At 40.8% G+C, this 72,089-nt stretch overlaps 2 protein-coding genes across 4 annotated transcripts; both read right to left on the reverse strand.

The window, feature by feature from the left end:
- Positions 1 to 5,001: 5,001 nt before the first annotated feature.
- On the reverse strand, positions 5,002 to 52,859 carry kcnc2 (potassium voltage-gated channel, Shaw-related subfamily, member 2). Of its 3 annotated transcripts, XM_028954151.1 has the most exons (5): positions 51,973 to 52,859; positions 13,175 to 14,108; positions 11,139 to 11,309; positions 8,277 to 8,367; positions 5,002 to 7,420 (listed from the first exon to the last, which is right to left on the reverse strand). In XM_028954151.1, exons 1-4 carry the CDS (start codon positions 52,549 to 52,551, stop codon positions 8,309 to 8,311), a joined length of 1,743 nt encoding a protein of 580 aa, XP_028809984.1. In that variant the 5' UTR covers positions 52,552 to 52,859; the 3' UTR covers positions 5,002 to 7,420; positions 8,277 to 8,308. The 3 variants fall into 3 exon arrangements, with proteins under 3 accessions (XP_028809984.1, XP_028809985.1, XP_028809983.1); XM_028954152.1 differs by lacking the exon at positions 8,277 to 8,367; XM_028954150.1 differs by lacking the exons at positions 5,002 to 7,420; positions 8,277 to 8,367 and adding an exon at positions 8,423 to 9,069.
- Positions 52,860 to 56,335: 3,476 nt separating this feature from the next.
- On the reverse strand, positions 56,336 to 61,357 carry LOC114764476 (coiled-coil domain-containing protein 107). The gene is made up of 6 exons (XM_028954153.1): positions 61,088 to 61,357; positions 60,356 to 60,573; positions 59,990 to 60,062; positions 59,813 to 59,903; positions 58,028 to 58,137; positions 56,336 to 57,887 (listed from the first exon to the last, which is right to left on the reverse strand). Exons 1-6 carry the CDS (start codon positions 61,224 to 61,226, stop codon positions 57,577 to 57,579), a joined length of 942 nt encoding a protein of 313 aa, XP_028809986.1. The 5' UTR covers positions 61,227 to 61,357; the 3' UTR covers positions 56,336 to 57,576.
- Positions 61,358 to 72,089: the final 10,732 nt, after the last annotated feature.

Below are 72,089 nucleotides of genomic sequence, written 5' to 3' on the forward strand. Positions count from 1 at the left end.
CTAAAGGAACCATAAAGGCCTTTTACCCATCAAACAGAGTTTGGCAGTCTAGTGAATACAATGGCTTTTAAATAGCCAATCATAAATCAAATAACATTTCATGTTAAAGGAGAAGTGGAGGACTTACGACTATGGTCTGCTTCAATGGCTGCACCCAGTTTCATTTCACGTGCATTTCATCATGCATGTGCAGCGGTGGTAAATGTGGGTCTGGGTGCCATTGATGGCCACTCATCTAAGGGAGATTAGGGCACGGATGAGGATAAGGTTGCTTAAAAGAAAATTGCACTTTAAACACAATACAATGCCAAGAGGTTTCTTCACTTATTTAAATAGTGCCTAATGCATAAGTAAGAGGGTCTGTCACATGAAAATGTTGTATATTTATGTAATTTACGTTTTATACTTATTGTTGTTACATTGGATGCTGATATAGTACAATATCTGGCAGATCCGGTAAATTGGTTATTATTAGTGCTAGCTCACTGTAGAGTAGCTGCTGTGCCCTGCTTATGATCAGGTCTCAGCAGTGGCACAGACAAAACCATCAGTTCCTGTAACCTGCTGCAAGCCTGAATGTTTACCGGAACCCTGACCTTGGGACACACATGCATAACTCCCATCTATCGTAATTAATGCTTACTTTATCTAAGTAACGTGTCTCATAGCAACAGGTTGCAAGTGGGAGGAGACGAACCCTTTGCACCTGGACGGTCCCTAATTGGACGGCTGGGAAAAAAAGGTGACGCTGCTGAACAGCGCAGTTCCGTTCCTCATTATGCAACAGGAATATGAGGAAAAAGAAGATTTTTTTGTTTCTCTTTTAGTGGGCAACATTCACCAAATGGTGACTGAATTATAAAAGGTATTGTAATTAGTTATAAACTTACATATTAAAACATTATTGCACAGTACAATTATCTGAAGGGTGTTCTCAGCCGATTATTACAGATGATATTTCCATCTGTAATTTTGCCTATATGAAGTCACAAACCTCAACATCAGGGGAAACAGTATAAAATTACTGCTTGGACCACAGTAAAGGTGAGGTGAGACCGACTTATCTGCTCATGTTTTTCTTACTAATTTCTGTTCACCTGAAAGCACAAATCCCCTTTTATACCCAGAGTCAAGTAGAGGCCATTTATATGACGATGGTGTACCAGTGATCTAATTGGCTTATTTCTTCTCACTGAAAAGCCATCCTGAAACTCACGTTTGGCAGAACACTGTGATGTGCAGGCATCTCGTTTTGCTTCTCTAAGGATGGAGTGTGGCGAATTAAATCTCCTGTTAACAGCACAAACACACACACACACACACACACACAGTGTCACACAAACTCACACTGGAGACATTTATAGTTTGCCGGCACTGGGGGAATTGTCAACTGCATCAGTCACACTCACCTCAAAGTCACAGCCGCTCTCGAGAGCGTTTCTATGGTGATGCCCCCATCCGGCAGGATATGGCAGATTTGGGGAAGTGTAATCTCACCTGCGCAGCTGTACCCTTACATCTAATGTTCTCACAGAGGGCTAATAATAATCTGTCTGGTGGGTGTGGCCTCTCATGTGGGCATAATGAAAGAATGATAAGGGTTGTTATTCCCTTTATTATTCAGTATCTACATTTCACTAATGCAACATGAATATGAAATAGAGTAGTGACATATTAAGTTCTAAAATTTGATCGATGAATAAAAATCAACCATGCAATTTTGATGGTGCAATTTGATCTAAAATGCTTTTTGAAAGTGTAATGTGTCATTCTAAAGCATTAATAAATATGTTATGTAATGTTTTATGAATATGCTGAAGTGTTAGCTTTGATTTCAGTAACTTAGCTCAGGCAATCAGAGGGAAAGCAGACAAACTGTTTACTGATTAAATTCATACTCATTGCTTCATTATCTGGTGTAATCATGCAACCAAGCAGGGAATAGAAACTGTTACATACATACCTGTTCATCCACTGAAAAGTTATCCACTGAGATTTACAGGATTCAGGACAAGGATCATTGCCGGGGAGACCGATTCTGATGCAATTTGAAACCCATTCCGATGGATGAGAACAGTTCTACCAGTCTGATATGAGTTTAATTACAGCTGCTGAGCCCCTGTGGATTTATACATATTGCCACAGATAGCCAATGGCATATTGTTTCTATTTATAGAAACCACTCCACATCTGCTAGTCTCAGACAGGTATATGTTTCTGTGGGTGAGTGTGAGAGTGTGTGTTAATTCCCATTGTTAGTTACTCTGCACACACAGTGGTGTGAGTCGGTTTGAAAGTAGCATCAGTCTGGCTCCTGCTGTTTGCCGGATAATTTATAGGTGCCAGACTCCTTGTCACTTTAAAACAAATGCTGCTGGAAACACCTCCGATGCTCGCTGCTTTTTGAGCCTGCTCCTCCATTAGTTTGTTACATGAGTGGTCAGGCACCATTAAAATCCAATTAACCCTGGAAGGGAGGTTGGTGCTGAGAATGAGCTGTGAACTATTTATTAAATCATTTCTGAGCAAAGGAGCTATATTTGGGAGTGGGGTGTAGCTATCATCACATGTGTGACCATTTTACTATAAAAGCATATATAGTGCATCCAGGAAGTATTTACAACGCAGAATTTTTTTACCACATTTTGCCATGCTCATATTCAAAATAACTCAAGGATGTAATTGCAGCCTTGAGTATTCATAGCAAAGGCTGTGAATACTTATGTACATGTGTTTGTTTTTAATACATTTTCATTTTGTCATTATGGGGTGTTGTGTGTAGAATTCTGAGAGAAAAAAGGAATTTAATAAATTTTGGAATAAGGCTGTAACATAACAAAATGTGAAAAAATTACATAAATTACAAAAATTACTCATTTCACTGATTTATCGGTGTCTGTCTACTTTGTTATATATCTTTGTAATTTTTTTTGTTTGCTTGTTATTCTTGCACTCGCAACGAAATTTATGACGAAATATCAACAAACCATTTTGACATGAGGAAGTCAAGACAAGACAAGACATAAATGCTGGCCATGTGACGATAACTATAACAAAACATATCATGTAATATTGTTGAATAAGTTGAGATGTTATTTTCTTACAATTAATCGCGTTATAATATCACAGTTTCTGTTTCCTTTATCTCCCTGATTCACTTTCATCGTTCAGTCGAACAGATGACGTCCCTTCCGCAGTACGCAAAGATGCTGAATCCATTCTTCTCAGAAAATGACGAAAATGATGAAAAGAAATCAGAACAAATTAGAGTGTCTTTTCTGGAATGGATGTAGTGTATTTTTGAGTATATGCGGTATTTTGACTGAAAGTGAATTTAAAAAGTCATCAGTTCTTATTTACTAAAACTAGACTAAAATGTCATCAGTTTTTGTTGACTACTAGATAAAAATAGATCAAAATATTCATGAATAAATCTGACTAAATTATGACTAAGTTGACTGAAACATGAACAGACGAAAATGAAGATGGATGTGACTGAGAATACCAAAGTGTCCCATGTTTGCACTCTATGTAGTCCAGTTTGTTCATGTCTGTGATGCCCAGTTTGCACTTGGCTTACCCACCTAGTCACTGGTTACCTGATTATTGGGTTCTGATCATTATCAGCTGCCACTCATTAGTCTTGAGAGAATCAGGCATCAGAAATGGCATTTTAGGGCACCCGACGCATAAAAAAAACAGCATTTGAGACATTCTCTGCGTCTCCGTGTGGATGTTATTTCAGAAAAGGCTAACTTGTGGATGCTGTTTTTTTTAAGTTTTTCATGTGGATGGGGTCTAAATGTGATATGTAGCATCTGGTTCCAGAAAGCCTGTATGTAGCTGAAATGACAATAAAGCTCACTTGAACTTGAGCAAACTTTGCACATCCTGTTGGTCATTTTGATTGTACTACCATGAAAACAACAGGTATGTCAGTAACCGATCTGTACCAGCTGGCCATTTTTTGTTTGAATCTTGGATCATTGCATCTTAATCCTGCCACTGTGATTTCCGATAGAGCGCAACCTGGTTCTCTGGTCCAGAGATTCCCAACTGCCACTGTCAACAACCAGGTACATGTCACTGCGAGCAACTGAGTGCCACTCTTGCATTGTTTCGAGTGGTGTGATTTTTAAACAATGCCAGCAAGCAAGTGGATCTTGTGTTGCAGAAGGTCTGTCCCATTAAGATTTTTTTTATTTATATTATCTGTATATTTATAGCCCGTGTGCTGATGCCTGTGCACTCATCAAAGTAAATGTTTTGTCATTAACTGCTGGATCTATGTGTTTGCCTAGACCTATGTATTCCTATTACCTCCCGTGCATGTTTTCACACTCACTTACCGGGCATTGAGAAGAAAATGTTAAATATGGCATTCAGTCCTTTCCCCGTGACCCTTAATGGGTCAAGCACTTAACCAGCGGTTAACCAGCAGCCCACGAATACTTATCTGTCATCTAATGACAGAACATTTGCTTTGATTACACAGGCATCAGCACACAGGCTGGCATGGTTTCAGCACACGGTTCTGTCAGTCGTTTGTTCAGTGTTTAGAGTATATGGATATTATAAATAGTCTTTTTTCTTTTCATATACCTTTTCTTATTAAGCTTGGTAAACAGAAAGAGGAGCCATTTGTCCATGTAACAGTCCCAGTATTGACACAAAATGCTAAAATTATCAGAGAAAAAGTTTTTTAACACTGTATTTTTGTTGTGTGTGTTATGCTGGAGCTTCTTCTCTATAAAACACATTGCCAGCTGTTTACATCTCCTTGGCACGTCCACTGTTTCCATGGTGAGAGGTATAAAGATAGTCGGAGCTGTCTCACTGAGACAACGAGAAACAAATGAATGTCAGTAAAATGATGGGGGAGAAGTGAAAAAATTATATTAATTATTCTGAATGGCTGTGACTGAATAGCAGGTTGTTCAATTCCTTACATGTTTGAAAAAAAAAAAAAAAACGTGTTTCTTTGAAAGAAAGAGAACCATCTTTTACCAAGATAAATATGTTTATGTGATATTTTTTCACATTGCATTTTAATCTATACATATTGTTTATCATGTGACTAATGTATTTCTTTTTACAGATTGACAATGGCTTTCTGCATGCACATTGGAATGCCAAGATATGGCACCACAATATAAACTAAAGATGTCACAATTAAACATACAAAAAAAAAGAAGAGAAGAAGACGAAAAGAAAGAAAAAAAAAGTGATTTTTGGATTGAAGCCTTCACGATTGTGGACACATTATGGAAAGCACAGCACTGGACTACCATGACTCTAATACATAACAATGTACTATACTGGAGACACAAAAATACATGAATCTTGGATCAAAAAATAAATTCATTTACATTTTTTTCTCATAAATACATTTCTGAAACTGTAATCTAGTATGGGTAAAAGCAGTCTAGGACATAATACAGAGAATATATACTCTCGTGGATCTATATGTGCAAAAAATAATAATAAAAACAGAGACACATAAACACACACACACACACACATAAGCACAATCACGCAATGAATGTCAAGCCACTCGTACGTGACGGTCCTAATCTCTCTGCGGCTGAGGCAGGAATTAACCAATGCAAAATAAAATAAATATCGATCATCTGAAGTGTCACGCCCGTGGCACCAGGAGAGTGCCGCAGCCTCGTGCTCACGCACAGAGAATATGCCTGAAAACTAAAATCACAGTGCGAGTCGGTGCATCTTGATTTGGGATCATTATTGCAAATCGGACATGACAGTTTGGCTGTTTTCTAGGTGTCCCAGAAAAAAATGCAAATATTTTTTTATATATTGATTCTTTTAAGTTTTAGATATGCACAAAAGAGTACATACATGACAGAGCTCGCCAAAAACAACTTAAGGGAATAGAAGCATTGAATGACTATATGCAACATTTATTCAACTTAACACAGAAGTCTCTCTTTCTATTCTCCATATATGTATAATTCATGTACTAATAATATACTCATTTTCAACACTCTGAGGGTTATTCAAGAAGCTGTGCAGAAGCAGGCAGTCACCTTGAAAGTTCCAGAAGATGTCATTGGCTGAAGGACTTACTGTGATGCTATCATCCTAAAAAAGTTAAATCAGTTAATAGTCACGGCTTATAGATTTCGTCAATCTGTACAGTGGGTGAAAGGAATTTTACAGATATTACGGATTTCATTTAAACTCATATCTCTACATGAGTCTATTTACTCTAATACTCTAAACTCCAACAATCTTGAATGAATGTATATGTATAGAGAAAGTACTGAATAATGTGCTTATAGCTAACCAGGCTGATTGAAGATGAGATGGTTCAGTTTGGATTCAATTTGTTTTTAACCCCTCAGGTTACTCACAAAACACCAGTCATGTCCTTACATTTTTTTTTATAGTTCCTCAAATTTGCTTTCACTTTGAAAAAACTGCACATTGATTCAGTAGTTTATAACACTTTGATGGTAAACTGCACATTAAGTAACTATCCATGATGATTAGATAATTCCTACACTGCATTTTGAAAACAGATTGACAACCTATTTGGTTTTGGGGAGCAAAAGACAAAATAAAATTCACAATAGATTGGCACAATAAATTGTACACGTTGACAATAAATGAAACTACATTGTGCCCTAAACCACAGGAGATCATTTTTGTCATTTAAGTACCACCATAATGATATGCAAATAAGGTGGGAATAGAGAGTGGAGAGGACAGCAAATTCCACAAAAACACGGAGATGATTAAAAACCACTCGGTGAACCTAATTTATGACTTGTGAGACGCCCTGCTACACAAACATCGGCCCGGTATAGAAATACTGCCGTGACTTTCTTGAATGACCCCCCTAACATGACCCAGAGTCAGCACAGCTCAGTACACTTATTGCAAAGAAAGAAACCATGGCGCGCAGGGCAGTGAAAGTGTGGGTCACCGCACAGGTTAGCCGATCCTTTACCAGCACACACCATTGCAAAGAACGGGGTTCTGCGGCCCTGTGCTCTTCTGTGGTTGATTTGTATATACAGGTTCTGCATTTTCATCGGTGGCTGGTCTATGAAGGCCCATCTCTTTCTCTCTGTTTCTCTCTCTCTATAACTATTCCATTGCTTTTTCCGTCATTCTGTGTCCTCTTTCTCAGTCTCTGTGTTTTTAACCAATATTGCACTGACAGGAATCAACGACTGTCCACGATTTCCATGCCCGATATCAGTCCCTAGTTCCAAAAAAAAAGAAAAGAAAGACAACGACAGCAAAAAAAATAGACAACGACAGCAAAGATAGAAATCCAGTCCTCTGTTGGCTTCCATCTCCAAGACATCATTCGGGCAATGATTGGAGGTCTATTGTCCCATCTCGAGCACCATGACTTTGGGTCCAAATCCATGGGTTTCCTAAGCATCTACAGGATCCATAAACAAGCAGTCATGTAAATCCAATTCATTGAAAAATGTATAAATTATATATTTATGTTTTGGTGTGTTTCAGACCCACATAATTTGAAAAGAAAACGTACATGGCAACATGTGAAGTGTGCACACCTCTGACATCTGAAATGTGTTCAAGTGACATGTGCTCAGTTTAAACCCAGTGATTTCCATCCAGACATACAGAAAAAATGACTAAACATACATTGAACGACACATTTTTGTGGTTGGACACATTCGAAGCTCAGATATGCAGAGAATGAGTCTGTAATGCCACTAATGCAGGTTAACCAGACTTCTATTTCTTCCTAATTTGGAAACACATACCAGGTTGGAAAGCATGTGTAGCATCTGACTATGCCAGTTGCTTAGCAACCTCACTGGTCTGAGTGGAGATGCTCAATTGAGGCAAGGAACATTCCTGAATGGTGGCGGTTTAAGACACACCTATATTTATACATATATAAAAACATTCAAAATGTTTTTTTTTTAAACAGGGGCAACATTGCACATTTGATAACATTCGATAATGTTGCTAAATTGTCTACTGTCTACTGACTCACAGTAACCCCTGTTAAACACTCCCTCTAAGGAACACATGATGTCATACAGCACAAATTCAAAAACACATATAAAATGAAGATGGTTTTATATTCACACATTTCCAAAAAGAAAAGGTGAAAAATCCCTTTAATTATAGGAATACAGTGAATACAGTGTTATGTTCGATGCTCTGTGATCATGTTCCTCTGATGGACTTGACAGTGAAAACCATGTGCTTTTTTCAGTACACACCAGTGCCACATTCATATAAGGATCTGCACATGTTACCTTGGTGCCAGGAATCGGCTTCCCTCCTGCCATTAAGACAGAATGGCCGTCTCTTGCGTAAACCCAGTAAAGACAACCTCTTTGCAGTTATCTGTGTGCAAACAACCGAAGACACTTCAGCAAACTGGCCACAGTCCATCAAAGATTGTGGGGAAAAATAAAAAAAAAACAATACAGAAAATGGGAGGGGTGAGCAATGCACATTTACAGTTTTGTCCCTGGATGTCAGCAGCCAACGACATACACACAAACACACACAAGTCCTGTTCACACTCTGCCGATGTCAGGCGTGTTTTCTGTCATTCGGTTTAATAGCATCCATTATTTCCTCGCCATGTTTGTCTCTCTCTTGCATGTCCCTTTAAGACGATTGGAACAAGATGTTCCACGCATGTATGACCAGGCCCAGTGGTTGGTGAGAGCAAGCGGTCATGACAGTCAAGACAGAAGTCCGAGACAAACATGACAGCATCTTGAGTGCCAAAACAACCAGACGCATAGACAGACGTGTGAGGCTCTACTTTTGGAAGCACATATTTCTGAACGTTTTCCAAAATCGATAATATCTTTATACTAATAACAGATTTATCTGCAGAACTGAGACTTCCACTTAGAGGGTTTGGTGCTTTTTATACAGACAAGCAAGTGGATAACCATCATAGAATAGATGGGATGGGGGATCGCGAGCGCCTCAGAGGGCAGGGCGAGCTGTAGGGCGAAGTCACCGGTGACAGCCGCAACGTATTACCAGCCAAGCCTGCAATGTTGTTTAAGCTCCGGGACTTCTCATAGCCTTCAAATATGAGAGAATACACATTAAACACGCAAGCACAATGCAAAACTGCACATACACACTCATACACACCCAAAACAAAGATGGACAAAACCATGTTCAGTCATAGTGGGCCAAAACATGAAGCAGGGGTGAGGTGAGCCCATTTCATGCACACATGACATAAGGCAAGTATTTCAAAATGCATAACACTCTGCCAGGGAATGAATTATTTCATGTTAAAACATTGGAATAGTTCAACTATATTCAATGACAAAAAAATATTACCATGCATGCACAACATGAATAGGACAAATCTATTAATAAACAGTCTTCAAAATGGTTGGTATTCTTGGATGATACCACTTCATGCACCATTTATAAAGAAAGATTCACTGTTCACTGTATGGTCTCGCTAAAATGATATAATAATGATTTCAAGTAATTTAATGATAACCTGCAAGGGATGTTTTAAAGAAGAAAAGGAACCAAATGTCCCCAGGCTCTTTGACTTTGCAAACTCAAGGAAGGAGCCTTAACATGTGAGAATTTTTCAAGGATGTGTAACTTCAGCAATGTTAAAGAACCCACAATCCTATATGGCTGTTAAGTTGTGACATCATGGCTGGCGAATCTACAGCACAAGTTTAGTAGCACTGGCTTCCTGGTTGCCCTGATTGTGTTCGCCTGTTCCCGTCGGTTTACAATGCTCCCTGTTGTATCACGCACTGTCATTGCTGGCTTTTGGTCTTCACTATAGTCCTGTTTGTCATAAAAACATTTCCGGTGCTAGGCGCATGGAATATGGTTTGCTCATTTTGTCTGTAGTCACAAGATACTGGTGTGTCCTTTACATGTTCCCGCCTTAGATGACAGAGCTGTTCCTTTTTTGCCATCATGCTTGTGTTTTTTTTTCTTGGACTTTTTTTTAGTCAGGCAAACTTTGGAGATTGACTCATGACACTTGGTGCCACATTAGAATTGGTGTTGGATCTAGGTGCCAAACTGATCTTTATCAGGACAGGTGCTTTGTTACACACATGCACCCCACGAAGTAAAAACTGGAGCGTAACAAATCTTAATTCAGATGCCACTTCAGTGTGCTTCATGTTGCACGGGCTCATTGAAAAACACATCCTTTGAACTGACAGATGCCAGGTGGATGATTTCCATTTTAAATAAGCCTCCACTCACCAAGGCAGGATGTAAATAGGGACAGCCAGTTTTATAACAGAGAAAATAGGAAGGGGGGTCACTGGGGCTGGGCCACCTGGCCAAGCGGTTATGCAGTGCATTTATATGTCCAGAGGTCGATCTGTTGATTAAGGATCTGCTGGAGCCAAGGCTGAACATGCAGCCCGGGGGCAAGGAAATAGACCCTGTATTGCAAACTTCATGCAGACAGGGCCAGAAAAGTGGTCCAAGGAAGGGTTAGCACTGTCCAGCACTGAAGAACGATCACAATATTATCACCTTCAAGAACTGTTCTTTACCAACATTGTATGTTGCGAATTGAGATATTATGAGAACTGAGATCTGCAATTTCTACTCTGTAGGGACACCGTTTGGAGTTGGTGTTGGTGAAATATCCTTCCGAAAACAAATGCAGTCCTAATGCTGTGTCATCTTCTTGGACTTCGGTTGCAGCAGATGCTAACCTTAACATGCCCTTTGGTGACCTTACTAGCAATGTCCCGCAGGAATAGTGAGGGCCCGTTTTCTTGCCCAGCCCCAGGCAGTGTTTCTTTCCCCTTCCCCTATCCCTCCCTGGAGAAAGAGCCTGTCCTCCTACACATGCAGCGCAGTTAATGGACCTGTCCTGCAGTGGTGTGTTTCTGTAAATTTGATCCATGCTCCCAAAGACAACAGACTCAACGTTCAAGCATCAAAAGTTAAATTCCAGGTCTCTGCAATAACATCATTCCTTCCAAAAAGCTTTCCAACCACTTAACCTGGGCATCAAATTACACATTAGATTGTCATGCTAGTGTGACATACTGGAGGAGAAGGAGTGATGGAGGAATTGATGACTGACGTTTGCAACTGATCCCTACAGGTGGTGGAAGGGTGGGTTTCACACTGCGCTCTACCTGTTTTGCGGATGCCCCCATCAGTTGTGCAGGTGTAGTCACTGGCAGCAAGCAAGAAGCAGGTTCCTCCGCCACGACGGTTCTGCTCGCGTGTGCTAGAGTGCCGCATGGGGATCCGTTCCTCTGGCGACATGTTGAGGTCACTTCCTCCACTGCAATCGGCTGACAGCACTGGGATGTGGCGGGATGTGGCGGGGTGGGGTGGGGGGTGGTGGGGGGTAGAAGAGGGGTGAGGTGGGATAGAAGTGAGTCATGAAAATCACATCAAACAGCATGTGGGCTGTGACACAGCAGGGGACATGGATGGAGGAGCCTCATCGGTGAAGAATGCTAATAGAAAGTCTCGGCACAGTGGTTTGACTCAGGCAGGCTTTGTGAATTATCAACTGCATGTATGCTTGATTATTTATGCCTATATGTTAATTGACATACACATTGTAAAAAATAACCTATGAGAAAATAATACCTAAATCAAACAGCTACGTTGCAATAAAAGATTTAGGCAAAATCTATACAGTACACAACTAATTGCTAATAAAGAGTAGCCTAAGGAATAGCAATTCCTAATGTACAAATAATGTCGACAAATAAACAAGTATGGGTAACCCCAGCACATAGCACAATGGCAGGCACATACACAACACTACACACATGATCAACTCCAACACCCAGACTTCATGACTGAAAAGTGCATAATGCCATCATAATGCACAGGGAATGCTGGCAATAAAGTGCACAACAGCAATTTTATTGTTAAAATCTACATGAGTGCAAGGATGTTTATTAATTTTGCACAATTACAAATATGCTGTCCTCACACATTTCTATGAAAAAACCTTAATAACAACTGTACTTTAAAGTGTATATTTCTGAAATGGCACTATTGATATGCCTTTAATCTGATCTTGACTCCAGTTAACGGGATGATAATTGCATTTCGTAATCCATACATTTGTTTGGCTTCTTTCGACCCCAGATATGCTGGTAGTCTGACCCAGAGTAAATGAGAGTCGTCAATCCTCATTTCACTCAGGTCTCGGTGAGCCTTTATGAAATGTAAATGTCACAAAGAAGAAACCAATAAACACATTTCTCATGCATGACATCCCATGACTACCTGACACTCCATCAATGAGACCCCTCACCAGACCCTGTCTTTACCAAACAGTGTCAGACTTAATAACAACAGTAACAAACAAAATCTTCAAATGCCAGCAGAAGTGAGACAACCATTGACATTTTTCTAAAATGTCTTCTTATCTGAGTGTCATAAAAGGATAAAGCATTTTCTTCACAATCATTCCCATCTCCAACTACCCTGGAAAGTGCTGTAATCTTATCTCCGTGGCAACAGGCAAGAGGCTGGAGGGAGAGAAGCTCAGTCGAACACAGGAAGCCTGAGGCTGGACGAGCAGTTCTCAAAGGAACCTTGCACATGGCAACCAAATTTACCCTGAAATGCCCACAGGATTTCCCCATTGAGGAACATTAGCCCTCAACTTATGTGCTCAGACTCGGTCCTGTACATCATGTACAAACATCATAACTGTTCCTCTATTCCACACTCAGCTCAATTCTGACAAAATCATTTTAACATCCAGCCATCAACTGAGCCCTAACCGACACAAATCAGCTGACCCGAATTCAGTTGAATACCATGAAAACAAATTCAACCTCCTAGACAACTCAATTTAACTCAGTTCTACCTCAACTGAGCTAAATTCCTGTCAGCACGCTCCAACTGAATTCAGCTCTTACCTACTGAACTGAACGCAACTGAGATGAACTCAGAACCCCATAAGTCCAAAACTTAAGCCGTACTAAAGCAACTGAGGTGAATTCTGCTCAACACCATGTAAACAAATTCAACACAGCCCTATATACCTTGACCCAACTCCAACTCAACGGAGCTGAATTTGTGTCAGCACCATACAACTGAAATCAACTCAGACCTACCAAACTAAACTCAGCTGAGATTAACTCAAATTCTTCCAACTGATGTCAACGCATGTCAGTCTGTTGAAGAAGCCCCTCACCTGATCGGTTGCGCTCCAGGATCCTGTTGCTCTTGGCCAGGCAGAGGTCCCCTTGAGTGCTGTTGCAGGTAGTGTTCAGCTCAGCCTTGCAGTAGGTTGGAGACCCTGCGTGGTTGGCCTGGGGAATGTGCTTCTTTCTCCGCTTGGGCAGTTTCTGCTTGGCCATGGCTAGAGAGTAGTACATCCCAAAGTTATTTACAATGACAGGCACTGGCATGGCAATGGTCAGCACTCCTGCCAGGGCACACAAGGCGCCCACCAGCATGCCTGACCACGTCTGTGGGTACATGTCACCATAGCCCAATGTAGTCATGGTAACCACAGCCCACCAGAAGCCTATGGGTATATTTTTGAACATGGTGTGGTCACTGGCTGTGGGGTCAGCAGGGCTGGCACCAAGGCGCTCTGCGTAGTAGATCATGGTAGCAAAGATGAGCACACCAAGTGCAAGAAAGATGATGAGAAGGAGGAACTCATTGGTGCTGGCACGCAATGTGTGGCCCAGTACTCGAAGTCCCACAAAATGCCTTGTGAGCTTGAAGATACGCAGGATCCGCACAAAACGCACAACCCGTAGGAAGCCCAATACGTCCTTGGCTGCCTTTGAGGACATGCCACTTAGACCCACCTCTAGGTAGAAAGGCAGGATGGCCACAAAGTCAATGATGTTCAGTACACTCTTGATGAATTCCCTCTTGTCTGGGCTGAAGATGACCCGTACAAGGAACTCGATGGTGAACCAGAAGACACAGACGCCCTCCACATAGGTCAGAGCTGGATCCGTCTCTATCTCATACTGAGGACCCAAGTCCATTAGGCTGTCATTCTGGACCATTTCAGTCTTGTTGATGATTGTGTTGAACGCCTCATGTGTTTCCAGGCAGAACGTGGTGATGGAGACCATGATGAAGAACAAGGAGGCAAAGGCCACAAACTGATAGACAAATAGTAAAAGACCAACAAGAAGGGAGGGGGACAAGAGACAGAGAGAGAAAGTCAATATTAAATAACACTGTGCTCCAAATCCCTTTTCCCAAATCCTCAGCTGAGTGTAATCCTGAATTTTTTTTTTTTGCATATGTGTGTGACTGCATCTGTGTGAGCTGGAAGGCAGTATCTCTAAAACAAAAAAAAAAAAGAAAGATGTGGTAACATTCCACTGCCTCCCTTAGAAGTTACACTGATCCATCTGCAACACTGGAAAAGGCCTGAAATGAGGTGCTGTCTACAGAAATTTAAGCAGACTCAGCCTTTCCTGGTGTAACTGCACTGAGTACTGACAACTAACAACAATTAAATCTGTGTTAAACATTTGCAATATCATTTAAATTATACCAATAATTGACTGCATATAGCTATATGGTAAGATGATATGAGCACGTTTTGCATTTATTATAACATTTTTGATAATAGCATCATAATGCAGTTTTTATTATTCAAAACGACTCATTTGACAAAATGAGTTCTGGCTAATTGCATTAACTGAGAAGTTAAAGAAGTCAGAGAGGGAGTATTGAATATTATAATGAACAAATTGTGCCTACAGGTATTGCTTTTTGTTTACGGTGCAAACATTCAGTTTGAATATGATTACAAAATCTGCACAAAAAAAAACATCTTATTTTTCTAACTATCTATATTAAGAAACAATCCAACGCAATCTAAATTCACTTTGTGAATTGCAGTTTTGCCTGATTGTTTCATTTCCAAATCCTCAAAAAACTGCAAGAATTCCACAAGCAGTTTCCCCTCAAATAGTCCCAAAATAATTCAAATGTGAACGATGTGGAAACGTTGAGTCTTGCATTTTGTGAATTTTGTTGTTATAACTGTTTCTTGCTGGGTATAAAACATTTCACTGCAGATAAACATTTAACATTTTCACATAAATACATTTATATAATTGTTTAATGATGGTGTCTAGCCATTAAATACAATAATAAATACCAATGTTTTAAGTATGCTAAATACAGACTTGCAAAAAACTTTGTCACATTTAAGTTTCATATTTAAACAGTAAAATCTCTGCATTGAATCCTGAATAACTACTGGCAACACAATTAGCCCCCTGCCCTCCCAAAATGTCATCCAAACAATAAATAATTCTATCTGTGACATAGCTTGATTAAAGTCTTTTATGTCATGCATAATAGCATTTGGAGGCCACACAAAGGCATTTTATATTACTAGTGCATCTCAAATCATTATAATATCGACATTTAAGTACATTCATTAATAAGAATACTTGTGTAATTATTTATCATTTATGAACCTACTTGAAATAAGCAGCATCTGAAGTGCTGACTGAAGAACTTTTCATTGTTAAAATCATATTTTTGCAGTACAGTATGCATTTGTACCAAATGTCAACCATGCATTTTGTATGTGCCAAGTAATCTAATACAAACTAATAAAGGGTAGGAAGGAAGACGTGTGCAGTGCTTTTATTCCATATTAGAGTGTGATTCAGCTGAGACATAGACTGGACACCGGAGGGACAGATTTGGGCCAGAGAACGCTCTCAAGAGAAATGCTTCTGTTCTTATGTTGTTCTATTCCAACATGACCTCCATGCTGATCCAGAGACATGCTGGTTTGAAGGTTATTGCCAATAAGTAGGTCTTTCATACTGCAAGCAACAAGAGGAAGCTGGAGTTTAGCAACCCAGACATTATCTGTGAAGTACATCCACACTGAGATTTTAAACAAAAGGTGTGAAGGTGCCCAGGTTGAAAAATCCTCACTCTTGCTTTAGTAAGAGAAGAGGGGGAGGAGAGAGAGGAGGTGAGAGATACAAGGAGAAAGACAGCGTGTGCACGTGTGAAATAAAAGGAGTCTGAAAAGAAGAAGAGGAATCGAAAAGGGAAAAAAAAGAGCTCCAGTCTATGGATGGCACCAGCTCTGCTACAGTGAGAGTCTGAGCCACTAATTAAAGCAGCTCCCAGAGCCTCATCTCCAGCTGCTGTGAAACGAGTGACTCACGCACTCTGTTACAGAAGCCATTACAAACACACACGTGCACGCGCGCGCACACACACACACACACACACACACACACACACACGCATATGCACAAGGGCCTGTACTGGAATAAAGGTCCAGTAGTCATACACTACTTCATACGTTATACGCATAATTAGCTTTTTTATGGTAAGAAGAAAGATGAACCCAATTGTAATATTAACTCAATTAGACAAACTCTAATGTTAATTCATTCATCTTACACCATGCTCCTCCATTCTACCACAATAAAAAATTAAAGTGGTTTACACATATACTATACATGATCAGAAAAGACTCATACTAATGATGAGATAGATAAAATATCTGAAAATGTCCATTTAGAGCATGCGTAGGGATTGCTTGCTAGTGTTCAGGTGTCGTCAGGGTGTCCATAAATAGATAAAACAAGAAAGACACACAATCTGTCATTCATCGGGCTTCTCCCATTATAAACAACATCCAGGCAGATCATGTTCTGGATTAGATAAATAAGAACACTCACAACAACACAATACAGATAACTGCCAAATGGTTCTTTCTTGCATGATTTACTGAAGGAAATCCTGAACGCCTGACCTTACAGTAGTGAACAAGCCCCAGACTTAACATCAGCTTTAAAATAATGCCCTTAATATCATACAATATCAGATGTTTTCTGCAGATTTGAATAATTTTCTTAATGTTTATGATGTCAGTTTAATTGTACAAACTTGGGACATCCAGAAAATCATGGTGTAGATGAAGGTCACCTCTAGATGGTTTACCAGGTTCTTGTGCTCAGCCCTCTGCATCCGCTGCATACGCATATGGCAGACAGATCACTAGGCAGCCGCACTCAGATACAGCAGGGACAGATGGGGGCTATTTGGACACCCAGTAGGCAGAGGTGGCCAAATTTAGCTGATTAGTCTCGGTGGAGCGTAGCCACCTCCATCCATCTCCACGCGGGCTGCCTCACCACCGCAAAGTTGGGTTAATCGTTCCCGGCTACACCAGCTCAGCTGCCCACCTGGGTGTCTCCCAGCCAATGTCCCATGCCATCTAGGGGGAAAAGACTATGGAGAACACCCCTCAGGGCGGAAAGAGGTGTAAGGAGGTAATATATGGATTTCACTGCAATGGTTCAATAGTCATCAGAGCCCAGAAATTCTGGGCTATATTCAGTGACCTCTACATTGGGTTTTTATTGGCCTTTACATCTCTGTTTTTACTATGCCTACACACACATATATGCGAAATAGTCTCACACAGCCTAAGACACAGCTTAATTTCAAGTCAAACAATCTTCAAGGTAATACAGACAGCCACTGTGTAATTGTTACCACTAGATGCCTATGAGCACAAAGCTATTTTTTCGGGGCCTATCATCTCATGTTTAAATGTCACAGGAACAAATGCAGACAGCGCGCTCAGAATAAACCCATTAATATGGGCAGTTATCTTTAACATCCCCCATGTTGTGAAAAATAAAATACCACAAAACATTTTTTATAGAAATAGAAACCCTGACATTTAATCTAAAGCTACATTTCTCACACTGGAGTCTGAACATTTTGCTTAGGATCTTATATTAGCCCTGGCTATTATTGTAGCATACTGCCTCGATTAGAAATAACCTCATGAGTTAGCAACAGAGAGCATGGTCACATACAGGTCAGCAACCTGTAAAAGGGGCCTCCATGCAAGAGAAACTCTTTCCCTTTTTAGCATTTTTAAATTAACCATAGGTGTGAGTGTGTGAGCCCTGTGGTGGTCCGCCAACCCGTCTTGTGTCCAGTGTACAGGGACAGTGTACAGTGTAACCTCTGAGAAGCTCCTGACTAACAGGAGTCGCCAAAGAATAGTGAGTGAGTGAGTTGCCATGTTGTATGTACACACATCAGTGCATACATTTTCCAGGGTGTTACTGTTTTAGGGTGTTGGTGTGATTTCGATAGGTTCTGGGATGACAGAATCCCCAATCCGAATTCTTTAATAATGTTTGGTTGCGTGACTGGTTTGGTCAGAGACATGATTTAAATGTGATTATGAGATGTTCTCTGTTTTATTAGGATGAGGGAAACTGGAAACAAGGTCTGTTTGGGCAGTGTTGTTGGGAAAAGGTATCAAGGAACCCACATCTCATTTAAGTAGGTTAATTCAGGTATCTGGAAAGCACAGAATGTGCTGCTTTGTGTATAGAAGGTAGCTTGTTTACATAGTCCAGACTGAGTAAGTAGGGTGCATCATGACAGCTGTCAGTCATTGTTATGGGCTCATCCCATTTCAAACTGTTTTTAAAATTATAGTTTGTGTTCTGGCTGACAGAACGTATTACACACCACCAGATAACTATTAAGCAATTATTTTGTTTATGTTAATTCTAAAGGTTCTTGTGCCCAGGCCAGTGGCACAATGGGACAACAACTGTCAATACAGAATCTATTATAATCTGTGTAAGTTTATTTTTTAATAATTAATTTCTCAGTAGGAACGTGGTTACGTGGTCAAGAGTGGTCAGTGTGGGGCAGTGGTGGCCTTCTGGGGCAGTGGTGGCCTTGTGGGGCAATGGTGGCCTTGTTGGGCAGTGGTGGCCTGTGGGGCAGTGATGGCCTTGTGGGGCAGTGGAAGCCTTGTAGGGTAGTGGTGGCCTTGTAGAGCAATGGTGGCCTAGCGGTTAAGGAAGGTATAAAGAAGGTTATTAAGAAGGTTATTAAGGTATTAAGAAGGTTGCCGGTTTGAATCCTGATCCACCAAGGAGTCACTGAGGTCCCACTGAGCTAAGCACCGTCCCCACATACTGCTCCCCGGGCGCTTGTCATGGCTGCTCACTTTGGGTGGTTGGTTAAACGCAGAGGACACATTTCGTTGCGTGCATCGTGTGCTGTTCTGTGTGTCCAGTGCATGGACACATATGCTCGGATAGTCTCATACTCACACAGCCTATTACAAAGCTTAATTTCCAGTCAAATTGTCTTCAAGGCAATACAGACAGCCTCTGTGTAATTGTTACCACTAGATGCCCATGAGCACAAAGCTATTCTGGGCCTATCATCTCATGTTTAAATGTTGGTTAAAAGCAGAGGACACATTTCGTTGTGTGCACCGTGTGCTGTGCTGTGTATTCCTTCACTTTCACTTTCAAATGTGACATGTATTCAGTGTGTAAACATCATAGCCTGTATCAGTGATCCTCTTTCCAAAAATAAAGCAGCTGCGAAGTGTTGAGTGGGCCTGTGGGCGGATCTGCATTTTTGTGAAAGCATCACAGTATGTGTGAGCATGTTAATGTATGCGCGTGTTTACGAGCATGTGCACGTGCCGCTGTCTAAAGGCCTCCATGACTTCATAATTTATTCGCTTCCTCTCCAGACCTCTAAGGAAGTTGTTTCACACTAGTGCTCTCCTGCTTTTGGTTGCATGACTCATACAGTTTCAGAATTCACTATGTAGGTCATTTTGGCAAGTCATAGAGTAACGGTGGTGCTGCTGACATACTTAGGTCTACTTCTAATTTGTCTTTAATTTAAGCTTTTTAGTATGCTTATGAGACATTATTTTAATTTGATAAGAATTGTGTTGTGTTTTGTGGATTTTGTTAATTGTAACAGTTTTGATGTCCAAGACCCATTATTGATGTGCAATATATAATGTGCAATTATATATTAACACATTTAATATTCTTGAACCTCATTTAAAGGTATAGCATTGTGACCCCTATACACCATCTTGATGACCATGTAGTCTTGATGACCAAGTATTGACTTGAAGTGATTGTCATTGTGAAACACTGCAGCACAGCACTTGGTGACACAATGAAATGTGTCCTCTGCTTTTAACCACCAGCCTTGGTGAGTAGTGGGCAGCCATGACAGTATGGAGCAGTGTGTGGGGACGGTGCTTTGCTTTATGGCACCTCAGTGGTACTTTGGCGGTTCGGGATTCAAACACACAACCTTGTGATTATCGGTCCATTTCTTTCAGAACAGGATTTCTATGGTCAACTAAAACAGTCAGGTCTGTACATTCCCAAATTGGTAATCAATAGTTAAATTTAAAATGTCACTGTAACATTAATCATTGAAGAAAAACTATACAGTTTATAGCTAGCTTTAGATTTTTGCATAGACGACATTATAATTTGAGAGTGCACCCATAACATAACATGTCACACCCATGTCCAAGATCTTGTCTCCATTCATTACCTGCTTGTGTCCATCTGTTTTGCCCTGTATATAAGTCTGCCTTGTGTGTCTTGTCTTTTTTTTGCCTTCATGTCCTGTCCCTGATAAGAACTGATATGACTAAGAGAGAATAAATGTTTCTGTATCCAAAGAATAACACACAATGTAAGTTTAAGAATGGTGAAATAGTCAAATGTAATTTTTCATGTGTGCTTTGTTTTCCATGACAGGATTTAAAATAGCCTAAAACAATCTACCATAAAACTGTAAGCTTTATGTATTAATATTTGTGAATGTTTAATGTTATAATCACATTTTATGTTTGACACTTGATTAGCAATTCAGAAATGTACAGAATTGACCAATTTTAGTTGGCCATACAAGGCCTATGCTAAAAAGATGGTCCATCACTTATTTTTGTGAATAGTAGAATATTATGTTCATCCTGTCATGAATCATAGCTCCATGTTCAAAAAAGCAGCAAACCTTGGCTTCTCTTCAACGAAAAATCCCCCCGTCCCAATTTGGTTGACAAGCCGACTTTTGCTTTCTGCAGGGGAAATTTTGCCAATCGCCATGCTTAGGCAGAACACCTCCTCTGGACTCCAACCATCTGTTTAGCAGCAGAGGCTCATGCACGCACCTCCTCCACAACCTCTCTTCATCTTAGTGCTATGGTTCAATACTGCAGCTTCCTGGCCCCGAGCCCTGACTGGCATCCAGCACTGGGATTTAAGCAGCGTTACTGACGTCAGCACACAGTGAGGGGACCCCGGAGGTTCCTGCACACATGCATCAACCAAAACCATATGCTTGCGTGCACCGCCTGTTGTTTACTGTTTACTCTACTAGACATATTGTCTACATTGGACTGGTTTGAGAGGAATGCACTTTGTAATGTTTACACAAAAATAACAATAAAAACACAAAATACCAAAACTGTATATTATTAAATACTTTTTTTGGTTCTGAAAAATAGAATTCTGAGATAGACTCCATCACCTGCCCTGTGACATTGACACTGGTTAAATAGGAATCAAAAATGGAAGAATGGCGAGTACAATGAACATTTGAGACAAAGTGACAGACATCAAGACGTTATGATCACAATTCATTTGTTTGAGCATGTTGAACATTTAGACATTTATTTCTGCTTTTGCATAACTGGCATATAATGAAAGTTAAATTAATTTGCTGAAATTCTCTTGAGATGTTTGAAATGAATAATGCATGCATGCATAGACCGATATATATAAAAACTAAAAAAACTAAAACATCTGCAGAATAGTAATATATTCCAATCATATTTCAGACAAAGACTGTGCTCTCAGGCAAAGCCGGCAGTTCTCCCTTTATCATGTGGTGCCATGGTAACGGTTAAATTTTTTATTTTTTTTGGACAGTTCGAGATGCACCAGACAAAGGCCAACAGAGAGAAGGGGAGGGGAGGATTGGAGGATGATCTAACGGGGCTGGAATGTGAAAAGGAAGGGATTTCCCTCATCCGAGCATAGGCTCTACCCATGGATTTCAAAGAGGATGTTCAGCACACACAAAACAAAAAAAATTTTGCTATGTTGGAGGATTCCTCATAACCAACATTAGCTTGCACACAATGTTAAGCAAACACAATTAAGATCAAAATACAGGCACGAAGATTAGCTGGTCTTCTCTGTCTTATGGGCTATTTTCGCTTCTATTTTCTCTCAGGGAATCTTTCTTTCTTTCTTTCTTTCTGTTCTTTCACACACCTCTTTTACTGTCTGATTCTGTCTTCCCAGCAATTGCTTTGATTCAGTCTCATTGGCAACCGTGCTCTGTTTCTCTCTGTGTGTCTCTCTCTCACTCCTCATTATGCCTTCTTTCCTGACAAGATAGCTGTCTCACTGGGGGAACCCTTTTAAACCCACAGCTTTGGCAACCCACCAGATGCGCAAAGTAAAAATATAAAAAATTTCCATGCCTTCTAATTTGAATAATTCATTGTTACTTTAAAGGCTCATAAAGGATGAGAAGGGCCAAGGGAGGGCATTTGAATCTTTGCCAGATACAACACAGACTATGCAGCCTACTTCCAGACACTGAGTCACTGTGAAGCCCGTGGTCTGTGCAGTAAATACTGAAGCTTACTCTGCATCCCCATGACCACAGACCTCTGAGCTCATGGGCAGGACATGGTCCAATTAGGACAGGAGGGAAGGGCTAGTACATCTGCCAAAACTAAACCCCTTCTCCATGTAATGGATGCTGTGGTGTTGACAACAAAAGCAACCAAGGCCTGAGATGTCATGGTCACAGAGCCCTACATACAATAAACTGATCAGAACTAGAAATTTCAACTAAAGCAAGAAAAAGGGCCAGCCTGCAGTCCCATGTGAATCAATGAGTCTTCTTAACCCATGACTCTATCACCAACATCTCATGAGCAAAGCACAGTCCCCACACACTGCTCCCCTGGTGCCTGTCATGGCTGCCCACTGATCACTCAGGGTGATGGGTTAAATGCAGAGGAGAAATTTCATTGTGTGCACCGTGTGCTGTGCTGCTGTGTATCACAAGTGACAATCACTTCACTTCACTTTACTTTACTTAAAATTAACAAATGGTTATGCAATGCAAACATCATGCCTGAAATTCCACCATCAAACATCATATGTTCTTTTGACCTCTTCCCACCCCATGCTGTTCATGCATAGAAAGCTGTTTAATATCCCTCAGCATCTTCAGTGAAGATGATTTTAGGATCCTTCTATGCATGCATTAACTTTCTTTTCTTTGTGTAATTTCTGTCTTTTGTGTGTGGCTTGCACTGCTTGCACAATTTTGCAATCAAATCAGTGAGCATCCACTGACATTCTTGGTATGGCTTCAAAAAAAACATGCAAAATTTTGGATGAAAAACATATGGACTTCATTTGCAAAGGCCTTAATAATCTTTATAGACAAATATATGGCAACTGGAGGCAAAAAGAGCATAACCATCAGCACATCAGGCGATCAATCCATGAGGCATTATCACAATTTAAGGCATAGAGTAAAATTAGCTTTTTATCTCGGTTGCTTTGAATTATTCACCATTCCTCAGGGAATCTTGTATTTTGGAGGATAAATCTATACAGAAGTGTGATGTAAGCATCTCAATGTACACTCAGTAGTTGGCAAGAAAAACAGAACTATAAAACTATAAAAACAAACACTAAAGCTATGTTATTTTTGGCCTTAAATGCTCTCTTAGCCTAACAGAATTGACATGTATGGTTTACATGTTTACCATGGATCCTTTGAACTATTTCAGCCATGAAGTCCAATTTCAAATGTGAGATTAATTTTATGATTTAAGGTCATTAGATTGGTCTCATTTTACAAATAACACTTTCTCGTCCATCCCCCAGATCCAGTTAACTTGCATTAAGTACTTATCCAGTTAAGTATTTAAAATGAACCCCCCCCAATTATTAAATTATGCCTGTGTGACTTCCCTGAACTGACCCTTAAAACAAGAGTTCAGTCTCACACTGTGCCACGGTTTTCAACAGTGCACAATCTTGCCTATCCAAATAACACACACACACACACACACCAGTCCTCACTATCGCTTTTGATATCATGTAAATGGAGCCCCTATGTTTACAGTTAACTCCACTGAGGATATTAAATGAGCAGCAGGCTTCTCTCGCTCTCTCTCTCTCTCTCTCTCCCATCCTCTGTGTGCCATGGCACTGTCACAGTCTCTCCTCCTCAGACTGATTGTGGATGCTATTTTTGTGAAAGCGTTGCTCTGGTGATTGAAAGCCAAATCCATTGTTTACTTTAACACACACACACACACACACACACACACACACGCACACGCACACAGTCTCTCATTTTAGGGGCCTGCTCATCAAATCCCACACTGACTAATGAGCCAAGACATCAGACCCATTACAAAAACACTCGGTGCATCTAAGGAGGCAGCCAGCAGGGCCGATGACATTCACAGCCAAAAAAAAAATAGATGTAAAAATACAACACATCGGGGACAAAGTTAAATAATGAATGCTGCCTGGTACATGAGGCCATAGCACAAGATGGACTACTGTCTCCTTCTCTTTCCTGCCTTAAAATCTTTTAGATGGAATTTAAATGAATAACTTCATTTAACCTGAGTTTAATTGTTGTGTTTAAAATGGCCATTTTCTTTATAAGACAAAATAACAAATACCTGCTTACGTCATGCAAAATATTCAGATGCATTCACATGGTGCACACACACATGCAGAGCCTTTTTCTGAGCACTATTTAATCAAAACATTATACAGTAGCCACTTCTTGTAATGGGCCTTTGATTTGACTGTGCCATGCACTGATGAAAAGACCAGTAAGATGTTCAGGTAAGGGATAATGATGTAGGCCTTAGGGACAATGGTAGGGGTCACCCAAGACCACCTTGAGGATCCTTCTCCAAATATACCTGAACATCTGCCCGTTCAACCTGCACATTTTCTGTTTGTTTTTTTTCCCCTCTGATTGCACGATGGTTTATTGAATGTATTCCAGATTAGGGCAATCAAACTGGCTATTGGTGACTAACCTGAAAACTGCACTGCTGAAAATATTTCAACAGTTGTAGAAATCTTTTAGAATATACAGTTGTATAAGTCAAACGTTTGGACACACCTTCTCATTCAATGTTTTTCTTTATTTTCATGACCAGTGAAGAGACCAGCAAATAAATCCTGGTTCCTGACAACTGCTAAACAAGGACATACCATGAAACGAACCAGAGGGTCACCACAGCCACCACCATCGTTACAACTACAGCTTCAGGGATCTTCAACTGGACCAATAACATCATTATGGACACGTAATCTAGACCATGACACTGGACTACATTCTGGACTCCTCCAACCCTACAACTGTAGGACTTATTATTATATCATCCCCAACCCTGCACTGACACCACTTGCAGGCTCACTCTACCCTGGAAGGGGGTCCCTCTCTGTATCACTCCTTCCCAAGGTTTCTTCCTTTCTTTTTTTTCTCTCTCCTAGAGTTTTTTTGTGTGGAGTTTTTCCTTGTGTGCAGAAGGGTAGGGTCTGTCAAAGGCCATTGAGACATACTGTATGTGATTTTGGGCTATATAAGAAATAAATGTTGTTATTGTTGTTGTTGTAGATTCTCACTGAAGGCATCAAAACTATGAATGAATGCATGTGGAGTTATGTACTTGGCCTCCACAGTCACGTGACCTGAACCCAATCGAGATGGTTTGAGGTGAGCTGGACTGCAGAGTGAAGGCAAAGGGGCCAACAAGTGCCAAACTCCTCTGGGAACTCCATCAAGTTTGTTGGAAAACCATTTCAGGTCACTGAAAGCTCATCGAGAGAATGACTGAAGCTCATTGAGAGAATGCCAAGATTGTGCAAAGCAGTAATCAGAGCAAATGGTGGATATTTTGAACTAGAATATCAAACACGTTTTCACTAGTAAATAACTCCACATGTGTTCATTTATAGTTTTGACGTCTATAGTGAGAATCTACCAAAGTAAATGGTCATGAAAATAAAGAAAACACATTGAATGAGAAGGTGTGTCCAAACTTTTGGCCTGTACTGTATATAGTTAGTAAGATGTGACCTATATGAAATTAAAATGTAAACTATGAATGTCAAACTACTATGAATGGAAGGCAAATTTAATTTGACAGTAACAATTCAATATAAGCCTTCTTTGCCATTAGATGCCAGGTGTCAATAAACAGGCTGCAAAAGTAATATATCACTCCACATTAACTGCAAATTGAATTTTGCTTCAAGTTAATTCTACACAGTGACTCTCAGAAGTCCTGTAGCCATCAGTAATAGCTTTACATTTCCTTACATTAGGAAGGTAGTTGAGCGTGGCAGAGCGTTGGCAGGTCTGCCTGCAGAAATAGCACAACAGCACAGATCTGTCATCCTCCCCACCCAAAAAGAACAACACTGTGTGAGGTACAAAGTCAAGAAGATATAGTTTCAAACTAGGTTATGCATTAATTTGTCATGCTTTAAAGAATGAGTTCACAGCACAATTACATTCACATAAATATACCAAGAAATTGAGAAGAAGACAATCGATTTTATAATACTTAGTTATGTGGTTACAAAAAATTGTACACACATACACTAAATATAAATAAAAACAGGTAAAAATCACATAAAACTTCAACTATGATCACTCAAGATCATCAAACAGGCAGGACTTTTCCCTAGAGCACCCATCATTAATATCTGACAGCTTATGCTAATGTTTTGTAATGATATCTTACTTTAACAGTGTTGTGAAAAAAGCCAAGCTGAGGATTTAACCGTTGCTACAGCGACGGCACTGCCTACGTCGCCATGGAAATGCAATCTGAAGATGAGCACAGGTGTGACAGTGCCAGTAGCATTGTTCCAAAGTGGCTACTAGTGTCAGCACATGCGACAGCTTGGCCTCTTTCACTCCGTGGCCTTATTGCCACAACTAACTTCTCAACAACGTGGCAATACCTTGTAATTTGATGGTGGCGCTGTTATGTATATGTCTATGTGTGTGACTGTATGTTTTTGTATTGTGACTCTGTCCCACACCTCACATAGTCTGTAATCATGACCTTGACAGAACAGCATGACTGCCTAACCCTACTGGGAGAACAATGCTGAGCGCACATTGTGACAACCACTGTCAGAGGAACCTCGATCACACCCTCTGACCGGGTCGGACTGTCACTGCTGAGCATTTCACACCTGATCTGAAAATTGAGGGCAATGATTGCCAGAGCATCATAGGAGATCTCAGTTTCCAACTGGGGCAATATAATCCATTTCACATAACAAGGCATTAAGTATACATCACGGTGCTCCAAATAAGCAGCAAACCGGAGGCCCACGATTCCGTCTGTTGCAGAATTCATGCAGGAGTGCATGAAAATTACATCCTGGCCCAACAAAGTCACTCCTCGGCAGCGATGCAGGACCCTGCGACGGCACGCGGCACAGTTTTTTGCAATCATTTGTACTTCGTCAGGATCAAAGAGGCCTGGTCGACAGCAGACGGGTGTTTGTAGCTCACACGCTAATTTATTTATTGCGCACCGCATGCATTATTGATTGCAGCCATGTACCCAGCCAGCATGAACGCACTGATTAGTCCACAGGTACTGTGTCACTTAAACCCTTGTTTAATTTGCCACCTACAATGGTTTCCATGTTTAGAAAGTGGGCATATTAGCCAGAAGGCTTTTTAACATAAAACAAGACTTTATATTTGGGTTACGTTTTTACTTTAACCAAATAAAATCTCACAAGAATATATTTAAAATTAGGCTATAGTTCATGGTATTAATGGCAGTGTGCCTTTCCTAACAAGAGCTTTACGTGAGGTGAAAGTGAAGTGATTGTCATTGTGAAACAGTGCAGCACAGAAAAGGGTGCACAAAACCAAATGTGTCCTCTGCATTTAACCCATCAACCTTAGTGAGCAGAGGGCAGCCACATGAAAGGCGTCTGGGGAGCAGAGTGTGAGGACAACACTTCCTCAGTGGGTTGGGATTTGAACCGACAACCTTTCGATTATGGGTCCGCTTCCTTACCTGCTAGGCCACCACTACCCATATGGTACCATAGTAATATTTGTGTATTTTTGTATAATATTTTTTTTATTCTGTGCAATTTGTGTAAATGGATATGGACGATAATAGTGTTTCCACACTCACTCCATCATTAAATGGGGCTGCTCTAAAGACGGATAGTTGTGCCAGGGCGTCTGAGCCACAAGAAAACGCCTCGTCTATCATCTCCTTCCTATTGGTAGGCTCCCTGTCACCCTTTCATGGGCCAAGAGCACGATTAGACTGACTCCCCCCACCAAGATTTATCTGCTGGGAATCACTGGCCTAAAGCCACAGAAATGGAAATTTGTTAAGGTGATTTCACACGTGTGTGTCTGTGTGACTGTAATACTGGTCTATGAGCAGATGCAGAGTGTGTTGTTTCTCACAACATTCCTGTATATCAAGTACATATGACAAGTTATATCTAATCAAATCCTCCAATCCGTCACACAAATTGCAGTGATTGTGGGTGAAAATTGATTTTTTTAGTTATTTTTTTGCTATCTATTATTTCTGTACATTATTGGGCACTTTTGACAAGTTAATGTAATGAATATATTGCTCAGCTGACCCTGAATCAGATGACTGAGATGACAATCTCCAGGGCAGAAAGAATGAAATTTAGAAGAGACGCTTCCCAATTCAATCTCACCAGAAGCTTTAGCTCGGTTACAGATGCCACGTCAGCATTAGGACACCTAACTTCCAATTTCATATCCTGGAAAGGAGGAAGAGTGGATTATGCCATAGTAATTCACGGCAGAGATATTTCACTCTGCCCCAGTAGGGGGGATTTCATATGCTAGTTGGGTAGACAGTGCAATGCAAGCGATGGTCTGCACACCCAGTAATTTTGGTCCCCATGCCCAGCTCTGTGAGGATGTGGTAACCTACCTTACCACCACCCGCACCACAGCATGGGAAAGTGCATGAGACAAGGAGGGGAGGCTTCAGCATTTGATGTCACAGTGTCCCACTGTAGAATAAAATGTCCAAAAGAAACTAACTTTCCATCAGGGCCCGCCCCTCCCTGATCTCGCAAAGTAAGTGTGATGCCCCTACTCCCAAGTACATACCATACAGACACTGCGGTCATAAATTCATAACAGCCACAATTAATTCTAATACAATACAATAAAACAAAGATTATGCGAGTAACAAAAGTGTCTTGATGCTCCCAATGAAAAAAATATGCAAACGCTCAACATCTGCTCACAATAGGGAAGTCTTTCAAATGAACAACCTTCGACATCCAAAAATGGGTCATCACTGAGTCCAAGTGAAATATGCACAAGGCATTTGAAAGTGAAGTGACTGTCATTGTGATGCAATCACAGCACACGGTGCACAATATTCTGATAAAAGGTCCGCTTCCTTACCCTCTAGGCCACCACTGCCCCTAATAAAGAAGCTCCAGGCTCTTTGGCGATTTGAGGCGAGAATCACCCGAAGTGAGAATCATACCCTAGACAAATGAGCCGTAAACACAGTGAATAGAGGCATGACCTTCACCTTTGACCCCTAGACTCTAATCAGTTCATCTTGGAGTCAAAGACATAACATTGCTTGTGTGAAATCTGAAGAATATGCCTAACCGTTAATGAGTACTTGTCCACTAAACAAACAACGTACAGAAGGTCACTGTGACCTTGACGTTTGACCACTCTAAACCTATAAGTGTTCCCTGAGTTAGCAACTTATATTTTGGACCTATCCAATAACAATTAAACAATTATTTAAGTAAAGTACACTGCCCAGTTCAAAACTATTCAAACAACAGATATATTGAGATGTTGAACTACTGACATACAGACAGATGAACAACCCCCCCCCCAAAAAAAAAAAACAGCTGTTGTGGACTGTTATTGCAATATGTGTCTATGTGTGTGGGTCTAAGACAAAGCCAGTTGAGAGTGAATGCTCACCGTATCTCTCATATTACCAGCTCCCAGCATGCCTCTTGTCCTTGCCCTGGATGGCTGGATATCACCTTCTGTAACTGAAGCGCACTCTTTCCCCTGTTCTTCTGTCCCAAATCCCCAATGAGCGCTGTAGAGATCTTCCAAATAAATAGCTGAAATAAATCCCCCCTTAAATGCCTCATCAATCCCTGGGATCAAGGTCATTGTCTCCCAAGGTTGAATGGGAGAGAGGAAGTTAGTGAGAGAAAGAATGAAAGAGGAAAAAGAGGAGACCATAGGGCACCTTGTCTCTCTGCCCTAAAAAATGCAGAATGTTTTTTGTGACACTGTGTATCTGCGTATACGTGCAGACATTGCTGAATTCTCATATAGTTCATACATCCAACATGTGGTGTGGTTTTTAACTTTCAATGCACACAGCAACATCTCCTCTATCATCATGTTATTTAGTAAATACATGGAATTCATGTGGTATTTACAGTGAATTTTATGGCTTTGGTTATAGGAACTGGGCACACGTCTGGACCCTCAGCGGGCTGTGGTATTTTTACAGTACTGCTGCAAACAGAAAATGACCACCTACAGTCATCCTATGGTGCATATGGAACATATTGAAGCATTTTACCACCTACGATATTCAGACCTATGTTGAAGGAGACACACACACACATACATATTTGGTGACAGGTGAAGCATGAGAGACGCACAGAGATTTATGACCGGCTGTCGAGGCCGTGTGACAGGTGTGCATGACGGAGACCCAGATGAGATGGAGAGCCTGACTGGTGACCTGGCCAGCACCAATGACCAGCCTGTGGTCCAGTAGATTGCCTCAAATTGGCACCAGCCAAAAGGGACTATTTCGGTCTTCAAAGAACACCTACAAGCTTCCACGTGAATAAAAAGACAAACGCTTATCGGATTTACACATTTTATGTCCATCCGACTTATTTTTTAAAAATAGTCCATGTGTACTGTTTGTATCTACACACATACAGTTTGCCATGCTTTTTCTAAAGCTGGTCAGTTCAGATATTTGCTGGCAAAAAAAGATTGTCTCCAACTATTTTCACTTCGGAGCTGGAAGAAGGAGCGCTTGAGTGCCAGTGGGCTTGATGCCAGTTAGACTCTGAAGTCAACCAAGATGCAGCTTGTCTTACAGCAAAATGAAAGGTGGAGTGTGGTACAATGTGGGAGACTATGTGTAAGAGGAAGACGAAAGAGAAGGAGACCAACCAAAAAGTCACATGCCAAGAACAAATGCTAATATTGAGAAAGCAAACACAGATCATCCAAATCACGCCAAAGTGGTTTTGAAAACCACTGGTGTGGACTTAACTCTCCTGTTTCCTCCTGTTTTGACTGTAGAACCCTTCCAAAGTTAAAGTGTCATTATTATTCGGCAGGGTCTACACACCAATTCAGGGATGCCGCATGGGCTTGATGGAAGAAAAAAGGCGAAGGGGTGGCACACAAAGGATATTGTAGTAATCATAAAAAGCCCTGGAGTGTGTGGTCTCTGCACAGGTGGGTGTATATATTCTACCAGCACCTAACAGCACCAGGCACCAACACTGAAGGGGAGTGATGAAAGGCAGGAGTGACAAAATGAAGAGATTCAGCACATACCAAATGCACCACTATTTAGAGAGAGCGAGAGAAAATGTCCACAGCTGCCCTGTCTTAGTCTCTTGATTAGTGGCCGATAGTAACAAAGTGAATGTAATTCGTCACTGTGCTGAAGTAGCTTATTTTTTGTGTATCTTCACTTCACTGTAGTATTTACATTTTTTACCTTAACTCTGGTACATGTCAAATATCTTACTTTTTAGTCCACTACTTAAAAAAAAATAACATTTGACCTGTTAGAACTAACATGTGCACCAGTTAAATTATAAGAAGCATGTATTGATCTGCTATAGTACTGGTTACATGAACTTTTTTATGACAACATTTAAGATGGAAAACCTGCCAGAAGTCGTAGTAGTTGTAGAAAAGAAGAAGCACTCTTTCGTTTTCAAATGCCCTATACAATTTTGTCTTTCAAGAATTCACTGTCTAGTCTAAGGAAACGTTTAGAGGTACGGTTTAATTCGGATGTCTAGTATCATGGAGGAAGTTTATTGCAATGAGCAGTTAGACAACAACAAGACCGTCAATGGATCTGCCTCAAACCAACTCGGGGCTTCATTTTTATAAATTGTTCTTATTTTTGGACATGCATCATCAAGAATAAGTGTGTTTAATCTTCCTGTTTTCTCCAATTGTAAGTCTAATTAAATTGTGCTTGACACTTGTCCTAGGATATATATTAATCGTCTAGGGATCCTTGTAAGACTTCTTAGTGCTAGGTACTTAGTGAAAGTACTCTATCCAAGAATTTATGTATAGGAAGTGATAAGGAATGGAAATGCTTGAGACAGGCCCCATTCTGTGTGCATGTGTGTGCTTAGCCATACAACAATGATTAATTCATTTGCCGATGCCAATGCCTAGCTATTATCTTTTGAGTTGGCAATGGTTATGCTTCAAACAGTCCATATTCACTCAGCTGTGACAATTGGGCCATTCTCAGGGGCATTTCCATAATTTATTCCCCACTTGATGGGTCCAGATTTTTATCCTTGTTCTCCCACACCTCCTAGGTTTCAGTGGGCCCTGGTTTGCCTCCGACCTGTACAGAGTTGCTTTCTGTTCACTGAACACACCTTGTAACTGTGTGTTGGGTGAGCTCATTGCAAGTTCTCATGGAGTTCATCTTATAACTGTGTGATAGATCAGACTTTGTATAGGCCACAGAGGACCAAAAATATACAATACTAGTTTCTCAACAAAGTTAGCTAGACAGGTTTGGAATACGCTGCAACTCATAACGACATTAGCTAAATCTATTTTATTCTTTTCAATTCAATGGCTGTGTTACATTTTTCTGTGTATTTTATAATATGGCATGCTGGAAAATCTAATTTATAATCATGCTCAGTATGATGCTAAAAAATGGCAATGGAGTGGAAATGTGCTTGTACCCAGCAACAGATTTTTAAAACCAATCCCACCATGTCTGGTGTGGCCACGGTGTGTCTGTATTATGGCATCTTTTTTCATTTTGCCCCATAAAATGCACAGATTCTGGAGTTTAAGCATGGCACACATTTTAATGTGCTGCATTAACAGGTCAAAATAATTTTAGGTGATCGTATTTACAGTCTTTGTGTCAAATGACTGAATGTATCACGTAATAAATTTTGGGAGCAGTGTGTGGGGACGGTGCTTTGCTCAATGGCACCTTAACGGATCGGGATTTGAACCAGCAACTTCTGATTACGGGGCCGCTTCATTAACCACTAGGCCACCCCTTACCCTTTTGTACCTGTACTCTGCATCAGTTCAAAATATTGGCAAGCACTCAGTACTAGTATTCTCTCCTACAATTTTCACAGGTTCAGCTTCCAAAGACTGTCTGTGCCAAAGGTGGTCTGAAGCCACAGTCCCTGAGCAACTCACTTAACCTTGAGGGTCTCCAGGGTGGCTGTCCCTGTCACTACTGATTGTAAGTTGTTCCAAATAAGGGTGTCTGATAAATGTCATTAATGTAAATATATGCTATTTTTAATAGTTATCAGTTCCAGAGTAATTATTGTCATAATATTAAAAATTGGACATTAGATTCACAATAAATCACTGCACTTTTATTTTATGGTACATTTGAAGGCAAATACTTTTGTACTTTTAGCCAAATGGAAATTTAAATGGGGGACTTATTTTACCTTGAATAACTCTACTTTAACTTTAAGTACATGGTATGTGTACTTCCTTCACCACTGCTGTTGAAGTGCCTCTCTCATCAAATGCATTAATGTGGCATTACTGCCACGCCTAAGAGCAAGTGGAGTGGAGATTTATCCATGAGATCAGTCATACTCATCAACCTACAGCTCATTCTGCTTGCACTTCTGTTTAACAGGGGCTAGCGGGGGCTGAACAGGCAGGTGTGATTCCGTGTGATGGAGAAGCAGAGATGGTTGGAGCGCAGGAGGTGAGCAGACGTGGACGGTGAGCGTGAGCGGGAGCATCTGGACGTTTTCTCCACAGCAGGATATATACATAATTCAGATAGAGGAGTTCTACTATGAAGCAGCAGGCGTGGGGGACCAGAGGCTGAAGAGGAAAACAGAAACGATCAGTACCAGGAGGACTTGGATCATCAGAGGAGAATGCTGAAGCAATGCTGTGGACAGAGCGGTGGTCAAAGGCCATGAGGTTCAAACAAGTAGCAAGCAAGGATTATCCAGAGTCAGATGGTCAGCAAGGAAGAAATCAGACCAGGTAAGACTTACAGCAACGTGATAGTCATTGACGATGAGTTTGCATTGTTTGGAAGGTTCGCGGTGCTCGTGGTGCAAGATAGCGCCCCCTGTGGTGCCGAGGCTGGAGCTGTGGCATGTCACTCTTCCTACAAAAATTTGCATGGTCCAACAGAACCATCTACTGTAGACACCATTCACACCCAAAAAAACATTTCCTATTGAGGTGAGGCCAGAGTGCCTCCACCAAAATACCAGGCAATGCCAGGTATACCGACTCATTCGATGGACCAACCTCAGATGCAGGTATTGTCAATCACTTCATTAACAACCACATTTGATATAATTGAATATTATTATTATTATTTATGGGGGGCATATAACAAATCTGTCCATTTCCATTGTTTATTCATGGAAGGCAATATTTATTAGAAGAGTGTTGAAGATTTTTAATATAACTGTTCCTTTAATCAGACCAGTCTGACTGTCTGAATGAGATGAGTAAATAATGCTTTCTCTGGGTAAAATTCTTAAAAGAGAATGATTTGTCCTATCACAACTATGCAGATGACACTCAGATCTAGCATGCTGTTTCATCAAATGATTTTGGCCCATTTCACTCATTGTGTTGGTGCTTTGAGAATTAAGACATGAGAATACAGAAAATAAAGACAAATGGAGAACAAATTCTGTTCAGTAATAATGAGGAAATATCTATTCTTAGTGTCCACTTGAAATCCAGAGAATCCACCCACATCAAAAATCATAACTGGAGACCTTAGTTTTGATTGTCACATCAAAGCTGTCACAAAGTCAGCAACTTAAAAACTTAAGTTATACGTAGACCTTGTGTCCCCACAAGACTTTGAGAAACTGATCCATGCCTTTATTGAATTGACTAGTGTAATGCTCTCCTTGTTGGGATTTCCAGTAAATCCAATTGACAGCTCCAACTCATTCTGCTGCCAGAGTTTTAACCAAAACTAAGAAAATGGTTTTTCTTATTTCTTTCTCACTCCTATTCTCAGATCCCTGCACTGGCTCCCAGTCCGGTAGAGAATTGAAACATTACTTGTTGTATATAAGTCACTCAATGGTTTGGTTCCTGCCTACATCTCTGATATGCTTGAAGAATATATTCCTGGTAGGTCTCTTAGATCTGCAGGAGCAGGCCAGTTGGTGGTAAGAATCTGAAACAAGACATGGTAAAATGGTTTTTAGTCATTACACAGCTCGCTGCTGGAACAAGCTGCCCATTACTATCAGATATGCACCAGCTGTAGCCAGCTTTAAAAAGGTGCTAAAAACAGCACTATTCTCCACTGCCTTGTTTTGAATAGTTGCATTCTTATTGCATTTAAAATGTTCTTTTATGTATTCTGTTAGTTCTTTTGATCTTTCATTATCTTGCCTCATTTTATTAAAATGTTGTGTTGCCTTATCAATACCATGGATTAGTGTATTACCAGCTAATAGCACTGGAAGCAATCAAAAGGTTTCTACTGAATTATTTAACAGATCTACTGGAAGTGCTCAAAGGGTTTGCAGAAAGTGTGTCCTGGACCATAACATCTAACAAGAAAAAACGCCTAAAGTGATCCGCACACCCCACAGCCAAGATCTGTTTGTCTCCTTACCGCAGCAGCTTCTGAAACTCGATCTGTGATCATAACAACACTGCATGCAGTCATCGTTTCCAATTCCAACAAACAGGTGATCATGGTAGAACCCACTATACCCTGGAAAGAATGTATGGAAAAAGCTCAAGAGCAGAAACATACCAAGTGTTAGGCGTTGGGTCACACACTGTGAACCTATCAAGGTGGGACATTGGGTCTTTGCTTGCTGATCTCTCTGCAGAGACAAATAATGGTCTTCACAAATCTCCTAAAGATGATTCAGCTGCGGGATCGGGGTGCCACCAGTGCAGAGCTTGCTCAGGAATGGCAGCAAGCAGGTGTGAGGGCTTCTGCACGCACAGTGAGGTGAAGATTTTTGGAGGACGGCCTGGTGTCAAAAATTGCAGCAGAGAAGCCACTTCTCTCCAAGAAAAACAAAAAAAAGACTGATATTATTAAAAAACTACAAGGATAGTCATTACACTGATGAGGCCCCTTTCCGATTGTTTGGGGAATCTGGAAAAAGAATTGTCCAGAGAAGAAAAGGTGAGCGCCACCATCAGTCCTGTCTCGTGCCAGCAGTAAAGCATCCCAAGACCATTCATGTGTGGGGCTGCTCCTCATCCAAGGGAGTGGACTCATTCACAATTTTGCCTAAAAACACATCCATGAATAAAGAATGGCACCAAAATATCCTCCGACAGCTGTTTCTCCCAACCATCCAAGAACAGTTTGGTGAAGAACAATGCCTTTTTTGTAATCATACTTATATACACCACAGAGACACCTGACACAAAAATCTAAAAATACTTAAGCAGCTAACTTTGCGAAACCCAGTGTTTGTTTTTGGACATGACTGTAGGTCAAAACTGGTTAAGTCTTTACACAGGATGGGCCATTTATATGGATACACCTTAATAAAATGGGAATGGTTGGTGACATTGAACACATTTTATAAGTGGTCAGAAACTTGTAAATAACTCATGAAAGAATAAAGTTACGTTAAAACCAAGCACTATTGTTTTTCTTGTGAAATTACCAATAAATTTGATGTGTCACATGAGCCTCTTCCTATTGAAAAAAACAAAGGTTGGAACCAAGATGGACCACTATGGTCACCACCCATCTTGAAAAGTTTGCCCCTTCACATATACTAATGTACCACAAACAGGACGTTAATATCACCAAACATTCCCATTTTATTAAGGTGTATCCATATAAATGGCCCACCCTCTAGAATGTAGTGATCTGGTGGATAATAAACAAAGTCTTAAAAAGCTCTCAATGTCTGTTACACTTCAGGAATTAGACCCTATTTATTATTCAGCAACTGCATTTCATTAATCCAGTGATGATACTATGTTCTCAAAACCACCAATGTACCTGGAACTGTGTAAGGAAGTTTTGCAAAGTGCTGTCCATTAATTTATCTTGTCTGCTTCACCAGTGTGGTTCTGTTATTGTGGACTGAGCCAGTTTTCACCCCATAATGGGAAAACTATTTACCCGAAAGGACTGCAGCATTGCACTGGAGACCTTGCGTGAATGTTTATCTTTGTTGGTTTTGAGCCTGAAAAATACCAGGAATGCATAAACATTTTTGACCATATATGACGATTCTGTTGGAAAATCTTAAAATGGATAAAGAGAAGAAAAATCGTTTCTCTTTGTCACTATAAAAGATGGCCAGGGACTATATCTAGTTTAGTTCTCTGAAAAATAAGATTTAACAATTTTATCTACAACTGTGGGAGAGGAGAAAAAGTGTGCGTGTGTTTGTGTGTGCGTAATGGATGACAGCTAGAATAAACCCAAGTGAACCAAGGAAGACAAGTAGCAAAACATCCCATCCTTTATCCTTCAAATAAATGGTGTGCTACTTCAAAACATGCCAAATTGATGTGATTTCAGGTACAGCACTTTGGCACAGTCTGCATTATTAAGATCTATTTATAGTTCACAATATGACATGCTGTCAGACAAAAGTCATTTAGTGCCTTACGTCTCTGGATTTTTTTATTTAAAAAAAGAACACAACATCACTTTTATATAGTGATGTTACATATAACCATATAAATTCTAAATACAACATATTAAACAGGAAAACAAATAAATATATTAAATACATGAAATAAATGCTCTCCATTATTATCTCATTCTACTCCGCTTTAGTTCATTGGCAAGAAACCACAGACAATGAGTGGGGAAAAGCTATCAGGTTAATATGGAGAGTAACGTCTCATTCGGAATGTAAGCCCACTATTTTTAGACAGCATGGGCAATTTGCTGCTGTTCTGTGTGTTACTGTACCTCACACTTACATGCCCTGGGTCATCACAGTCCTCAAATGCTCTGATCTCAAGTGTCAGGACACTTGAGCATCAGCAGCATGACAGATATGGTTAGTCAGAGCAATGTGGTATGTTCTAGACTCATCGGGGTGTGTTGTTGTGTGTCACTAATTCAGAAACCTAGCTTTAGAAATGACAGCGTAATAAGTATATACATCAACATGTATGTACTTTCATGAGCTGCGTACAATCTCTTTAGTGGGTATCAGGGATGTTAGACACCTATTCCATATTTTGTCATTTGTTACTGGATAACGAAGTGGAGAAGATAATGGTGCCATAGACACAACCTTGCTCAAGAAGACCTTGGACAGCACAGACCAGGATTTGAACCCTCAACCCTTCTGTTACAAGTCTGCATCCTTACCCGCTAGGCCACCATTTCAAGTCCTCATTTATGGAGGCCTGGTGTCAAGGTGAACAGGGTAGTGGTGGGGAGGCGATTGTTTGAAAAACCAGTAAACCGCCTCATCGTTAGCTAGATAGTTAGTTTGTTTGATCTTTCATTCGTTCATTTTAATGCCTTGACTGCTTTGTATTTTCATCTTTACTGGCACTCTTTTCACTCAAAGTGCATTAGGACCCGGGACAGATGGTGTCAACGCAGGGCATCTACTGTGCCATCAGTCTCCTGCAGTTCATCATGGACTCTACTCCCTCCAGCTGAAGTGGCACAGCATCATTCGTTGACTTCCAATGTTCAGTCAAAGGCACACAGGCAGAATGCATAGCCGTACACCCTCTTACCCTGCTTTTCTGAAAATGACTGGCTTTTAACCTTCAAATTATTGCTTTGTAAATGCATTTGCATTAAAGTAACAAAGCTTTCAAACAATGGTGGAAATGTTTGAAGGGGTTCCCCATTGGCTAAAAGCAACAGACAGAGGGTAATTAGGAGAAAAAGAAAGATGACAATAGATGTGTAATAAACACAGGCACGGACAGATCTGCCTCCCAATGATGCCTCATTGATTCTGATTGCCACTCAGTGTTGAGTAGAGGATCACACTAAGAGACTCTCTAACGTATTATTTCTATTTTTGACCTGTTGTTGAAGTGACTCATAATGGAGTTGGAGTCACGGTTTAACAGGTGGTCCCAACTCTTACTCAGCAGCGTAATTGCAAATGTCAGTGGAGGACTGAGAACTCAAGAGCACTACAGCCAACAGAGAGTATTTGAAAGCTGTGAATGAAAGGCTGGCAAATGTCAACAGATCTGCACCATTGTTTTTTTTTAGAAACGTCTCACTCTGTCCCAGCAACCCATGAAGCAATCTAGTTCAATCCAGCCATATCACAGCACAATCTCTACCAGCACTTTAATTTTGCTTAATGGTCAGTTCATGCAGTAAAAGGGGTCCATTTTTTTTATGTTGATAGGAAATATTCCACATTACATCAGTTACTGCAGACCCACAGTCAAGGAAAGGTGAGCTGTTTATACCTATCCAAGGTTGCTTCAGTAGTCCAGAGAAAGTGATCGTGCGGCTGATCCTGGCATGACACCATATTTTGCTCTCATGAGACTGGAGAATTTTTTGGACTGTGCCTTCCTTAAGAGTTCAAAAGTTTCCAGACCCACTAATAAATCTCTAAGTAGAAATACAAATTGCACAAACTACATATTAACTAGTAGAACTAGATAAGTTCTATCTTTACATATGTATATCGTTTCTTCGTTGACTAGTGTTATAGTTCTCGAGACTGGTCTTGGTCTGTGGGTTTAAGAAATGTATGTAATATTTCTAAAGCTTCTATAAAATAGCCCCCAATACCTTTTGGGCCACTGCTTGATTTGTAGAAATTCAGACAGATTATTTTTCATGAGAAGCCATCAATACACCCATTAATATACAAAAGGTTTTAACTTGTCATAGGAATCAGCTTGCCAAATATAATTAGGTCCTTTTGAGAAATAGTGTCTCCTGTGAAAATTTCCCCGGACCTTGTAATTGTTCCTGGATTAAGTCAATAACATGGCCTAAGTGTGTGTAGTGCTTCCTTCAGATGAGCCTGTTATATTGCCGTATCTTTCAGGCTTTAATTTTCAGAAAATGAGTCCGGCTGATTACAGTCCCATGTCTATGTGCAAAAGAAGCAATGATTTACTTGTATGACATTCCAAAATAAAACTAAAACCTGAGTAGCTGAATTCTCTCCATCATGAGGTGTAAATCTTTTTTAAATTTTTTATTTTTTAATGGAGATGTAAATTAATTTAAAATCACTTTAAAAAACTTGTGCAGTTCATGGTACTTTAAGGGCTCATACACTAACCTTTGTTAAATCTGTAGATTAGTACAGACAATATAATTGAAAAATATTAATTAGATGTAACACGTAATGACACTTTACAGCAGTTGATCTGAGTAATCATGTTGATTCTAGGCCTAGACCAGACTAGTCTTGGTCTTGGTCTCAGTACCCTCACGTCTTGGTAGAGTCTTGGTCTTGATACCCTCCGGTCTCTGCAATGTCTTGGTCTCAGCTTAGGCAGTCTTGAGTACAGCACTATTGTTGACTAGGTTTGATCACGGTCAAATAAAAAGCAAAACCGGCTGTGAAAAGTTGTTTACTAAATAGAAATAAAACAAAATTTTAAAATGCATAAAGAAAATAAACCAGACAGACAATAACAAACTGAAATGAAATAGCTCTGTCTCCGTTGATTGAATGAATGAACTAATAAGCAATGGTTTTCTAATTCACTCCTTCTTGTCAGTAGCCACTTATTCCCACTCAGTGTCATGCAGGGTGGGGTGCCAGCCTACCACAGGGGTTATTAAATCAGTGTCATATAAATTAAAATGACTAAAACTAATTACAACTAGTTCCTCAAAATGTAAAATACAAAGTGATCTGAAATCCATACTGAAACAAAAATGAACAAAAGAAAGCAAAAATGTCAGTGATATAACATACATAAAACCATGAATGAAACACACTTCTTGAACTTGTGATATGATGTGATCCACACAGACCATCTGCTTCTGTACCTGCTTAAAAACAAAAGCAACAAGCAACATCTGTATAAATCAGAGTAAATATTGAATTTTAAACTTTAGTTAACAGCGCATAGTACTAATATTGCAAGATATTTGCCCACAAGGTTTTTTCCATGTAAGTGGAAAAGTAAAGTAATGTAATGAAGCCAATATGTAGGAGGCCCAGGCAATAGACATCCAGAGATCACATTCAGATTCAGACATTTACATATTCGCCAAACATGGAGACACATAACAATAAATGCTGTATACACATGCAAACTCCACATGCAAACTCTAATCTCCCAGATCCAGGGACCATGGACCCAGATGGGCAATTTACTCTAGACCCAGGAGACTGTCTCCCGTCACCCTGGGGTGGAGGCAAGAAAACCTCTCAGCCCCCAGATGGCAAAGAGAGGGCGAGGATGTGAGAAGACCCCCTTCCTCCCCTCGCCTACTCAAATGTGGTGTTGGTGTATTGTTCTAAAAATGCTTTTAATACAAGGGAGGGGTATGGAGCTCATAACCCCACACCAGGACCAGACCCAATGTATACACCAGCCTACAACATGTGATGTGATCAACTCTGACATTTGTTTCTATTATCACAGGCCAAGTTAAAATAATTAAAGATTGTGTCTCTTGTCTGAAATATGGAAATAAAAAAACAATTTTTTAACCGATCAGAATGGCACATTACTTCACCTTAAGTAGTGAATCATGCACATGTGTAAAAATTATGGTTTAAAATAAACCATTATAAATCAGTAAAATATATTAGATATTATAATATATTGCATTATATTGCATTACTATATATATATATATAGTATATCAAATTGTATATATTATCTATTTTACTTAAATGTAAAAAAAACAAGCACTCCTATGAGTGAGAAATGCATGCTAAAATGCACCTTCCATCACTGAAATCAGGCCTGCAGTGTGTTGTGATGTTCAGAACTGTTTGGGATGTCAGCAGTCTTCCACATATATTTGATACCTACATCACCAGAAGTATCTAGTATTTAGAAATGGTTTTGTCAAAAGCACAATGCAAACACTGTAAACTGAGGCCTGTTTGCTACTTTATACTATGACATATTCCGAAAGATATGACATAAGAGTTGCACTTTAAGAGGACTTTTCTAAATTATTATTGGTGGTCTTCAAGGAGTTGAAAGCATCACAGAACACTTTAGTGCAGGTTGCTGAGTTTATATTATTCCTTTCCAAATTACAAATGTTACCGATGCCGATAGTTTAAGCGGGAGTGAAGTCAGGCAGACATTAGCGGCTGGCCCACACTTCACTCCAAAGAACAGCTTTTACGGGGTCTGTGTGTTGATGGTGATGTACCCAGGAATGTAGAGGAATTTCTGCTCTCCAGGAAACTTTAGATTTAATTGTAATTGATCACGGGTCAAGGACCATTCAAGCTACCAAAGAGAGAGCAACACAGTGAAGTGTTCAGAACTGGAATCTCACATCAGATTCAAGAGACGATTTCAGAATAAAGCCAAGCATCCAGTCACCCTGATTCACTTGACCTCATACATTTCACCACATAACACCCAAAAAGTCTACAAACCCCAAATAAATATTGAAGAAATGTCCATGAATTTCCATGAAGAAAACAAACACAATAAAGGCAGAGAGAAAATGAACTAATCAATGTGACTGATAATGGTCTTTATCAAATACTAAATTCTACACAAGTGTGTGTTTAAACAGTGTAATGTTTTCTAGGAGCTACAGATGAATGCAATTCTTATTTGGTCATCACGCAAAAATAGTTCAGCATGTCTCCTTGTTTGCACAACACCCTTAGGGCATGTTCGCCCCAGTCCCAGTCCACACCCAGTCCGCCTGACTGACACCCATGCCAATCACTTTGTTGAAAATAACATCAGAAATTTGGGAGGGTGACCCATAGATATTTCCCGTGGCACATTCATATTGTGACAGACACTGTAATGCTCTAGATTCTTCTGAGTAGAAGGAGACAAAAACAACAGCCGCAGGGTAGAGAATCAGAGGTGTACACAGAAAAAGGTCACGCCACACGCCGGGCTTGTGGTGGCCAAACACACAGTAGGACGACCCGGCGACCTAAGAACCCATGGAGCGCCACTCGGGATTATAATTTTTTTTAATGACATTGCAGAGGCTCTCCAGATGAACACTTTCTTTAATTCCTGTGAAGGTAAAAAGTCCGACTGATCTTTTGGTGCTAATGGATGCTGCCCAGTGGTGTGAAAGAAGTGATTTGGGAACAGACATAACTTCACACGTCTTTAAAATCTAGCTCATCCACACCAACACAGGGAAATCTTACAAAACCACACAAATCCAAGACCCTGATTAAAACTGACAACCGTATAGACGTACAGCCATTACAGAAATCATTCTGCCTTATTGCGGTTTACGGTTGCAACATGTTGACTGAATGATGTTGCTTAGTAACAGTGACAACTGTGGAACTATTTCATCACTGAAGGCAACAAAACCATAAATAAACATGAGTGGATAAAATGTGACATTGTCACAGTAATACACCATGAAATACCTTCTGCATTGTTCCGCAATTCCACAGCTGCAATTATTACATTATTTTGTGAGGTAATTTTTACCAAGGTTGGCTGGGTGTTGTTTTTTTAAAGGTGTATATATGACAGAGGATATTTTGTTCTGTGCAGTGTTTCACAATGACAATCACTTCACTTTCACTTGTACACAAATTCTATAATTACCAGAAGTTTGTCTTATGCATAACTGGCACCCCCTCTTAAAAAGAATGCACCCAAATTGGACAGATCAAGGCCAAAACTCAGATGATAAACAGCTTTGCCCACATGGACAAAACAAGATTCAGACACTATACGTATGTTATGGATATTTGTTCTTCCTGCTACTAAACTTTTACAAAACTACTATTGAAATGCACAGGCCTAAGAACTAATGACAATACTTCAATTAAAACGTCTTAGAATGACTTAGAGCTGATTGTAGTCAAAGCAACCCTCAGCAGACCCTCTGACATAACATTTCAAATGTGAATATATCCATTTCAGTCCAACCACTGAATAAAGATGCTCTGATTAATCTAATGATTCCACATATCCCCCGAGTGGCAGTGTTAGGAGTTCAGATGTAGAGCTATTTATTTGTGGATGAATTATTGCCATACAGAGATATAATGGTGATCTTCTGAAAGAGCTTAGTGCTTAATTACTTCTTCTCATACAATGATCATCGCAGATGTCAGCATAAAAGCTGATTTACGTAAGGGATCTGTCATAAGCTGAGTCAAATGAGGATCCAGATGAGTGTTACAAGCAGACAAAAATTCAAAAACAGAAGAAAAAACATGACTCCAGAATCATACATGTATCATGAGTATGACTCCAGAATCATACATGTATCATGAGTATGTGTCACACACTCCTGTGTGTGACACATACTCATGATATTAGGACATATTTATTCTTGCAGTCAATTAGAGCTCAGGACACATGTGAAGACATGAAAGGTTGGTCGTGGAACTTTGGGGGCAAGCCTTAAGTGATTTTTATTTTTACACAAGCTTAATAATAATATAATAAACAAAAACAAAAAGCATAAAGATCCATTCACCTAACTCACACTGAATCGAGTCAATAATGAGTAAAACTCTGAAGGTTTCAAGGAACCAATGGCCAAACTTGTGAGGTCAGTTTTACATAAACTGCCACCTTCTGTGACATAATGTCATTAACCCCTTAACCTACATGATTTATTCTAGGTAGCAAAGGTTATTGATTCAGCATTGAATTATGGTCAGAAAGGTTACTATATAGTTGAAGTTTACGTCAACATTTTTAGCACAACCACAGTTTCTGTGTTGAACTAGAGCTAATGAATCAGCGTCACCTAAGGATCAATAAAATACTTTCATTGAATTTTTGTTGCATCAATGTACCAACTGGTAACTTACCCATCAATTCAATGGGCATTGGTGTGGTTTCAATGCTCCAATCTAAAATTTCATAATCAAGAGGAGCTGTTTATGGTTATGACTGAATTTTTTCTCATAAATCATGTGTCTATTCCAACTCAAACACACAATGAAAACTACAAAATTCATTTTGACCTTGTTGATAGGAAGCTTTTTCACTTTGAAGAAGCATGACAATGGGAGAAACACACTACCAACCAGCCCTACAACATCTCAGCCTGGCACAAATAACAAATAAAATTCATTTATATCAGCAATGTTTCTAAATTTACATTCACATTTATGCCATTTACCAAACACTCTCATCCAGAGTGACTTACAATCAGGAGTCACAGGGACAGTCCCCCTGGAGACACTCAGGGTCAAGTGTCACAATGGAGGTTTGGGCCTGTGACTACTGTTTCATAGGTGAGATTCATTTGCTGATCTGCTATTTGGATGAACGTGTGTACAACTAGCAATGCTGATCTTTTTTTTTTGGTTTGTTTTCTCATGCCTTATGCTGTCTCTGTGGTAATCATCTTTGCATGGCTGCTCTGCCTCTTAGTAACGGCACTGTTAAATCCTCGCCTGACATTCTGTGTCTGCCTGAGGTCACATCTCGCAGGGCCGAGCGATCATTTCAGTCATTCTGAGAAGGCAAGGCTTTATTTTGCCTGAGGCCTACCCTACTCCTCTGCTGTCCTTCAGCAGTTAACATTAAAGCGTTCCCCTCAAAATGACGAGAATTGAAAAAATTAAAGGTGTGGTGAGGAATGGAATGGAAACATTTTCAACAAAATAGAGTAAACTGGTACCAAGCGCTGTTAAGCATGATGTACATCATGATAAAATAGATCTTTTTATACATTTGTATTTGTATTCTTTACCACGTCCAGCACGTCCGATTGCCACAACATCTAAGGCCAGCAGTGCCGTGCCCAGCTTTCAAGCCATGCCTTTGAACCCCAGGAAATAACAGCGGAGGAGTTGAAAGCCGGGTGAGTTCAGACACGGGAATAACCAGGCATGCAATTAGCATTCAACAAAAAGAGGGAATAGCAACGCTAACCGCCTCAGGATCAGGACTCTGGCGTTAATGACTGCAACATATTAATTCGCTTATGAGCAACTGGATTACCACAGACAGGCTTCTTGCTCTGATGGCCACATTCTGGAATTTTATTTCTCTTTTTAATGACAGTTCTGTTTTTATTTCTTCACAGTGGTGATATAATCTGCTTGCCAACTAGCCCTATATGATACATTTTGATTCGGTTTATGAGCGGGATAAGTGTATGCAATTAAAGGACTTTTTGCAGTAGCCTGTTGACACAATAGACAGAGGTCCAGATCAGGATCTTAGGGACACAAGGCACACATATGAAAATGAAAAACACCAACCAAAGAAATCAAAAACATCAATTTAGATATATTGTCCACAACATAATGTGCAACATCATTTCAGTCTGTAGAGGTTTGCAGTTGTGTGTTTAGTTTCGTCCACAGTGAGCCTTTTCATGTGAAGTACCAGTCATTAATCATCAGGCAATTCTTAAACCTTTTTGTATACGCACTTTTTCAGAACTTTTTCAGTAGCAACACCCAATTCCCCTGTTCATTTCATTCACTGAATGTCCTTTGTTATCGCCCTTATCCAGAGCGACTTACAACGTGGTTCCATGTTACCATCAAATGATCGATTCTGGTTCACGAGGACCCCAAACTACAAATACAATATTTTGATTCACTCTGTTGTAGTTTCTGTACACAAGTCAGACAATAAGAAGGTTACAAGTTAATCTAAATGTTCTCTAAAGAGGAAGGTCTTTAGAGAGCTGCTGTTTGAAAATATTCAGTGACTGAGCTGTTCTGACCTCAAGGGGAAGTTCATTCCCCCACCAAGGGGCCAAGATGGATGAGTGTCTTCCTTGTACCTTTAGAGATGGAGGGACCAGGTGAGCAGTACTGGAGGCTCGGAGTATACGAGGTGCAGTGTGAGGTGTAATAAGGGCTGTGAGGTAGGATGGTGCTACTCCATGTTTGGCTTTGTAGGCCAGCATCAGTATTTTGAACCTGATGCGTGCAGCTACTGGGAGCCAGTGGAGGGAACGTAGCAGAGGGGCGGTGTGGGAGGATTTGGGAAGGTTGAAGATCAAGGTCAAAGGTTGAAGGTTTTGTATTAGTTGTAGAGGTCAGATGGTACATAGAGATAGACCAGCTGGAAGGGAGTTAGTACAGTAGTCCAGTCGTGAGATTACTAAGGACTGAACCAGTAGCTGGGTGGCCTGGGTTGACAGATAACGATTTGACGGATTGACGGATTCGTCTGATATTGTAGATAAGGAATCTACATGAGCGGGAAAGATTGCTGATGTGAGCCGAGAAGGAGAGTTGGTTGTCTATTGTTACTCCAAGGTTGCGGGCTGTTATGAACAAACATATCAGGAAAGTTATGAACAAACATGTCAGACATTAAAACTTATTAGTAGATTTTGCATTAGAAAATATGTTTTCCAGGGTAACTGCATGTCTGTCCATGATGTCATTGTTTTATCATTATGTGATAAATTAATCTAATCACCCACAGCTGCCGCTCGTTTGGTGTGGGTAATTAGAGTCCTTTATATGGCTGTAGTTTCTCCCACAAACACGTCTCCTGCATTTTTTCGTGTTGATGTTTTGGACAAGTGCTACGGCAGGTTTTAGTTTGGTTTCTGTTTGTTTTGTGTACATTTTGTCCATTTCACCTTTTTTCTTTCATTTATTAAAAAATCTTGTTTCTTTCAAATCACAATGGCATTACATTTAAACTGAAAAGACATGGAGTGCAGGTAAAAAAATTGTTGAACAATTGTTTTGCATCACAACTTTCCATAAACAAAAAAAATGTATTGATTTACTATTGGTCCTTTATTCTAAATGAAATATACACACAATCACCAAAGATGGTTTTACTGGTCATGACGTGGTATCCGTGACAAATGAAAGAGGAGAAGCACGGGGAGAGACAGATTGATTTAAAATATATAAATCACCTAAAAAATGTTTTATTAATTGAGTTTTAATGGATGAGTGAAAGAGTGGCGGAATCGCCTAGCAAATGGCATTTTTAATAAGACAATTGTCCTTAGGAAGCAGACGATCATTTTCGAATGAATGGAGAGGCATAAATAATGAAACAACCCTCCCAGACAAATGGAATTTCTATTAAAATTAATCTGGCCTCTGCATACCGGGTCCTGGTCAGAAGCTTCACGGACAGCCGCATGGCATTCTGAGTGTTTTGCGGCTCACCTTTTCACAAGCGCACCATCACATGCATAAATGCATGCGAGTGTGTGATACATTCTCCACCACCTGCTTGAATTCAGACTGAGCACGTGGACGCCGTGGATGGCAGCTACGGCAGTGATAATTCTAACTCTGGGAGTTGATGACGACCCTAGAATGCTAAGATGGAGCAAAGCCCTTGGTGCATCTGGCAGAGCAGTTGTGACCAAGGTCAAAGGTCACAATGCTGAGTTGGACATGTAAACGCTTTTCCCGCACGTGCTGAAGGCCTTGGAGGAGAGGCAAGTTCCTGTTTTTACGGCAGTGCTGTTGTTGTTGTTGTTGTTGTGGTTCATGCACTGCTCTCCATGGCCCCAGATATCTTCTGCCAAGTCACTGCATGCCAGAACTGACAAGCTGCGTGCAAGCAAGCCATCATCTGCTCCATGCAATCGTTCGCGCAGTCCCTCGGATGTACAGTATGGCTGCTCCGTACTCAAAGGCTAATTAAAGATTTGTTTTCAGGCATTGACTCTTCCCTCCTTCCAGCTGCTCACTTTGAAAAAATCCATTATGTCAAGGTCATAAGCACATGATATCCCTTTTTTTTTTTGGTAAATAATGGATGGTTATTCTGGCTTGTGGACCACAGGACGCAAGATGAAATAAAAGGATTTGTCTTTGCTCTGGGAGGTTTGTTCTCCTCCCCACATCGCCTCGTTATGGATCCGCGAACATGCTCGAACGCACCCTTTAGTTACCATGGTGCCACACGGCACTCACAAAGGCACAATGAGGAGGCATTGTTTTCAGTCCCAAAACACAGAGGCAAATATACAGTGTGGACACACACCCACACCCCGGCACATATTCTCACTGCTCCACCTCATTATGAGCTCTTACAAATGCACAGGGACACTCTTCTGAAACCACAATGCCCCTCTGTCTCCGACCTGAAGACGCAAGTGAAAACGGTGCTGAAATGCGGTGCTCTCATTAAGCTTATTGGGCCTGGCTACACTCATTCCCGGTGGCATATAGTGTCCCCGCTCACACGCAGGCCATGCCATTGCCCTCGCACGATGGGACAGCCTCAGCTGTTCATGCACCAGCCCCGCTCCCTCCGGTAACAAACCCGGGCTCCTGGCACGCTGAGGAACAAGCCCCCACCCCAACATGCACAATCAGAGGGGCTCTTGAACATTACTCATGCACAAATGACGCCAGGAAAGACACCTCGCTTGCTTGTGTCCCCAAACATTCACCCAACCCTCACTCAGCCCTCATTAACACAGTTTGCCATCCGAAATGATTCATGTGGCAAAGTTCATGGTTCAGCGTATTCCTGAAATCAATTAGTTTCATGGCCCAGGCAGCTCTGAGTGAAAACAGGAAAGGCACAAGGCGATGGTGTTGCCATGACAACAGGTTTTGCAGCAGCCCATTTTGGGGAGGGTGGGGTGGGTGATTGCATCTTCAGGCGTGTGCAGAGGCACCCAAAACAGCACAGGTTTAACCTTTTAAGTGGCAGCACAAGCAAGCTTAGTCTGAAATGGTCCCAATGGCATTTGTAGCAACTCGTTGCATGTGGATGGAATGTTGCCTCAGAGGAAGAAAGAAGAAAAGAATGAAAAAAACACAAAAATAATAATAATTAAAAAAAAAGTTTACCATCACAGATCCACCATGGTGAACTACAGCAATAAAAAGAAAGACAACAACAGTGATTAACAAAGGACGCAGCATATGAACATTAGTTAAGTAGCAGATTCCAGTGGTGAAGGTGGGGGTCAAAAAAAAGGCAGAAGTGTCTACAAGTGTGGCAAGGTGTCTTTAATGTTGCTATTTTCTCACACTGAGCCTGTGGCAGTCAATATTAAAAGGATTTTAAAAGGTGGGAGTTATTGATTTATTGAAACACCCTTGATTCTACACACTTTCAGCGTCAGAATGATGTGTTCGATAATTAAAGGCAGAAATGTTTACTGCTTTTTCATAGTATCAGAACTGCGGACACTATTTTTCTTGCACAGTTAGGATTATAGACTGGAATGGATGAACATACGCCACGTGCCTGTGGCATGTATTTGTATTGCACTATAAAATCCACAGCACGCTGGGGACGTTTGCCAACCACAATGGCATTAAAGCTATGAAAATCCATTTGCATGTTTGATTTGAAGATGGACGTGGTCACATATTTGTGATGTATACTGTCTACGCCTAGTGAACCAGGAGTACCACAGGCAAAGAAAATGAAGGGAAACGCAGGCAGAAGGTTCTTTCACTCAGTGTTCCCACTTGATGTGACATTAGAGAACATGTCTATTATTAATCTATTTTGCCACTTTGAAATCAATGTGTTAATGTCCACAGGTTGCACATCCATATCATCAGCGTGACAGTATATGTTATGCCATTTCATTTTCCAGGCTTGGAATGGCTGGATAGCTGAGGTGCCGTGGTGGAATAGGCTTGTCATTTGGTGTGTGCACAGATGACAGCCAATGAGAGTGAGGGGCGAAATTGTCCTGAAAGGTCACAACTCTGTCTCATGTACCGTAAGGACAGGATTGCTCTGTGTGCACTGATTTGTATTCATGGCCCAATGGCTGTTCGTCAGAATGTCATTAGACAAGGATTTCATGGTAAAAATTTTTACGGCCCACGTTTTAAAACCGAGAAATAAAAAGGGGGGGAAATGTTTAGATTTCGCATTTATAAAAGACATGCCGTACATTTATGACCCCTTTGTGTGTGTGTGTGCATGAAAAGTCACACTGAACCCCTCTTTGTTAAAAAAGGGAGACGGGGGACAGAAGCCTATGCAGAACCTGACAGCGAAGGAAATACTGAATTACTACAGAGATAATCAGCCATGATGGTCACTCCATCATAGTACTACTAGGGTGAAAAAAAAAAAACGTACGACCTTTGCTTTAAAATTGCTTAATTATTCCCGATGCGGTACAACATTGATATTAACACACCCAACTGTGATGATTTTAAAAACGTGGCAACCAATAAAAATAGCAATAAACGGAGCGTCCGTTCAGAAGTGAGGCGTCCTTCAGGCAGAAGACCTCTAACGCCCCATCCCCAAGAGGCAGACCGTCACCCCAGTTTTTTAACGTGTAGCATTAAAAAATATCCACTCGACCCGCGTCGCCGTTTCCAAAAGATGGACACAAATGTTTGTTTTTTTTATTTTTTTTTATAGGAAGGAGCTTATTGAGCATTTGACATTGGCCCGCGGTTTTTCACTGAAATTAAATGGGTTTTTTTTTATCTTGCGCGCCAGAACACGCGTGGGAAGATCTATATAAAATCTTGAATTTAGCGCATGAAAAAATATATATATATATATATATTATATATTAATTTATTTATATATAATTTCAAGAGGTCGTAGCATAGAAAACAAACATCTTCACTGCGTTATACTTTCTTTTAATGCAACGCAATAAAGTTTTTAAAAAGTAAAGGACGTACACAGTTCTAAATTGAGAAAGCGTATAATGAAGTAAATTCAACATTTTTTTGGTCGCGCTTGATTCGTGCGACAGGTGGCCGGGCTGCTTACCCTCGCCGCGCGGGAAGAGTACGGGTCCTCGAATAGATTCCAAATGACCGGCTGCCACTTCCTCCACAGGCCGCCGCCGCCGCCGCCGCCGCCGGAGCCGCTGCCGCCGGGCGACACGTCCTCGACGCCCAGCCGCCTGCCCACGTCCTCCTCGTCGTCCCCGGCGTCCACGTTCATCTCGAACACGTCGAGCGCCTCCTCCGCGTCCCGGTGCTGGCGGTAGGTCATCCAGCAGCAGGGCTCCACGTCCGTCTCGTCGATGCCCCAGAAGGACAGCTCCTCCTCGAACAGCGGGCCGCACACGTCCGCCGGGCAGTGCAGCTTCCCGGTGCGGTAGTAGTTGAGCACGTACGCGAAGACGCCCGGGTGGCGGTCGAAGAAGTACTCGTTGTTGCGCGCGTTGTACTCGATGAAGCCGGGGACCTGTTGCAGCTGCTCCAGCACCGAGTCGAGGTCCGAGTCCGAGGCGAGGAGCGCCAGGCGGGTGCCGGGCAGCGTCTTCAGCGTGTTCCGGTACGTCTCGTGTCTGGTGCCCCCGACGTTGAGGACGATCCTCTCGTTGTCATCGAACTTACCCATCGCTCGGGATCAGACATGACTCCATGGAGAAAGTCGCCTGCTTGTCTTCCTCTCGTCCCCGCCACCTCGAACAGCCTCCTCTTCCCCACCCCACGTCACCCCGCGCGGACAGGTGAGGCGGAGCGGGAACGCCGCCGGTCTCTTATAAACGCGCCGCGTTCTCCATCACAGGTGGGGGACACGGGAGCCCAACAAGAAAAAGAAGCCCCCACCCTAAAAAAAGCGAGAGGAAGGCGCTCTATCTCCTCCTGGGTCTCTCTCCCACTCTCTCTTTCTCTCTCTCTCTTTCTCTCCCTCTCTCCAGCCGGGTCTCTCTTTCTCTCCCTCTCTCTCTCTTTCTCCGCCCGGATCTCTCTCCCTCTCTCTCTCTATTCTCTCTCTCTCTTCTCTCTCCCTCTCTAAGTCGGGTCTCTCTTTCTCTCCCTCTCTCTCTCTTTCTCCGCCCGGATCTCTCTCCCTCTCTCTCTTTCTCTCTCTCTCTCTCTTCTCTCTCTCTCTCTCCTCTCTTTCTCTCCTCCTCGGGCTCTCCTCTCCTCCCCTTTTCTCTTCTCGTCTCTCTCTCCGCCTCTTTCTCTCTCTCTCCGCCCGGATCTCTCTCTCTCTCCCTCTCTCTTTCTCTGTCTCTCTCTCCCTCCCTCTCTCTCCCTCTCTCTCTTTTTCTCTCTTTCTTTTTCTCTCCCTCTCTCCCTGTCTCTCTCTCCCTCTCACTCTCTCTCTTTCTCTCTCTCTTTCTCTCCCTCTCTCCCTGTCTCTCTCTCACTCTATCTCTCCCTCCCGTTCTCTCTCTCTGTCTTTTTCTCTCCCTCTCTCCCTGTCTCTCTCTCTCTCTCTCTCTTTTTCTCCCTCTCTCTCTTTTTCTCTCCCTCTCCCCCTCTCTCTCTCCCTCTCTCTTTTTTTCTCTCCCTCTCCCCCTCTCTCTCCCTCTCTCCGCCCGTGTCTCTCTCTCCTGCATCCCTCCCTTCCCACACGCCCGTGCCGGACACGCGTCGCGACATGGCGCCGTTTTTGGGGTTAAAGGCTGGTAGGAACCGTGGCGGGGAGCTGTTCTTTCAGCACCAACTTCTCCATTTCCGAGTACCGAGAGATAGAAACGACGGGGCTGCGCCGCGCATATTTCGCGGGTTGGTTTGGTGGAAGGTCGCGGGCTACGAGCGTTAAAACAAAAATATTGATAAGAATATAAAAATATTTGCGAATACTTGAATGTTTTAGAACTGCTATTATTGTTGTTGTTGTTGTTGTTGTAATAATCCTTATTTTTTTGTCAAGAATCGGGAACACGTCAAATTTTTGCAGTTTGCTTTGGCTGCTCTCCGTCGTGACGTCTTCACAGCAACACGCCGCTTTTAGCGCCATGGCAACGGACGCGCTCAGCTCGGCTCTGATTGGTCACTTCGGGGACGCGGTAAAAAAACAAAAAAACACGCACAAACGTTACGAAGCGTCAACATAATAGCGATAATGGACGTTTCATAAGAACCCTGCGCGGGAACGACGCCAGACGTGTGTCCTCTAGAAAGAAATGTCATACGGAATCATGTTAACAACGTTCTAGCACAATGGTCTCCGAACATGTCCACCGAAGAGACTGTTTCAGGTGTGCTCTTCAAAAAGCTTTTGCCTGTTTTTTTGCCTTTTTAAATACATTTGTGGTGCTGGAATAAAAAAGAAAGTACAACAAGTTAGAGGAACGAATGTGTAGCTGTGAGAGAAGCTATGAAAGTTTTATAACACAGCAAACCAAATGCCCTTTCACCCCGAACAGCCTTGAAAAGACCTAAACAACCCAACCAAATGCAACGCTGCTTTGCTTTGTTAAATCCGGCTGGAAACTTTTTTCAATTTACAGTACAGGCCAAAAGTTTGGACACACCTTCTCATTCAATGTGTTTTCTTTAATTTCATGACTATTTACATTGGTAGATTCTCACTGAAGGCATCAAAACTATGAATGAACACATGTAGAGTTGTGTACTTAACAAAAAGGTGAAATAACTGAAAACATGCTTTATATTCTAGTTTCTTCTAAATAGCCGTCCTTTACTCTGATTACTGCTTTGCACACTCTTGGCATTCTCTCGATGAGCTTCAAGAGGTCGTCACCTGAAATGGTTTTCCAACAGTCTTGAAGGAGTTCCCAGAGGTGTTTAGCACTTGTTGGCCCCTTTGCCTTCACTCTGCGGTCCAGCTCACCCCAAACCATCTCGATTGGGTTCAGGTCCGGTTCGGGTTCAGGTTCATTCATAGTTTTGAGAATCTATCCAATGTAAATAGTCATGAAAATAAAGAAAACACATTGAATGAGAAGGTGTGTCTAAACGTTTGGCCTGTACTGTACATTTACACTTCGGTTCTAGCAGTAAAGCCTAAATCTGTTCGCCCAGTTTATTATTCCCATTTGATTCTTCAATGTCCTAGATATTATCAAGGGCTCAGAAATTGACATACACCTTTTGGTGCAGGAGGGCTAAGTGCTGGTTTTGGCCAGAATTTTGGAAGAATTGGGATCTTCCTTAAATTGGATCAAAATAAAAATAAAAAACATAGATAACTTAGTGATTTTATATCATAGAGAGGCAGAATCTCTGAGAAACAAAGACTCTCAAATTTGTGAAAGTGTGTATAACCTTTAAAACTCTGTCTCTGAATTGCAAATCACAAAGACTTTGCAAATCTCTCCATCTAAAGTGGATAACATCATCAAAATATTAAAAGAAAATTGTCCAGACATGGTCCATCATATCCTATTCAAGTGTTCTCTGGATAGATGAGTTCAAATTTGACATTCTTGTTGGTAATCATGGCCACTGTGTCCCGAGCTAAAAAGGAGGCAGACCATCATTCAGTTCATATGATCATCATTCAGTTCAAAAGCCAGCATCTCTGATGGTATGGGGCTGCATGAGTGGATATGGTACGGGCAGCTTGCATGTGTTGAAAGGAACTTTGAATGATGAAAGATATAAAAAGGTTTTGGAGCAGCATATGCTGCCCTCCAGATGGTGCATTTCTGCAGGACCATGTAATACCACAGACTGCAGCTATTATAACAGCATGACCTTGTCAGAGAAGAGTTCAGGGGCTGAGTTGGCCTGCGGTCCAGATCTTTCACCAGCAGAGACCATTTGGCACATCATTAAACAACCACAAACACTTCAATAGCTGGAAACCTATATAAGGAAAGAATGGGACCAAATTCAACAACACCAAAAGCTCCAGGAACTCATAGCCTCGATGCCCAGACTTCAAACTGTTTGAAACGAAGAGGAGATGCAACCCCAGGGTAAACATGCCCCTGTCCCAAATATTTTAAGACCTGCAGCAAGAATCAAATTCTAAATTACGTTATTTCACACATTTTAAAACTTTTAACATTTGTGTTAGCATTTGGTAAGAACTTACCAACGTCGGTCAAATTTTTGGTTATACAGACTGCTACGGGTTTGAGGAAAGTGAATGGTCATCCAGATTCCCTCTAGGTGTGACTTAAGCTTTAAGATTTTGTCACACACAGTGGATATAAAAAGTGGACACAACCATCTTAAAATGGCAGGTTTTGCAATGTGAAAGAACAAGGCCTCAAAAGTTTATTTCTGAACTGGTCCAACCTTTAATGTAGAGAAGAGCTTTATATAAGTTGGTCATAGCACCATCTTTTGGAATAAATAATGAAAAGCATCCTCTCTGACAATCACTTGCAAATAATTCCACCACAAAAAAAAAACAGGTTGAAATGTTCTTATTGCATGACATTAAAGGTTTATTTCACGATGCAAAACAAAGATTGTGTATTTCTGGTTTTATTGGTTTGTTAGAAAATACACATTTTTGAAACATACATACATTTTCAGCAGTGAGCTCACTAAATATTCTAAATTACTCATGATAAAAACAAGAATATAATTATTTATATATTTTATATAAGGCTTGCAGCAAAAGCCAATTCTCTCTCTGCAGAGGCTCAAAATGGCATCAACTACATGTCAGAAAAAAAATAGAAATAAGGCCTGTTTTTATATTTTATATGTTTGCATGCTAGAGCTTCAGTTAATGTAATCCTAAACAAATGTCATTAGCATAATCAAACATTTAAAGATCATTTAAAACTTGCTTGCTGTGGTGCCCTACATATACAAACCTAAACTGATATCTGCTAATCTTGACATGTTATCGGGGCAAAACATCTAAAATAGAAATTAACAGGCCACCTCTCAACTTACCATGGTGTGAGTGATTTTAATCATGTAACAATTCATTGAACAATGGCAACTCAAACTCAATTTTTTAAATCATCTGATCACTGGAACTGATCTTAGATGACATTGTGCATTGGGCAAACTCTAAACACTCCATTAAGTAACAGAAGGCAACAAAACTCACTGTTTGTCTTTCTTTTCAAAGTAAATGCTAGTAAAAAAACAAGCTTGCACAACTCAACATGCAGTCATGGATAAAAGAAAATGGTGTGTGTGTGTATATATAAGAGAGAGAGCGATAGAGAACAAATTTACTGGAGAATGTTCTGGATTTGGTTATTTCTGGAAAAAAAAAAAGTAATGGCATTTTCATATACAAAAATATAACAAAATACACAAATACAAATATTATTTTGAAAAAGCCCATAAACTACCTTTTAATTTGTCTGCAACTTTTGCAAGAGAATTTATAGAGGCTTTGAGTGGAAGTGCTACAATGTCCAACAGATCCAACAGTCACTATATAATTTGGCTGAAGTATTCATCTGGTCCACTAGAGGACACTGCTGACTGGCCTTAAACTTTACACTCAATCACAACAAAGTGAAAACTCTAAATATTGCAGTGAAACAGTTAACATATTATGATATCATATTTGAAGGCCTCATTACTGTAATGAGATGTAAAATATTAGATCAGCACATGCAGTGTCATGTTCCAGGATCCTCCACCCACAGAGTTTTGGGACTCCAGAAAGAGGACTGGAACCTCTTTTGTAACCTACTAATAAAAAATAAATAAGCTTTGTTCTATTTACAATCCACATGGTTCATTCAGGCCTGTTGCGTCTGCGCAGCCCCTCTGCAGACGTAATATTCCCTATTAAAACATCACCCGAGTCCTGAAGGGAGGGCAAGCTTTGATCGTCATCAGTAGTCAGCCCTTCTCCTTTCTCATCTCCAACCTCATCCATCTCCAGTTCCATCTCCATCTCCACTTCTGGATCCATCAGGTCAGGGGGCTGCTGACAAACTGCTGCTGCATCTTCTTCTGGTTGGCCCAGAGTAGAAGTTTCTGGAACCATCTCCTGGGCAGCCAGGGACTCTATGAGCTTGTCTAGGTTCCTCTGGCAGGAAGGCTCTGAAAGAGATCATCCCAAAACACTGATACCATGTCCACCCACCCATAAATAATTTATCAATGGTCCAAGGAATTCATTTTGAATCTCTGTATACATTCAACATATAATATTTAATGAATCTCCCAATGAAACCGCACACCTTCTATATTCATAGGTGGACAGTCCATTCCTCTCTTCTTCATCAGTTGCCGAATGCACTGGAGCTGGGACATGATCTCATTCTTCTGTTCCATGGCAACAGACTTCACACTGGGAAAGCATCAACACCGACTTATTTTTCACACATGCACTCTTGTGGTCTCACTATTCTTATTTTGCTTGGTGAGGTCTAACGTAGGTGAGGGTGTTAATCCCTATGGTAACCATGGTCAGCCTCGTTTGGAATCAGATGGGTAGGTTCAAAGATGGTATAAAACAATGTTTTAGTAGAACAATAACGAATGTAGAGATACAATAGTAAATACGGGATTGGCATACTTCCTTTCTGTAATAACATGTGTTGCACAATGTCACAATGACAATCACCTCACTTTCATTATCACCAAGGTGCCAACGAGCTATCCTTGAGCTAGGTACCATACTCGCACATTGCTCCCTGAGTGCAATTTCCCACTTGTGGGACTAATAAAGGTTTATCTTATCTCTTTCATGGCTGCCCACTGCTCACTAAGGTGATGGGTAAAATGTGGAGGACACATTTCATTGTGTGTACATTTTATATAATATTTTTATAGAATAATAAAACACCAAGATACATGTACCCAAGCCCAAGAGGTCAAAGTTGCTTTTTAATTTCTCACTTTATCTATCTCCTGCTTAGTCTTGCTGCAACTGTAAAATGCAAATACTATAACAGAGGTAGAAATGTGAAGTGCTATTGAGTAGCACCTTGTAAAAATAGTCACCATGGTCAAAATGGTAAATGGGGAGATTTGGGAAAATTCTAAGTGTTCTACACCTCAACTAGAGCTGGTTCAATATCAGGCTCTTCCAACACCAGCATTTCCTAACAACTGCCCAAATTTACGATGAAAGTGACTTAATAGAGTTCCAACTTATTTTCATTTAGAAATCGAAAGTGAAAGAAAGTGAAAGTGAAGTGATTGTCATTGTAAAACAGTGGGCAGCCATGACAGGCGCCCAGGGAGCAGTGTGTGGGGACGGTACTTTGCTCAGTGGCACCTTGGCGGATCGGGATTCGAACCGGCAACCTTCTGATTACAGGGCCACTTCCTTAACCGCTAGGCCACTGCTGCGCCTTGTTTTTTTTATCAAAAGAAAAAATATCATATTCATCAACTCTAGTCCAGATGTTGTTAAATGTAGTAAATGACTCTGGTAGCTGGAAAAGTCTGCTAACAATGGAATATCTGAATGTATGTAGCTTTATCAGCAACAATTAGCCTATAGTTCAAATAGGATGCTGTGATCTCTAATACAGGTCTGTCACTTTAAAAGCCTCCTTCATTATGGAATTACCTCAACAAACCTACATCTAGAATTTCCAAGGTCTGCCTAGCTGTGATTGCTACAAACAGATTCTATGATTAAAGTTTAAAAAAATGAACAATTAATTCAAATAAAATCCTTGTTTTTAACATTATCAATTACTATTTTTACTGATTTTATAATATTTTCTAATCAATGGTTGAAAAATGTGACTTTATAATTATTACTGCAAAAATGTGTTTATGTGGCCCAGCATCCTAGCACCACTCCAGGCTCAGGGACACGATGCTAGTAACAGGGCTTTGAATCTGTGACATTGTGGTCACCAAGTTCATATGACTTGAGACCTGCAGGCTGACATCTTGATGCCAGAGAAAGGGCTGAATATGTAATAATGGAGAATTTCAGTAAGCTTGGACATTTTCCATATCTTTCTATATGGCAAAGTCAAGCCTAACTAGTCTACTTAACTTACCAGTTTGTTAGGGGGTCAAGCTGAGTAAGTATGGAGTTGAGCATCTTCTCAGTTTGGGCAAGGCGCTGTTCCAGCTCATTCAACTGGCTCTCTACAGAATAAAAATAAAACCACCTCATCGCAACAGAGAAAAATTGAGTGACAATGACAGCGGGTACAGCACTTCAGTGTACATACCCGTCTCTTTAGACTTCTTGGCTCCTTTAAGGAGAACATCTTTCTGTGCTTGGGTCTCATCAGCAGATTTGATCTTTGCATAGATCAACAGCATAAACAAACATATCCATTCAGTTACTCATGCATGTTCAGACTAGACTAGAATATGATTTGCATGACACACTTGTGCAGTAATGTTTGAATTAATCTTAATTAATTTGATTTAAAATCTAATTATTATCTGGCATTTTACAATATACTCAATCCAGCATTCATTGTATTGCACTTTTCTATTTAATCCGTTTATTTTGCTATTATTTTTGCTTTGTTTGGTAATTAATCAGCTGAATCTGATATGAAAGATGGGGGGGAGGGGAGTCCTCTCACCTTCAGAAACTTGTAAGCTGCAAACAGACCAACACCAATGGCGTACAAAGGCATGAGGGTGAACACGTAGCCTTTGTTGTTGGATTTGTATTTCTCACTCTTCATCTCCTGCTCCAGCATCTTCCTCATCTGCTGCACATTGTCCACACCCTCTCTCGGTAGGCTGGCCGCATTTTTAATATTGAAAGGCTGTCCCTGCACAGCCCCTGGGCCAGGACCTGTGGATAACAATTTTATAAGTTATCAAGAGCAAGTAGATGAGTGCACAGTAGCTTGCACCCTTATCGCCTTATCGACTAATTACCACGGCCGAGCATTACAGCGATGATACAAAGGTTCTGACTGGCCGGCTGACAAGAGTCAGGAGTTCTGAATACATGGATCACATAATCCCAGGGGAGAGTACAGGGATGTGCAGGGTGGGGTGTATCAGGATACATTTTACTAAATTACAGAGCAAGCATTTATGTCATGGGACAGAAATTCAGCATAGTGGGGTTCTCTTCAGCAACATTCCCTTATTATATATAATCACGTGTGTTCCTTAATACACTTAATACAACCAAACGGCAAATAAGAAGCCTGCGTGACGAGATCTGAAGAGAGTACTTTTAGTGCATTTTAATGGCTTGCATACCTTGAATTAATCAACTAAGTTTGCGGACCTTGCATTCAATAAGCTTAAAATGCATAAGTACAATTTTTCTCCAAAAAAGGAAGTGGCGCCACTACCTTTCCTGCTGAAGCGCGGATCATGAGGTCTCGCCTCCTTCAAGCCACCGCCGCCTCCGAACATTCTTGGGAAAACAACAAACGTCAGCAGGACGGCCGTGAACGCAACCACCGCCTGCTGGGAAGACGAGAGAACCATCGTCCTCACTCAACGAGGGGCAGAGCGCTGAATTAATGTAACATGAATAGAGCGTGGCGGGAGCGACATGGAGGGGAAAAAAAACACAAAACGTCAAGCCACGGCTTTCTTTTCTTCTTTTTTTTTTCACGCTGTCTTCGTTAACTACGGATCGTCGGAACCACGTCGAACGTGTTGTCGCCACCTACAGGACTGGAGGACAATGTGACCACTGCGGCCGTTCGGCAGATTGGACTGACTGAAGTTTTCCTTTTTCCCCAATTGATGAAAGTACAAACAACATGTTTTTCACAAGATTTAAAAAATCTTGCAAATTTGACGCTTCACATTATCGTGGGTGAACCAAACCTCAGCAGCTGTTCTTCAACTTTAAAGGTAGCTGTTTTTTGACTGAGCATTATAGAACTATAATAACTCTAAATGAACTCAAATATATATTTAAAGTAAGACATACATTTTGCGTGCAAAAAAACTAATAATTTTTCACTGTTTTGTTTTCAACGAATTCATTAATATCCTTTTGCCAGTGGAAAAAGCTGATTACGAGCTTTCATTTGTTTTTCACACCTGCCTATAACTTTTATTTGGTAATATATATTTAAATTTCACCCATATTTAAGGTCACTTATGCCAATATGACTCTCAACATTCAATACAATAAGTTATGGTATTTTTTTTACTTTGTGCATTTCTTTATTTTATACATAAACCCCTTACAAAATAACTCGATTAAATATATAAAGACAACATCAGTAAATGGTCTAATTTCATGAAAAAATTGATCCCACGATGTGGGATTCAGAAGATCTTTCCTGCCAACTGCTGTCAGGTTCTACAACAGCTGACCACGTATATGCACTGTACATAGACTAACAATGTGGAGTTATGTACTTAAAAGTGAAATAACTGAAAACATGTTTTATATTCTAGGTTCTTCAAAATCCTCCCCTTTGCTCTGATTACTGCTTTGCACACTCTTGGCATTCTCTCGATGAGCTTCAAGAGGTCGTCACCTGAAATGATTTTCCAACAGTCTTGTTGGCCCCTTTGCCTTCACTCTGCGGTCCAGCTCACCCCAAACCATCTCGATTGGGTTCAGGTCCGGTGACTGTGGAGGCCAGGTCTCCACTTTTTGTTAAGTACATAACTCCACATGTGTTCATTCATAGTTTTGATGCCTTCAGTGAGAATCTACCAATGTAAATGGTCATGAAAATAAAGAAAACAGAAAATGAGAAGGTGTGTCCAAACTTTTGGCCTGTACTGTATATACTGACATATTTTTTGTTATTATTTAACATTCACTGCTTTTTCTTTTCTATTTATTTGCTTAATTGTAAATTGTAAATTGTAAATTCTAGCTTAATCAGCTCATTTTATTATCTTAGGGAATTACACCATTTCAGAGGCACCGACTATTGTTTCACTTTCCTGTATGTCCCAAAAATAACTCCAGAACTTTGTTATCAGCAACAGCACTCTAGGCATACTACAATATTAATCCAAGTCCACAGCAGGAATACAGTCCCTGAGTCCTGTTGCTTATCTATTTTGTAGAAATACCTGCTATTAACCTGACATTTAATTAATCAATTGGGGTTAGAAATAGCTCATGTGAAAAGCTAAAAAACCTACCAGATGGTGTTTAATGCATTGAAATGAATTAGTTTCACTTAATTATTTAATCAAGACAGAAAGGTCAACTTTTGGCAAATTTTTCAGTTCATCGGAGTCTCAGTGTAAGAATCTTACTCAAAGTCTTCCTGAATCTGGAAAGGACGTGAAGACCAGACAAGGACTCATGTGAGTACGTTGGTATGGCTGAATGATTGGGTGACCAAATGTCTCACGGGAGGCTTCGGGGGAGTTTCAATTCTTTTTCAGATGGAAGAGCCTGTTTTTCAAATCATGATTTTTCTACTTTTTTTTATTAAGTGTGAGCTGTTGCTGAATTCTCTTTTGACACTCTTTTCACTTGGGTATATAGAAGATTTACAGAGCTTTTTTTATTACTGGATGACTAATTTATAGTCAGGGCAGTAAGACAAGACAAGATGTTCATCTGTCAGTGTGGTTCTGTGCATTGACTTGATGATTTGCATATAAGAGAATTCAGACTCACAATAAAAGTAAAGGCACGCTTTCTAAGGTTGGAAGAATTTTGTTCTAGCAGTAGGTTCCAGACCTAGACGTTCATGCCAGGTGTTGCCCTGGATTTCATATAAATGTGGTTTTTGCATTCTCATTCTCAACAGCAGAGCTATTTAACAACAAAAACAACATGTATTGCTTATATAGCCCAAAATCACATAGAGAATGTCTCAATGGGCTTTGACAGAACCTCTGGTACATTTAATGCTGGGCTATTTTGTCAGAAGCTCATAACCAGGAACCAGGTTCTAGGGTAACTAGTAAAGAGTCAGATTAGACTTGGATGGCTGAGGCCGAGTGGTTATGGACAGCCTACGTGAGATGAGCATCATGGCATTTGTGAGTTTTAACTATTATGAAATGTTTTGCTAAAAAGATCTAACAAGATTTAGCCTTGACTTAAAAATTAACACTGTATCTGAGTTCTGAACATTAACAGTTCCAAAGCAGGAGAGGGTGCTGGTTAAAAGCAGAGGACACATTTTGTTGTGTCATCGTTGCTGTGCTGTGTATTACAATGACAATGCCAATCCCTTCACTTTCAAAAAGCTTGCACAAATTGACTAATGCTTTTGGAAGAAAGAAATTTTCACTATATGTTTTATTCTTGTCATATCATGGAAAACAATTGGTTTGTGTAACAAGATCACAGTTTATTGTTCATAAAAAAAAAAATTTTCCGTTTTGTGTTTAAAACGTATTCTGGCCACTAGATGCCAGTGCACTACATAGGTACTGAATTGGACCAGTGAAAGAAACTTGTGAACAATCGGAGTCCCCCCCATGATCAGACTCAGCATAACACTGTAATCACTGATCAGCACTGGTCTGTTTAAAGATATGCTGCTAAAAAAGAAGACAGTATTTATTGGCAAAAACAATGCTTCCAGTTCACATCTGGGTACACATTTCAATCATTTTAACCTGAGAAGGACTGTTCATTTCACTTTTTTGATGTTTTGTTTAGACAGACAGACAGATGAACAGATAGATAGACAGTTAAATACCCTTTATTGCTGGAGGGAATAGGGAAAAATATTAAAAGGATTTACATTAGAATAAAGAAGGAGGACAAAAAAAACATCCACCAGATTGTATTCCAAAGGGGACCAAAAAATAGACCACCTCAACAGGATAAGCACATAGACTCAACACAACATAAAAAATAAATGGGGGAGAGAAATTACAGGGTGGAGAATGAAATCCCTCTCAATGAGAGAGTCAAGCTGCCCCGGCCCTGACGGGAGATGTTGATTCCACAGAAGGAGCTGATTAGGGGAGCCAATTGCAGATAGGAAGAGTTGTTTGGGTTTTTTTTTCGGCTGAAGAGCTGAAACGTATACAGTGGAGGAAATAATTATTTGACCCCTCGCTGATTTTGTAAGTTTGTCCAATGACAAAGAAATGAAAAGTCTCAGAACATTATCATTTTAATTGTAGGTTTATTTTAACAGTGACAGATAGCACATCAAAAGGAACATTGAAAAAATTACTTTAAAAGATAGAGACTGATTTGCATTTCATTGAGTGAAATAAGTACTTGAACCCTCTAACAAAAAAGACTTTATACTTAGTGGCAAAACCATTGTTTGCAAGCACAGAGGTCAAACGTTTCTTGTAGTTGATGACCAGGTTTGCACACATTTTAGGAGGAATTTTGGTCCACTCCTCTTTGCAGATCATCTCTAAATCACTAAGGTTTTGAGGCTGTCTCTGTGCAACTTTGAACTTCAGCTCCATCCATAGGTTTTCTATTGGATTAAGGTCAGGAGGCTGACTAGGCCACTCCATGACCTTAATACCCTTCTTCTTGAGCCACTCCTTTGTTGCCTTTGCTGTATGTTTTGGGTCATTGTCGTGCTGGAACACCCATCCACGACCCATTTTCAATGTCCTGGCAGAGGGAAGGAGGTTGTCGCTCAGGATTTTACGATACATGGCTCCGTCCATTTTCCCATTGATGCGGTGAAGTTGTCCTGTGCCCTTAGCAGAAAAACACCCCCAAAGCAAAATGTTTCCATCTCCATGCTTGACAGTGGGGACGGTGTTTTGGGGGTCATAGGCAGCATTTTTCTTCCTCTAAACACGGCGAGTTGAGTTAATGCCAAAGAGCTCAATTTTGGTCTCATGTGACCACAGCACCTTCTCCCAGTCACTCTCTGAATCATTCAGGTGTTCATTGGCAAACTTCAGATGGGCCTGCACATGTGCCTTCTTGAGCAGGGGGACCTTGCGAGCACTGCAGGATTTTAATCCATTGCGGTGTAATGTGTTTCCAATGGTTTTCTTGGTGACTGTGGTCCCAGCTACTTTGAGGTCATTAACTGACTCCTCCCATGTAGTTCTAGGATGATTTCTCTCCTTTCTCAGAATCAATGAGACGAGGTAAGATCTTGCATGGAACCCCAGACCGAGGTCGATTGATGGTCATTTTGTGCTCCTTTCATTTTCGAACAATTGCAGCAACAGTTGTCACCTTCTCTCCCAGCATCTACAATTTTGTCTCTGACATCCTTGGACAGCTCTTTAGTCTTTCCCATGTTGGAGAGTTTGGAGTCTGCCTGATTGATTGATTCTGTGGACAGGTGTCTTTTATACAGGTGACCAGTTAAGACAGGTGTCATTAATGAGGGTGACTAATTGAGTAGGAGTGTCTAACCACTCTGTGGGAGCCAGAACTCTTAATGGTTGGTAGGGGCTTAATTCACTCAATGCAAATCAGCTTCTATCTTTTATTAAATCAGTTTCTATGTTTTATTTAAAGTAATTTTTTCAATTTTCCTTTTGATGTGCTATCTGTCACTGATAAAATAAACCTACCATTAAAATGATACTGTTCTGAGACTTTTCATTTCTTCATCATTGGACAAACTTAGAAAATCAGCAAGGGGTCAAATAATTATTTCCTCCACTGTATTTCAATTTTTTGTTGTCATTGATTTGGTTGTTCTATATTCCCTATTTGTTTGGCTCCCCTCCAAACTCAGGACTTGGTTGAGGACTCTCCGGAGGAATTTTGACCCTGGATCACCAGCCTGAGACACATGAAAAGTGTGGGATGCGTGCATGTGTGCACAGTGGTGTATGTGAACAGATACCTAGACCCAGGAAGTGTGAACCTATCTTCCAACATGGCAGGCGGAAATGGAAGTCTCAGGTGGATAACCACACCCTGTGTGGTCTTGTCTCCAATGATCCACCTGATCCTTTTGCTGTCGGTTGGCATGTTTGGGCCCCCTGCCATACACAATCTGTACATTTACAGCATTTATCAGACGCCCTTATCCAGAGCGAGTTACAATCAGTAGTTAGAGGGACAGTCCCCCCCCTGGAGCAACTTAGGGTTAAGTGTCTTGCTCAGGGACACAATGGTAGTAAGTGGGATTTGAACCTGGGTCTTCTGGTTCAGAGGCGAATGTTTTACCCACTAGGCTACTACCACCCTGGTTCTGCTGTGCCACTGGTTGATGGCTGACACATCCACCTGCATGGCTTCCCAGGGCCACAGAGGTGGTTGGTGACACAGGACGTATTCAAATAGTGTTAAACCAGTGAACATGTGCCTAAGCGAATTCTGCACATACTTATCCCTAGGGAGACAACAATCCCAGTCCAGGGCCATGTTTTGGCAATAGAGCCCTGTAGTGGTGCTGGTTGTCATCTCCACTCGTCTCCCTCCAAGATCCGAATCCGAATTGTGTAAGGGACCATGCAGGCAGGCAGGTTTAAAAAAAGAAACGGTTTAATTTACCCCAAATAGCTTACAAAACGTGTCTGTCTGCACTTTCCATGGAGGACATCGAACACACCTTCATATTTGGAACCATGATCACAGGACTTTTGCTGATTGGATTAGGCCTTGGTGTATCACCTGTCAAAAACCCCACCAGGCTGGCTGGACTGATTGATGGAATGGGCAGAGTCGTATGTGCGAAGACTGTGAAGGTCGAAGTGGATACCATCACTGGGATTATTGATCGGATATATCGGAACCTGGATGGAGCAGACCAGAGACTATACAACAGCTGCGAAGGTTTCAGCTCTTCGGCCGAAAAAAATAAAACCCAAACAACTCTTCCTATCTGCACTCGGCTTCCCTAATCAGCACCTGCGGTGGAACCAACATCTCCCGTCAGGTCCGGGGCAGCTTGACTCTCTCATTGACGCTCTGCCTTCCCCAACCCAAGGACACTCCCATCACACACACACACACACACACACATACACACATACTGATATGGCCTCACCCCCCCCCCCCCCCCCCCCCCAGCCCATGCCTCCGCCCACTTCATACCCCCCCCCCAGCGACAACTGGTCTGTGTGTGCTGTTTTGACTGATGCTCGTTTACGTGGCACTACATCTACTGCACTCCCTCCCCTGTGGCAACTGACTTTTACTTTCTATGTTGCGTAGAGTCTATGTGCTTACGCTGTTGAGGTGTTTGTTTAATTATTTTTTTTTTTACGGTTCCCACGATGTTCTTCCTATTGGAGTACAATCTGTCCTATCCTAATCTATCCTAATGTGAACCCTGTTTTTGTTTCTGACCTTTTCCCCCATCTTCCTGACCTGTCCACCCCCCAATGTACTGTGTTGTGTATATGTATGTTTGGGTTGATGGCCAAGTGTTAGTAGTACTTGTGCTTTTGAGATGGTTTGTTGCGACAATCAATCAATCACATAAAGGACACATAAAATAGATCAACAAGCCAAAATAAAGTAAATAGAAAAGTAACTTTTGACAACTGAAAAGACAAAAACAAACTGACCTACAGACTTAACACACAGGGAACCATTTATGACACACAAGGGTTAAAAAAAAAAACACTATTACAAAATGACTGCAAAATGTACTCCACCATTAAAGAGACACTCATTTCTTACATACATTACATTTTAATTTCTTTATAATCTTAATAAAATCAATCACATATCACAAAGAAATGTCCTTTGTGTTATCTATTTAAGGTTCTGTAACCAGACAGAATTGCTTACCACAGATCCTGACAGGGATTTCTTTCTGCAAAAGAACAATGACTGCACAGGATCAACATGAAGGTGAAAGTGATTGTGATACACAGCACAGCACATGGCGAACATAGCACATTGGTCCTGTGTTGGTTGCTTTAAAGAGCTTTATAAATAAAGTTGGATTGGATAGTGAAAATGTGTCCTCTGCATTTAACCCAACACCCTTAGTTAGCAGTGGGCAGTCATGAAGGCAGACTGGGAAGCAGGGGACCTTGATCAATGGGACCTTGGCAGTTCGGGATTTGAATCCCGAATCCACTTCCTTACCCACTAGGACACCTGTGCCCACCACACACATGTGCTTTATGTTAACATGTGTATGACCTGCGAACCCAAATGCCATTAAATGTACACTACACCACCGGCTTCATTATTTCTCCAGATTTGTATTAGAACATGCAGGGGCTGACAGGAACCAATAGATGCTTCCGGTTGGTGCTAAATTCAATCTGTCACTTGTAATACCTTACAATCACCTTATACCAAAGTACTTTTAATACCTTATACCAGAGTAATACCTTGCTGGCCCTAAACATTTTTCACTGTAAATTTGACCTGGGAACTTTGCTCGTGTGCACATAGATTTATGATGAATATAGACATTTTCATGTGCAAACTGGATTCCAAAAAAGTTGGGACACTAAACAAATCGTGAAATAAAACTGAATGCAATGATGTGGAGGTGCCAACTTCTAATATGTTATTCAGAATAGAACATAAATCACAGAACAAAAGTTTAAACTGAGTAAATGTATCATTTTAAGGGCAAAATATGTTGATTCAGAATTTCATGGTGTCAACAAATCCCAATAAAATTGGGACATGGCTATTTTCACCACAAGCTGCCCATGCCACACGCACTCATGCAACCCCTTTCCATCAGAGATGCAGGTTTCTGAACTGAGCGTTGATAACAACTTGGGTTGTCCTTGTCCTCTTTGGTCCGGATGACATGGCGTTCCAGATTTCCAAAAAGAACTTTGAATCGTGACTTGCGGGCCACAGAACAGTCTTCCATTTTGCCAAACTCCATTTTAAATTATCCCTGGCCCAGTGAAAATGCTGGAGCTTGTGGATCTTGCTCAGAAATGACTTCTTCTTTGCACCGTAGAGTTTCAGCTGGCAACGGCGGACAGCACGGTGGATTACCATTGTCCTTCAATGGTAAAAGCGACCCTTTATTGTTAAGTTTAACAATTTATCTTATCGACTTTGGTGTCATTTGTACTGGTTGGTCCATGGCTCTAGTTTATGGTGCATCATTGCAATGTTAGTTTTTAAGGACTGCACCGTAGAGTTTCAGCTGGCAACGGCGGACAGCACGGTGGATTGTGTTCACTGACAATGGTTTCTGGAAGTATTCCTGAGCCCATTCAGTGATTTCCAGCTGGTTGTGGTGCAGTGTCGTTTTAAGGGCCCGGAGATCACGGGCATCCAGTATGGTTTTACGGCCTTGACCCTTACGCACAGAGATTGCTCCAGATTCTCTGAATCTTCGGCTGATGTTATGCACAGTTTATGATGATAGATGCAAAGTCTTTGCAATGTTTGGCTGGGTAACACCTTTCTGATATTGCTCCACTATCTTTCTGCGCAACACTGTGGGAATTGATGATCCTCTACCCATTGCCACTCTGAGAAGCTATACCCAATCATGTTACCAATTGACCTAATTAGTGTTAATTGGTCTTCCAGCTCTTCGTTATGCTCAAATCTACTTTTTCCAGCCTTTTATTGCTACTTGTCCCAACTTTTTGGGGATTTGTTGACACCGTGAAATTTTTAATCAACATATTTTTCCTTTTAAATGATACATTTACTCGGATTAAACATTTGATCTGTCATCTACGTTCTATCACAATTTGTTTGGTGTGCCAATTTTTTGGAATCCGGTTTGTAAAAAAAATAGTAATGTCGCCTGGATATGGAGCGTCTTTGTGTACTCTAAAATCTATCACACCCATATATCCGGTACGTGAGGGCGAGGTCCTCGGTGTGCCTGCTTACACACCTGTCGAGGGGGGGTGGCGGGGTCGGAGTGCTTCCAAATAAAGCAATGTTGTCAATAGCAGAAAAAGTACACACCTAATTTGTGCACTAAAGTATCTATAAATCTACATTGGGGTGATCCTGTGATCCTCGGGTTTTAGGGTCGGTGTTGATACTGAAGTGCAAAATTAACACTGATGAAAGATGGACAAGTAAAGGCCAAAGCCACTTTATATATAAATATTAACACGCATATTTATTACACCAAAATCGAATAATTTTGTCAATATATAATTCATAATATGTTTTGTGTTTGTGTTTTTCTGTGTGTGAGGGTGGGAGGGGGGTGTGCAGTGTGGAGCCAGAGGGGGTTAGGACCGCCCCTGGTTAGAAGAACTGGATGTTGGTCTCACCCAACTATGTAGACTAATGATTGATCTCTTAAAAGCAAAAGTCTAAAGACATAAATCAGTATTGCATTGCTGCTCAGAGAACGAGAAGATAACATAATTTCTATCAACATAACGTCATGGTTTCATGAATATAATTCAATATTTGTTCAATGCTTGACAGATTTTTAAATAAAATGTTAATAAAATGATTTGCAACTTACATATTTTAATTTTTTTCACATGATTTTGTGGATAACAGGTAACAGATCTGTCCAGAGCAGTTGTTGTGAGAGAGCAATTTGTTATCCACAAAATCATGTGAAAAAACGTAAAGTATAAAATATAAATGGTGGGAATGGAGGGAAAGCCTTTTGTTTCTAATTCCTACTAATAGGAATTAGAAACAAATAATACTGTAGATAAAGCAAAATAAAATAAAATCCATCCATCCAAAAATAATCCATTACTGATTACAATACATGTTCATGAAAACAAAACCACTGTATCATATTTCAAAGTATCTTGTGACACATCTTTTGAGTTCAATGTTGAAATACATCATGCACGCATCTGTTCCATGTATGAAAATGAGACTTGATAAAGAAACTTTAGGAAGTGGTTTGATAACTCCTACAATTGTAAAAGCGACCCTTTATTGTTAAAGTTTAACAATTTATCTTATCGACTTTGGTGTCATTTGTACTGGTTGGTCCATGGCTCTAGTTTATGGTGCATCATTGCAATGTTAGTTTTTAAGGACTGGCCAATTAGAACACATGAAGCAGCAATCTCACTGTTTAATCTGTTTAGACTATAAGATCCTACTCAATAAAATGTCATCCAGGATACCCTTTGTTTCCTTTTGAAGCCAGAGAAGAATATCCTGACAAAGAAAAACAGAATGGAGGAACTTGTTTTTAAAAGCTGCTGGCTGAGTTTGCAGGCCACGATTCACAAACACAAGAACAAAAGACGGAATCCTGGTTCATCAGGTTCCAGGATGGTTTGTTTGGGTTGGCCGTGTGGAAAAAGCTGTGAATTTCCAGCTCAGTGTCCACGCAGGTCTCCAGCCAACATTCTGTGCAGAGCTGTGACTTTCTCCGAGATGGCATCCAATCTGAGAGCCATCGTCACAGTCTGAGCATGGTACAAGCAACATGTACGCCCACTTACAAGGGGTGATGTGTAATTGCAGTCATTTTGCCTAGAAGGTGCCTAGAAAATGTTTAACATCTAGTTCAAATAATTAATTATAAACTTTATTACCTGACATACGATGAGAACTACAAAGCGTCTTTC

Source organism: Denticeps clupeoides, chromosome 15, assembly GCF_900700375.1.
Source record: "Denticeps clupeoides chromosome 15, fDenClu1.1, whole genome shotgun sequence".
NCBI classification, from domain to species: domain Eukaryota; kingdom Metazoa; phylum Chordata; class Actinopteri; order Clupeiformes; family Denticipitidae; genus Denticeps; species Denticeps clupeoides.

What these genes read in the sequence shown, in the direction of transcription:
- kcnc2 (XM_028954150.1), bottom strand. Translation starts at nt 52,551, where the DNA reads ATGGGTAAGTTCGATGACAACGAGAGGATCGTCCTCAACGTCGGGGGC. An exon ending in CCTGGAGCGCAACCGATCAG is followed by an intron (nt 11,310 to 13,174) that starts GTGAGGGGCTTC and finishes GCCACATCCCAG; the next exon opens with TGCTGTCAGCCGATTGCAGT. An exon ending in TGGGGGCATCCGCAAAACAG is followed by an intron (nt 9,070 to 11,138) that starts GTAGAGCGCAGT and finishes TCATATTTGAAG; the next exon opens with GCTATGAGAAGTCCCGGAGC.
- LOC114764476 (XM_028954153.1), bottom strand. Translation starts at nt 61,226, where the DNA reads ATGGTTCTCTCGTCTTCCCAGCAGGCGGTGGTTGCGTTCACGGCCGTC. An exon ending in TCCGCGCTTCAGCAGGAAAG is followed by an intron (nt 60,574 to 61,087) that starts GTAGTGGCGCCA and finishes TGTTATCCACAG; the next exon opens with GTCCTGGCCCAGGGGCTGTG. An exon ending in TCCACCTATGAATATAGAAG is followed by an intron (nt 57,888 to 58,027) that starts GTGTGCGGTTTC and finishes GATCTCTTTCAG; the next exon opens with AGCCTTCCTGCCAGAGGAAC.